The following is a 72089-nucleotide window of genomic DNA, read 5'->3' on the forward strand; positions in this document are numbered from 1 at the left end:
TGTTCTGCTTGCCTCTCAGGACCTTCGGAAGAAGAGCCAGTGCTTTTAACCCCTCCTGAGGCATTTTCTACTTTTATTTCATTTCATTTTATTTCTTTTTGTGGTTTTTCGAGACAGGGCTTCTCTGTGAAACAGCTCTGACTGCCCTGGAGCTCACGCCTGCCTCTGCCTCCCAAGTTCTGAGACAACAGGCATGCATGCGCCACCACCGCCCGGCTCCATTTCATTTTGCGTAATGCTCTCTTTGGTTTAAATGCTGAGGCGCTGTCACACCGAAAAGAGTGTAATTTATGAGAACAACACACCATCATCCGGGCGGGCGCTGTGGTGCTCGCTGGATGATACCATCACAAGGGCGATATTGGCCCCGCCCCTCCAGTACTGGCACCCGCCATGGCAGAGGTGGGCGCGGCTCTCCGTCTCCACCGGGCCGGTGTGACAGCTAAGTTTTGGTGTTTTGTTTTGTTTTCGTTTCTTTCTGTCTCCCACTACCACAACCCCCACACCCTCCGCCCCGAGACAGGGTTTCTCTGTGTAGCGTTGGATGTCCAGTCCTGGGCTCCCTTTGTAGACCAGGCTGGCCTTAAACTCACAGCGATCTGCCTGCCTCTGCCTCCTGAGGGCTGGGATGAAAGGCGTGCACCACCACGCCATGCGTGGCTTTGTTTTTGGTTTTGTTTTCCTTTGCCTTTAATCCCAGCACTTGGGAGACAAAGGCGAGAGAATCACTTGCACTTGCAAGTCCAGGACAGGCAAGGCTACATGAGAAACCTTGTCTGGAAACCATGTCTAGAAATGGGAACACGCTGAGGAGACACTTGTGGGAGCTACTGTGACTAAAACTGAGCTTCCCTACGCACAGGGAAGCAAGAGAAATGCTGATTTTATCAAACCCAGTTACATACTCAGAATCTGTACTTCTGCGCAAATAGGCAAAACTAGTGCGTTGTAAAGTCTCTTTAGGCAAAAAACCCGCTTCTTACGAAGTTGCCCAAATGCATCTGCGAAGTGTGCAACTGGTTCCCTGAGTTAGAAAACGTCGAGAAACGGTCGTTTCTGCTAGCGCTATGCTTCTACACATCTTTGCTGAACGGTGAAAGGGCACAGTAATGCACTTTTCTCCCAGCAAATACACTGTTTCTAAGGAAATGGGACTCGCTGAGGAGACACTTGTGGGAGCTACTGTGACTAAAACTGAGCTTCCCTAAGCAAAGGGAAGCAAGAGAAATGCTGATATCATCAAACCCAGTTACATACTCAGAATCTGTACTACTGCGCAAATAGGCAAACCTAGTACGTTCTAAAGCACGTCTCTTTAGGCAAAAAACTCATGTCTGACAAAGTTGCCTAAATGCATCTCAGAAGTGTGCAACTTGTTCCCTGAGTTAGAAAACGTCGAGAAACGGTCGTTTCTGCTAGCGCTGTGCTTCTACACATGTCTTTGCTGAACGGTGAAAGGGCACAGTAATGCACTTTTCTCCCAGCAAATACACTGTTTCTAAGGAAATGGGAACACACGGAGGAGACACTTCTGGGAGCTACTGTGACTACAACTGAGCTTCCCTACGCACAGGGAAGCAAGAGAAATGCTGATTTCATCAAACCCAGTTACATACTCAGAATCTGTACTACTGCGCAAATAGGCAAACCTAGTGCGTTCTAAAGCACGTCTCTTTAGGCAAAAAACTCATGTCTGACAAAGTTGCCTAAATGCATCTCTGAAGTGTGCAACTTGTTCCCTGAGTTAGAAAACGTCGAGAAACGGTCGTTTCTGCTAGCGCTGTGCTTCTACACATGTCTTTGCTGAACGGTGAAAGGGCACAGTAATGCACTTTTCTCCCAGCAAATACACTGTTTCTAAGGAAACGGGAACACGCTGAGGAGACATTAGGGAGCTACTGTGACTAAAACTGAGCTTACCTACGGACAGGGAAGCAAGAGAAATGCTGATTTCATCAAACCCAGTTACATACTCAGAATCTGTACTTCTGCGCAAATAGGCAAAACTAGCGCGTTCTAAAGCACGTCTCTTTAGGCAAAAAACTCATGTCTGGCAAAGTTGCCTAAATGCATCTCTGAAGTGTGCAACTTGTTCCCTGAGTTAGAAAACGTGGAGAAACGGTCGTTTCTGCTAGCGCTGTGCTTCTACACATGTCTTTGCTGAACGGTGAAAGGGCACAGTAATGCACTTTTCTCCCAGCAAATACACTGTTTCTAAGGAAATGGGAACACGCTGAGGAGATACTTGTGGGAGCTACTGTGACTAAAACTGAGCTTCCCTACGCACACGGTAGCAAGAGAAATGCTGATTTCATCAAACCCAGTTACATACTCAGAATCTGTACTACTGCGCAAATAGGCAAACCTAGTGCATTCTAAAGCACGTCTCTTTAGGCAAAAAACTCATGTCTGACAAAGTTGCCTAAATGCATCTGCGAAGTGTGCAACTTGTTCCCTGAGTTAGAAAACGTCGAGAAACGGTCGTTTCTGCTAGCGCTGTGCTTCTACACATGTCTTTGCTGAACGGTGCAAGGGCACAGTAATGCACTTTTCTCCCAGCAAATGCACTGTTTCTAAGGAAATGGGACCACGCGGAGGAGACACTTCTGGGAGCTACTGTGACTACAACTGAGCTTCCCTACGCACAGGGAAGCAAGAGAAATGCTGATTTCATCAAACCCAGTTACATACTCAGAATCTGTACTTCTGCGCAAATAGGCAAACCAAGTGCGTTCGAAAGCACGTCTCTTTAGGCAAAAAACTCATGTCTGACAAAGTTGCCTAAATGCATCTCTGAAGTGTGCAACTTGTTCCCTGAGTTAGAAAACGTCAAGAAACGGTCGTTTCTGCTAGCGCTGTGCTTCTACACATGTCTTTGCTGAACGGTGAAAGGGCACAGTAATGCACTTTTCTCCCAGCAAATACACTGTTTCTAAGGAAATGGGACCACGCTGAGGAGACATGTGTAGGAGCTACTGTGACTAAAACTGAGCTTCCCTACGCACACGGTAGCAAGAGAAATGCTGATTTCATCAAACCCAGTTACATACTCAGAATCTGTACTACTGCGCAAATAGGCAAAACTAGCGCGTTCTAAAGCACGTCTCTTTAGGCAAATAACCTGCTTCTTACGAAGTTGCCCAAATGCATCTGCGAAGTGTGCAACTTGTTCCCTGAGTTAGAACACGTCAAGAAACGGTCGTTTCTGGTAGCGCTGTGCTTCTACACATGTCTTTGCTGAACGGTGAAAGGGCACAGTAATGCACTTTTCTCCCAGCAAATACACTGTTTCTAAGGAAATGGGAACACGCTGAGGAGACATGTGTAGGAGCTACTGTGACTAAAACTGAGCTTCCCTACGCACACGGTAGCAGGAGAAATGCTGATTTCATCAAACCCAGTTACATACTCAGAATCTGTACTACTGCGCAAATAGGCAAAACTAGCGCGTTCTAAAGCACGTCTCTTTAGGCAAAAAATCTGCTTCTTACGAAGTTGCCCAAATGCATCTGCAAAGTGTGCAACTGGTTCCCTGAGTTAGAAAACGTCGAGAAACGGTCGTTTCTGCTAGCGCTGTGCTTCTACACATGTCTTTGCTGAACGGTGAAAGGGCACAGTAATGCACTTTTCTCCCAGCAAATACACTGTTTCTAAGGAAATAGGACCACGCTTTGGAGACACTTCTGGGAGCTACTATGACAAAAACTGAGCTTCCCTGCGCACAGTGAAGCAAGAGAAATGCTGATTTCATCAAACCCAGTTACATACTCAGAATCTGTACTTCTGCGCAAATAGGCAAAACTAGAGCGTTATAAAGCACGTCTTTTTAGGCAAAAAATCCGCTTCTTACGAAGTTGCCCAAATGCATCTGCAAAGTGTGCAACTGGTTCCCTGAGTTAGAAAACGTCGAGAAACGGTCGTTTCTGCTAGCGCTGTGCTTCTACACATGTCTTTGCTGAACGGTGAAAGGGCACAGTAATGCACTTTTCTCCCAGCAAATGCACTGTTTCTAAGGAAATGGGAACACGCGGAGGAGACACTTCTGGGAGCTACTGTGACTACAACTGAGCTTCCCTACGCACAGGGAAGTAAGAGAAATGCTGATTTCATCAAACCCAGTTACATACTCAGAATCTGTACTATTGCGCAAATAGGCAAACCAAGTGCGTTCTAAAGCACGTCTCTTTAGGCAAAAAACTCATGTCTGACAAAGTTGCCTAAATGCATCTCTGAAGTGTGCAACTTGTTCCCTGAGTTAGAAAACGTGGAGAAACGGTCGTTTCTGCTAGCGCTGTGCTTCTACACATGTCTTTGCTGAACGGTGAAAGGGCACAGTAATGCACTTTTCTCCCAGCAAATACACTGTTTCTAAGGAAATAGGACCACGCTGAGGAGACACTTCTGGGAGCTACTATGACAAAAACTGAGCTTCCCTACCCACAGGGAAGGAAGAGAAATGCTGATTTCATCAAACCCAGTTACATACTTAGAATCTGTACTACTGCGCAAATAGGCAAACCTAGTGCGTTCTAAAGCACGTCTCTTTAGGCAAAAAACTCATGTCTGACAAAGTTGCCTAAATGCATCTCTGAAGTGTGCAACTTGTTCCCTGAGTTAGAAAACGTGGAGAAACGGTCGTTTCTGCTAGCGCTGTGCTTCTACACATGTCTTTGCTGAACGGTGAAAGGGCACAGTAATGCACTTTTCTCCCAGCAAATACACTGTTTCTAAGGAAATGGGACCACGCTGAGGAGACATGTGTAGGAGCTACTGTGACTAAAACTGAGCTTCCCTACGCACACGGTAGCAAGAGAAATGCTGATTTCATCAAACCCAGTTACATACTCAGAATCTGTACTACTGCGCAAATAGGCAAAACTAGCGCGTTCTAAAGCACGTCTCTTTAGGCAAAAAATCCGCTTCTTACGAAGTTGCCCAAATGCATCTGCAAAGTGTGCAACTGGTTCCCTGAGTTAGAAAACGTCGAGAAACGGTCGTTTCTGCTAGCGCTGTGCTTCTACACATGTCTTTGCTGAACGGTGAAAGGGCACAGTAATGCACTTTTCTCCCAGCAAATGCACTGTTTCTAAGGAAATAGGACCACGCTTTGGAGACACTTCTGGGAGCTACTATGACAAAAACTGAGCTTCCCTAGGCACAGGGAAGCAAGAGAAATGCTGATTTCATCAAACCCAGTTACATACTCAGAATCTGTACTTCTGCGCAAATAGGCAAAACTAGAGCGTTATAAAGCACGTCTCTTAAGGCAAAAAAACCCTCTTCTTAAGAAGTTGCTCAAATGCATCTGCGAAGTGTGCAACTTGTTCCCTGAGTTAGAAAACGTCGAGAAACGGTCGTTTCTGCTAGCGCTGTGCTTCTACACATGTCTTTGCTGAACGGTGAAAGGGCACAGTAATGCACTTTTCTCCCAGCAAATGCACTGTTTCTAAGGAAATGGGAACACGCGGAGGAGACACTTCTGGGAGCTACTGTGACTACAACTGAGCTTCCCTACGCACAGGGAAGCAAGAGAAATGCTGATTTCATCAAACCCAGTTACATACTCAGAATCTGTACTATTGCGCAAATAGGCAAACCAAGTGCGTTCTAAAGCACGTCTCTTTAGGCAAAAAAATCATGTCTGACAAAGTTGCCTAAATGCATCTCTGAAGTGTGCAACTTGTTCCCTGAGTTAGAAAACGTGGAGAAACGGTCGTTTCTGCTAGCGCTGTGCTTCTACACATGTCTTTGCTGAACGGTGAAAGGGCACAGTAATGCACTTTTCTCCCAGCAAATACACTGTTTCTAAGGAAATGGGACCACGCTGAGGAGACACTTGTGGGAGCTACTGTGACTACAACTGAGCTTCCCTACACACAGGGAAGCAAGAGAAATGCTGATTTCATCAAACCTAGTTACATACTCAGAATCTGTACTACTGCGCAAATAGGCAAAACTAGTGCGTTCTAAAGCACGTCTCTTTAGGCAAATAACCTGCTTCTTACGAAGTTGCCCAAATGCATCTGCGAAGTGTGCAACTTGTTCCCTGAGTTAGAACACGTCGAGAAACGGTCGTTTCTGGTAGCGCTGTGCTTCTACACATGTCTTTGCTGAACGGTGAAAGGGCACACTAATGCACTTTTCTCCCAGCAAATACACTGTTTCTAAGGAAAAGGGAACACGCTGAGGAGAGATGTGTAGGAGCTACTGTGACTAAAACTGAGCTTCCCTACGCACACGGTAGCAAGAGAAATGCTGATTTCATCAAACCCAGTTACATACTCAGAATCGGTACTACTGCGCAAATAGGAAAAACTAGCGCGTTCTAAAGCACATCTTTTTAGGCAAAAAATCCGCTTCTTACGAAGTTGCCCAAATGCATCTGCAAAGTGTGCAACTGGTTCCCTGAGTTAGAAAACGTCGAGAAACGGTCGTTTCTGCTAGCGCTGTGCTTCTACACATGTCTTTGCTGAACGGTGAAAGGGCACAGTAATGCACTTTTCTCCCAGCAAATGCACTGTTTCTAAGGAAATGGGAACACGGGGAGGAGACACTTCTGGGAGCTACTGTGACTACAACTGAGCTTCCCTACGCACAGGGAAGCAAGAGAAATGCTGATTTCATCAAACCCAGTTACATACTCAGAATCTGTACTATTGCGCAAATAGGCAAACCAAGTGCGTTCTAAAGCACGTCTCTTTAGGCAAAAAACTCATGTCTGACTAAGTTGCCTAAATGCATCTCTGAAGTGTGCAACTTGTTCCCTGAGTTAGGAAACGTGGAGAAACGGTCGTTTCTGCTAGCGCTGTGCTTCTACACATGTCTTTGCTGAACGGTGAAAGGGCACAGTAATGCACTTTTCTCCCAGCAAATACACTGTTTCTAAGGAAATAGGACCACGCTGAGGAGACACTTCTGGGAGCTACTATGACAAAAACTGAGCTTCCCTACCCACAGGGAAGCAAGAGAAATGCTGATTTCATCAAACCCAGTTACATACTCAGAATCTGTACTACTGCGCAAATAGGCAAACCTAGTGCGTTCTAAAGCACGTCTCTTTAGGCAAAAAACTCATGTCTGACAAAGTTGCCTAAATGCATCTCTGAGGTGTGCAACTTGTTCCCTGAGTTAGAAAACGTGGAGAAACGGTCGTTTCTGCTAGCGCTGTGCTTCTACACATGTCTTTGCTGAACGGTGAAAGGGCACAGTAATGCACTTTTCTCCCAGCAAATACACTGTTTCTAAGGAAATGGGAACACGCTGAGGAGACACTTGTGGGAGCTACTGTGACTACAACTGAGCTTCCCTACGCACAGGGAAACAAGAGAAATGCTGATTTCATCAAACCCAGTTACATACTCAGAATCTGTACTACTGCGCAAATAGGCAAACCTAGTGCGTTCTAAAGCACGTCTCTTTAGGCAAATAACCTGCTTCTTACGAAGTTGCCCAAATGCATCTGCGAAGTGTGCAACTTGTTCCCTGAGTTAGAACACGTCGAGAAACGGTCGTTTCTGGTAGCGCTGTGCTTCTACACATGTCTTTGCTGAACGGTGAAAGGGCACAGTAATGCACTTTTCTCCCAGCAAATGCACTGTTTCTAAGGAAATGGGAACACGCTGAGGAGACATGTGTAGGAGCTACTGTGACTAAAACTGAGCTTCCCTACGCACACGGTAGCAAGAGAAATGCTGATTTCATCAAACCCAGTTACATACTCAGAATCTGTACTACTGCGCAAATAGGCAAAACTAGCGCGTTCTAAAGCACGTCTCTTTAGGCAAAAAATCCGCTTCTTACGAAGTTGCCCAAATGCATCTGCAAAGTGTGCAACTGGTTCCCTGAGTTAGAAAACGTGGAGAAACGGTCGTTTCTGCTAGCGCTGTGCTTCTACACATGTCTTTGCTGAACCGTGAAAGGGCACAGTAATGCACTTTTCTCCCAGCAAATGCACTGTTTCTAAGGAAATGGGACCACGCGGAGGAGACACTTCTGGGAGCTACTGTGACTACAACTGAGCTTCCCTACGCACAGGGAAGTAAGAGAAATGCTGATTTCATCAAACCCAGTTACATACTCAGAATCTGTACTATTGCGCAAATAGGCAAACCAAGTGCGTTCTAAAGCACGTCTCTTTAGGCAAAAAAATCATGTCTGACAAAGTTGCCTAAATGCATCTCTGAAGTGTGCAACTTGTTCCCTGAGTTAGAAAACGTGGAGAAACGGTCGTTTCTGCTAGCGCTGTGCTTCTACACATGTCTTTGCTGAACGGTGAAAGGGCACAGTAATGCACTTTTCTCCCAGCAAATACACTGTTTCTAAGGAAATAGGACCACGCTGAGGAGACACTTCTGGGAGCTACTATGACAAAAACTGAGCTTCCCTACCCACAGGGAAGCAAGAGAAATGCTGATTTCATCAAACCCAGTTACATACTTAGAATCTGTACTACTGCGCAAATAGGCAAACCTAGTGCGTTCTAAAGCACGTCTCTTTAGGCAAAAAACTCATGTCTGACAAAGTTGTCTAAATGCACCTCTGAAGTGTGCAACTTGTTCCCTGAGTTAGATCACGTCGAGAATCGGTCGTTTCTGGTAGCGCTGTGCTTCTACACATGTCTTTGCTGAACGGTGAAAGGGCACAGTAATGCACTTTTCTCCCAGCAAATACACTGTTTCTAAGGAAATGGGAACACGCGGTGGAGATACTTGTGGGAGCTACTGTGACTAAAACTGAGCTCCCGTACGCACAGGGAAGCAAGAGAAATGCTGATTTCATCAAACCGAGTTACATACTCAGAATGTGTACTACTGCCCAAATAGGCAAAACTAGTGCGTTCTAAAGCACGTCTCTTTAGGCAAAAAATCCGCTTCTTACGAAGTTGCCCAAATGCATCTGCAAAGTGTGTAACTGGTTCCCTGAGTTAGAAAACGTCGAGAAACGGTCGTTTCTGCTAGCGCTGTGCTTCTACACATGTCTTTGCTGAACGGTGAAAGGGCACAGTAATGCACTTTTCTCCCAGCAAATGCACTGTTTCTAAGGAAATGGGAACACGCTGAGGAGACATGTGTAGGAGCTACTGTGACTAAAACTGAGCTTCCCTACGCACACGGTAGCAAGAGAAATGCTGATTTCATCAAACCCAGTTACATACTCAGAATCTGTACTACTGCGCAAATAGGCAAAACTAGCGCGTTCTAAAGCATGTCTCTTTAGGCAAAGAACCCGCTTCTTACGAAGTTGCCCAAATGCATCTGCGAAGTGTGCAACTTGTTCCCTGAGTTAGAAAACGTCGAGAAACAGTCGTTTCTGCTAGCGCTGTGCTTCTACACATGTCTTTGCTGAACGGTGAAAGGGCACAGTAATGCACTTTTCTCCCAGCAAATACACTGTTTCTAAGGAAATGGGAACATGCAGAGGAGACACTTCTGGGAGCTACTGTGACTACAACTGAGCTTCCCTATGCACAGGGAAACAAGAGAAATGCTGATTTCATCAAACCCAGTTACATACTCAGAATCTGTACAACTGCGCAAATAGGCAAACCTAGTGCGTTCTAAAGCACGTCTCTTTAGGCAAAAAACTCATGTCTGACAAAGTTGCCTAAATGCATCTCTGAAGTGTGCAACTTGTTCCCTGAGTTAGAAAACGTTGAGAATCGGTAGTTTCTACAAGCGCTGTGCTTCTACACATGTCTTTGCTGAACGGTGAAAGGGCACAGTAATGCACTTTTCTCCCAGCAAATACACTGTTTCTAAGGAAATGGGAACACGCTGAGGAGACATGTGTAGGAGCTACTGTGACTAAAACTGAGCTTCCCTACGCACACGATAGCAAGAGAAATGCTGATTTAATCAAACCGAGTTACATACTCAGAATCTGTACTACTGCGCAAATAGGCAAAACTAGCGCCTTCTAAAGCACGTCTCTTTAGGCAAAAACCTCATGTCTGACAAAGTTGCCTAAATGCATCTGCGAAGTGTGCAACTTGTTCCCTGAGTTAGAAAACGTCGAGAAACGGTCGTTTCTGCTAGCGCTGTGCTTCTACACATGTCTTTGCTGAACGGTGAAAGGGCACAGTAATGCACTTTTCTCCCAGCAAATACACTGTTTCTAAGGATATGGGAACACGCTGAGGAGACACTTGTGGGAGCTACTGTGACTACAACTGAGCTTCCCTATGCACAGGGAAGCAAGAGAAATGCTGATTTCATCAAAACCAGTTACATACTCAGAATCTGTACTACTGCGCAAATAGGCAAAACTAGCGCGTTCTAAAGCACGTCTCTTTAGGTAAAGAACCCGCTTCTTACGAAGTTGCCCAAATGCATCTGCGAAGTGTGCAACTTGTTCCCTGAGTTAGAAAACGTCGAGAAACGGTCGTTTCTGCTAGCGCTGTGCTTCTACACATGTCTTTGCTGAACGGTGAAAGGGCACAGTAATGCACTTTTCTCCCAGCAAATACACTGTTTCTAAGGAAATGGGACCACGCTGAGGAGACACTTGTGGGAGCTACTGTGACTACAACTGAGCTTCCCTACGCACAGGGAAGCAAGAGAAATGCTGATTTCATCAAACCCAGTTACATACTCAGAATCTGTACTACTGCGCAGATAGGCAAACCTAGTGCGTTCTAAAGCACGTCTCTTTAGGCAAAAAACTCATGTCTGACAAAGTTGCCTAAATGCATCTCTGAAGTGTGCAACTTGTTCCCTGAGTTAGAAAACGTTGAGAATCGGTAGTTTCTACTAGCGCTGTGCTTCTACACATGTCTTTGCTGAACGGTGAAAGGGCACAGTAATGCACTTTTCTCCCAGCAAATACACTGTTTCTAAGGAAATGGGAACACGCTGAGGAGACACTTGTGGGAGCTACTGTGACTACAACTGAGCTTCCCTACGCACAGGGAAGCAAGAGAAATGCTGATTTCATCAAACCCAGTTACATACTCAGAATCTGTACTACTGCGCAGATAGGCAAACCTAGTGCGTTCTAAAGCACGTCTCTTTAGGCAAAAAACTCATGTCTGACAAAGTTGCCTAAATGCATCTCTGAAGTGTGCAACTTGTTCCCTGAGTTAGAAAACGTTGAGAATCGGTAGTTTCTACTAGCGCTGTGCTTCTACACATGTCTTTGGTGAACGGTGAAAGGGCACAGTAATGCACTTTTCTCCCAGCAAATACACTGTTTCTAAGGAAATGGGAACACGCTGAGGAGACATGTGTAGGAGCTACTGTGACTAAAACTGAGCTTCCCTACGCACACGGTAGCAAGAGAAATGCTGATTTCATCAAAACCAGTTACATACTCAGAATCTGTACTACTGCGCAAATAGGCAAAACTAGCGCCTTCTAAAGCACTACACTTTAGGCAAAAACCTCATGTCTGACAAAGTTGCCTAAATGCATCTGCGAAGTGTGCAACTTGTTCCCTGAGTTAGAAAACGTCGAGAAACGGTCGTTTCTGCTAGCGCTGTGCTTCTACACATGTCTTTACTGAACGGTGAAAGGGCACAGTAATGCACTTTTCTCCCAGCAAATACACTGTTTCTAAGGAAATGGGAACACGCTGAGGAGACACTTGTGTGAGCTACTGTGACTACAACTGAGCTTCCCTACGCTCAGGGAAGCAAGAGAAATGCTGATTTCATCAAACCCAGTTACATACTCAGAATCTGTACTACTGCGCAAATAGGCAAAACTAGCGCGTTCTAAAGCACGTCTCTTTAGGCAAATAACCTGCTTCTTACGAAGTTTCCCAAATGCATCTCCGAAGTGTCCAACTTGTTCCCTGAGTTAGAAAACGTCGAGAAACGGTCGTTTCTGCTAGCGCTGTGCTTCTACACATGTCTTTGCTGAACGGTGAAAGGGCACAGAAATGCACTTTTCTCCCAGCAAATACACTGTTTCTAAGGAAATGGGAACACGCTGAGGAGACACTTGTGGGAGCTACTGTGACTACAACTGAGCTTCCCTACGAACAGGGAAGCAAGAGAAATGCTGATTTCATCAAACCCAGTTACATACTCAGAATCTGTACTACTGCGCAAATAGGCAAAACTAGCGCGTTCTAAAGCACGTCTCTTTAGGCAAAATATCTGCTTCTTACGAAGTTGCCCAAATGCATCTGTGAAGTGTGCAACTTGTTCCCTGAGTTAGAACACGTCGGGAAACGGTCGTTTCTGCTAGCGCTGTGCTTCTACACATGTCTTTGCTGAACGGTGAAAGGGCACAGTAATGCACTTTTCTCCCAGCAAATACACTGTTTCTAAGGAAATGGGACTCGCTGAGGAGACACTTGTGGGAGCTACTGTGACTAAAACTGAGCCTCCCTACGCACACGGTAGCAAGAGAAATGCTGATTTCATCAAACCCAGTTACATACTCAGAATCTGTACTACTGCGCAGATAGGCAAACCTAGCGTGTTCTAAAGCACGTCTCTTTAGGCAAAAAACCCTCTTCTTAAGAAGTTGCTCAAATGCATCTGCGAAGTGTGCAACTTGTTCCCTGAGTTAGAAAACGTCGAGAAACGGTCGTTTCTGCTAGCGCTGTGCTTCTACACATGTCTTTGCTGAACGGTGAACGGGCACAGTAATGCACTTTTCTCCCAGCAAATACACTGTTTCTAAGGAAATGGGAACACGCTGAGGAGACACTTCTGGGAGCTACTGTGACTACAACTGAGCTTCCCTACACAAAGGGAAGCAAGAGAAATGCTGATTACATCAAACCCAGTTACATACTCAGAATCTGTACTACTGCGCAAATAGGCAAACCTAGTGGGTTCTAAAGCACGTCTCTTTAGGCAAAAAATCTGCTTCTTACGAAGTTGCCCTAATGCATCTGCAAAGTGTGCAACTGGTTCCCTGAGTTAGAAAACGTCGAGAAACAGTCATTTCTGCTAGCGCTGTGCTTCTACACATGTCTTTGCTGAACGGTGAAAGGGCACAGAAATGCAATTTTCTCCCAGCAAATACACTGTTTCTAAGGAAATGGGAACACGCTGAGGAGACACTTGTGGGAGCTACTGTGACTAAAACTGAGCTTCCCTAGGCACCGGGAAGCAAGAGAAATGCTGATTTCATCAAACCCAGTTACATACTCAGAATCTGTACTTCCGCGCAAATAGGAAAAACAAGCGCGTTATAAAGCACGTCTCTTTAGGCAAAAAACCCTCTTCTTAAGAAGTTGCTCAAACGCATCTGCGAAGTGTGCAACTGGTTCCCTGAGTTAGAAAACGTCGAGAAACGGTCGTTTCTGCTAGCGCTGTGCTTCTACACATGTCTTTGCTGAACGGTGAAAGGGCACAGTAATGCACTTTTCTCCCAGCAAATACACTGTTTCTAAGGAAATGGGAACACGCTGAGGAGACACTTGTGGGAGCTACTGTGACTACAACTGAGCTTCCCTATGCACAGGAAAGCAAGAGAAATGCTGATTTCATCAAAACCAGTTACATACTCAGAATCTGTACTACTGCGCAAATAGGCAAAACTAGCGCGTTCTAAAGCTCGTCTCTTTAGGTAAAGAACCCGCTTCTTACGAAGTTGCCCAAATGCATCTGAGAAGTGTGCAACTTGTTCCCTGAGTTAGAAAACGTCGAGAAACGGTCGTTTCTGCTAGCGCTGTGCTTCTACACATGTCTTTGCTGAACGGTGAAAGGGCACAGTAATGCACTTTTCTCCCACCAAATACACTGTTTCTAAGGAAATGGGAACACGCTGAGGAGACACTTGTGGGAGCTACTGTGACTACAACTGAGCTTCCCTACGCACAGGGAAGCATGAGAAATGCTGATTTCATCAAACCCAGTTACATACTCAGAATCTGTACTACTGCGCAAATAGGCAAACCTAGTGCGTTCTAAAGCACGTCTCTTTAGGCAAAAAACCCATGTCTGACAAAGTTGCCTAAATGCATCACTGAAGTGTGCAACTTGTTCCCTGAGTTAGAAAACGTCGAGAAACGGTCGTTTCTGCTAGCGCTGTGCTTCTACACATGTCTTTGCTGAACGGTAAAAGGGCACAGTAATGCACTTTTCTCCCAGCAAATACACTGTTTCTAAGGAAATGGGAACACGCTGAGGAGACATTTGTAGGAGCTACTGTGACTAAAACTGAGCTTCCCTACGCACACGGTAGCAAGAGAAATGCTGATTTCATCAAAACCAGTTACATACTCAGAATCTGTACTACTGCGCAAATAGGCAAAACTAGCGCCTTCTAAAGCACGTCGCTTTAGGCAAAAACATCATGTCTGACAAAGTTGCCTAAATGCATCTGCGAAGTGTGCAACTTGTTCCCTGACTTAGAAAACGTCGAGAAACGGTCGTTTCTGCTAGCGCTGTGCTTCTACACATGTTTTTACTGAACGGTGAAAGGGCACAGTAATGCACTTTTCTCCCAGCAAGTACACTGTTTCTAAGGAAATGGGAACACGCTGAGGAGACACTTGTGTGAGCTACTGTGACTACAACTGAGCTTCCCTACGCACAGGGAAGCAAGAGAAATGCTGATTTCATCAAACCCAGTTACATACTCAGAATCTGTACTACTGCGCAAATAGGCAAAACTAGCGCGTTCTAAAGCACGTCTCTTTAGGCAAATAACCCGCTTCTTACGAAGTTTCCCAAATGCATCTCCGAAGTGTCCAACTTGTTCCCTGAGTTAGAAAACGTCGAGAAACGGTCGTTTCTGCTAGCGCTGTGCTTCTACACATGTCTTTGCTGAACGGTGAAAGGGCACAGTAATGCACTTTTCTCCCAGCAAATACACTGTTTCTAAGGAAATGGGAACACGCTGAGGAGACACTTGTGGGAGCTACTGTGACTACAACTGAGCTTCCCTACGAACAGGGAAGCAAGAGAAATGCTGATTTCATCAAACCCAGTTACATACTCAGAATCTGTACTACTGCGCAAATAGGCAAAACTAGCGCGTTCTAAAGCATGACTCTTTCGGCAAATAACCCGCTTCTTACGAAGTTGCCCAAATGCATTTGCGAAGTGTGCAACTTGTTCCCTGAGTTAGAAAACTTGGAGAAACGGTCGTTTCTGCTAGCGCGGTGCTTCTACACATGTCTTTGCTGAACGGTGAAAGGGCACAGTAATGCACTTTTCTCCCAGCAAATACACTGTTTCTAAGGAAATGGGACTCGCTGAGGAGACACTTGTGGGAGCTACTGTGACTAAAACTGAGCCTCCCTATGCACAGGGAAGCAAGAGAAATGATGATTTCATCAAACCCAGTTACATACTCAGAATCTGTACTACTGCGCAAATAGGCAAACCTAGTGCGTTCTAAAGCACGTCTCTTTAGGCAAAAAACCCATGTCTGAAAAAGTTGCCTAAATGCATCTCTGAAGTGTGCAACTTGTTCCCTGAGTTAGAAAACGTCGAGAAACGGTCGTTTCTGCTAACGCTGTGCTTCTACACATGTCTTTGCTGAACGGTGAAAGGGCACAGTAATGCACTTTTCTCCCAGCAAATACACTGTTTCTAAGGAAAAGGACCACGCTGAGGAGACATGTGTAGGAGCTACTGTGACTAAAACTGAGCTTCCCTACGCACACGGTAGCAAGAGAAATGCTGCTTTCATCAAACCCAGTTACATACTCAGAATCTGTACTACTGCGCAAATAGGCAAAACTAGCGCGTTCTAAAGCACGTCTCTTTAGGCAAAAAATCCGCTTCTTACAAAGTTGCCCAAATGCATCTGCGAAGTGTGCAACTGGTTCCCTGAGTTAGAAAACGTTGAGAAACGGTCGTTTCTGCTAGCACTGTGCTTCTACACATGTCTTTGCTGAACGGTGAAAGGGCACAGTAATGCACTTTTCTCCCAGCGAATACACTGTTTCTAAGGAAATGGGAAAACGCTGAGGAGACATGTGTAGGAGCTACTGTGACTAAAACTGAGCTTCCCTACGCACACGGTAGCAAGAGAAATGCTGATTTCATCAAACCCAGTTACATACTCAGAATCTGTACTACTGCGCAAATAGGCAAAACTAGCGCGTTCTAAAGCACGTCTCTTTAGGCAAAAAATCCGCTTCATACGAAGTTGCCCAAATGCATCTGCGAAGTGTGCAACTGCTTCCCTGCGTTAGAAAACGTCGAGAAATGGTCGTTTCTGCTAGCGTTGTGCTTCTACACATGTCTTTGCTGAACGGTGAAGCTTACAGTAATGCACTTTTCTCCCAGCAAATACACTGTTTCTAAGGAAATGGGAACACGCTGAGTAGACACTTGTGGGAGCTACTGTGACTACAACTGAGCTTCCCTACGCATAGGGAAGCAAGAGAAATGATGATTTCATCAAACCCAGTTACATACTCAGAATCTGTACTACTGCGCAAATAGGCAAACCTAGCGCGTTATAAAGCACGTCGCTTTAGGCAAATAACCCGCTTCTTACGAAGTTGCCCAAATGCATTTGCGAAGTGTGCAACTTGTTCCCTGAGTTATAAAACGTCGAGAAACGGTCGTTTCTGCTAGCGCTGTGCTTCTACACATGTCTTTGCTGAACGGTGAAAGGGTGAAAGTAATGCACTTTTCTCCCAGCAAATACACTGTTTCTAAGGAAATGGGTACACGCTGAGGAGACACTTCTGGGAGCTACTGTGACTACAACTGAGCTTCCCCACGCACAGGGAAGCAAGAGAAATGCTGATTTCATCAAACCCAGTTACATACTCAGAATCTGTACTACTGCGCAAATAGGCAATACTAGCGCGTTCTAAAGCACGTCTCTTTAGGCAAAAAACTCATGTCTGACAAAGTTGCCCAAATGCATCTGCGAAGTGTGCAACTAATTCCCTGAGTTAGAAAACGTCGAGAAACGGTCGTTTCTGCTAGCGCTGTGCTTCTACACATGTCTTTGCTGAACGGTGAAAGGGCACAGTAATGCACTTTTCTCCCAGCAAATACACTGTTTCTAAGCAAATGGGAACACGCTGAGGAGACATGTGTAGGAGCTACTGTGACTAAAGCTGAGCTTCCCTACGCACACAGTAGCAAGAGAAATGCTGATTTCATCAAACCCAGTTACATACTCAGAATCTGTACTACTGCGCAAATAGGCAAAACTAGCGCGTTATAAAGAACGTCTCTTTAGGCAAAAAACCCTCTTCTTAAGAAGTTGCCCAAATGCATCTGCGAAGTGTGCAACTGGTTCCCTGAGTTATAAAACGTCGAGAAACGGTCCTTTCTGCTAGCGCTGTGCTTCTACACATGTCTTTGCTGAACGGTGAAAGGGCACCGTAATGCACTTTTCTCCCAGCAAATACACTGTTTCTAAGGAAATGGGAACACGCTGAGGAGACACTTGTGGGAGCTACTGTGACTACAACTGAGCTTCCCAACTCACAGGGAAGCAAGAGAAATGCTGATTTCATCAAACCCAGTTACATACTCAGAATCTGTACTACTGCGCAAATAGGCAAACCTAGTGCGTTCTAAAGCACGTCTCTTTAGGCAAAAAACTCATGTCTGACAAAGTTGCCTAAATGCATCTGCAAAGTGTGCAACTGGTTCCCTGAGTTAGAAAACGTCGAGAAACGGTCGTTTCTGCTAGCGCTGTGCTTCTACACATGTCTTTGCTGAACGGTGAAGGTCACAGTAATGCACTTTTCTCCCAGCAAATACACTGTTTCTAAGGAAATGGGACTCGCTGAGGAGACACTTGTGGGAGCTACTGTGACTAAAACTGAGCTTCCCTACGCACAGGGAAGCAAGAGAAATGATGATTTCATCAAACCCAGTTACATACTCAGAATCTGTACTACTGCGCAAATAGGCAAACCCAGTGCGTTCTAAAGCACGTCTCTTTTGGCAAAAAACCCATGTCTGACAAAGTTGCCTAAATGCATCACTGAAGTGTGCAACTTGCTCCCTGAGTTAGAAAACGTCGAGAAACGGTCGTTTCTGCTAGCGCTGTGCTTCTACACATGTCTTTGCTGAACGGTGAAAGGGCACAGTAATGCACTTTTCTCCCAGCAAATACACTGTTTCTAAGGAAATGGGAACACGCTGAGGAGACACTTGTGGGAGCTACTGTGACTACAACTGAGCTTCCCTACGAACAGGGAAGCAAGAGAAATGATGATTTCATCAAACCCAGTTACATACTCAGAATCTGTACTACTGCGCAAATAGGCAAAACTAGCGCGTTCTAAAGCATGACTCTTTCGGCAAATAACCCGCTTCTTACGATGTTGCCCAAATGCATTTGCGAAGTGTGCAACTTGTTCCCTAAGTTAGAAAACATCGAGAAACGGTCGTTTCTGCTAGCGCTGTGCTTCTACACATGTCTTTGCTGAACGGTGAAAGGGCACAGTAATGCACTTTTCTCCCAGCAAATACACTGTTTCTAAGGAAATGGGACTCGCTGAGGAGACACTTGTGGGAGCTACTGTGACTAAAACTGAGCCTCCATACGCACAGGGAAGCAAGAGAAATGATGATTTCATCAAACCCAGTTACATACTCAGAATCTGTACTACTGCGCAAATAGGCAAACCTAGCGCCTTCTAAAGCACGTCGCTTTAGGCAAAAACATCATGTCTGACAAAGTTGCCTAAATGCATCTGCGAAGTGTGCAACTTGTTCCCTGACTTAGAAAACGTCGAGAAACGGTCGTTTCTGCTAGCGCTGTGCTTCTACACATGTTTTTACTGAACGGTGAAAGGGCACAGTAATGCACTTTTCTCCCAGCAAATACACTGTTTCTAAGGAAATGGGAACACGCTGAGGAGACACTTGTGTGAGCTACTGTGACTACAACTGAGCTTCCCAACGCACAGGGAAGCAAGAGAAATGCTGATTTCATCAAACCCAGTTACATACTCAGAATCTGTACTACTGCGCAAATAGGCAAAACTAGCGCGTTCTAAAGCACGTCTCTTTAGGCAAATAACCCGCTTCTTACGAAGTTTCCCAAATGCATCTCCGAAGTGTCCAACTTGTTCCCTGAGTTAGAAAACGTGGAGAAACGGTCGTTTCTGCTAGCGCTGTGCTTCTACACATGTCTTTGCTGAACGGTGAAAGGGCACAGTAATGCACTTTTCTCCCAGCAAATACACTGTTTCTAAGGAAATGGGAACACGCTGAGGAGATACTTGTGGGAGCTACTGTGACTAAAACTGAGCTTCCCTACGCACAGGGAAACAAGAGAAATGCTGATTTCATCAAACCCAGTTACATACTCAGAATCTGTACTACTGCGCAAATAGGCAAAACTAGCGCGTTCTAAAGCACGTCTCTTTAGGCAAAAAACTCATGTCTGACAAAATAGCCTAAATGCATCTCTGAAGTGTGCAACTTGTTCCCTGAGTTAGAAAACGTCGAAAAACGGTCGTTTCTGCTAGCGCTGTGCTTCTACACATGTCTTTGCTGAACGGTGAAAGGGCACAGTAATGCACTTTTCTCCCACCAAATACACTGTTTCTAAGGAAATGGGAACACGCTGAGGAGACATGTGTAGGAGCTACAGTGACTAAAACTGAGCTTCCCTACGCACACGGTAGCAAGAGAAATGCTGATTTCATCAAACCCAGTTACATACTCAGAATCTGTACTACTGCGCAAACAGGCAAAACTAGCGCGTTCTAAAGCACGTCTCTTTAGGCAAAATATCTGCTTCTTACGAAGTTGCCCAAATGCATCTGCGAAGTGTGCAACTGGTTCCCTGAGTTAGAAAACGTCGAGAAACGGTCGTTTCTGCTAGCGCTGTGCTTCTACACATGTCTTTGCTGAACGGTGAAAGGGCACAGTAATGCACTTTTCTCCCAGCAAATACACTGGTTCTATGGAAATGGGAACACGCTGAGGAGATACTTGTGGGAGCTACTGTGACTAAAACTGAGCTTCCCTACGCACAGGGAAGCAAGAGAAATGCTGATTTCATCAAACCCAGTTACATACTCAGAATCTGTACTACTGCGCAAATAGGCAAATCTAGCGCGTTCTAAAGCACGTCTCTTTAGGCAAAAAACTCATGTCTGACAAAGTTGCCTAAATGCATCTCTGAAGTGTGCAACTTGTTCCCTGAGTTTGAAAACGTGGAGAAACGGTCGTTTCTGCTAGCGCTGTGCTTCTACACATGTCTTTGCTGAACGGTGAAAGGGCACAGTAATGCACTTTTCTCCCAGCAAATACACTGTTTCTAAGGAAATGGGAACACGCTGAGGAGACATGTGTAGGAGCTACAGTGACTAAAACTGAGCTTCCCTACGCACACGGTAGCAAGAGAAATGCTGATTTCATCAAACCCAGTTACATACTCAGAATCTGTACTACTGCGCAAATAGGCAAAACTAGCGCGTTCTAAAGCATGTCTCTTTAGGCAAAAAACTCATGTCTGACAAAGTTGCCTAAATGCATTTCTGAAGTGTGCAACTGGTTCGCTGAGTTAGAAAACGTCGAGAAATGGTCGTTTCTGCTAGCGCTGTGCTTCTACACATGTCTTTGCTGAACGGTGAAAGGGCACAGTAATGCACTTTTCTCCCAGCAAATACACTGTTTCTAAGGATATGGGACTCGCTGAGGAGACACTTGTGGGAGCTACTGTGACTAAAACTGAGCTTCCCTACGCACAGGGAAGCAAGAGAAATGATGATTTCATCAAACCCAGTTACATACTCAGAATCGGTACTACTGACCAAATAGGCAAACCTAGTGCGTTCTAAAGCACGTCTCTTTAGGCAAAAAACCCATGTCTGACAAAGTTGCCTAAATGCATCTCTGAAGTGTGCAACTTGTTCCCTGAGTTAGAAAACGTCGAGAAACGGTCGTTTCTGCTAGCGCTGTGCTTCTACACATGTCTTTGCTGAACGGTGAAAGGGCACAGTAATGCACTTTTCTCCCAGCAAATACACTGTTTCTAAGGAAATGGGAACACGCTGAGGAGACACTTGTGGGAGCTACTGTGACTACAACTGAGCTTCCCTACGCACAGGGAAGCAAGAGAAATGCTGATTTCACCAAACCCAGTTACATACTCAGAATCTGTACTACTGCGCAAATAGGCAAAACTAGCGCGTTCTAAAGCACGTCTCTTTAGGCAAATAACCCGCTTCTTACGAAGTTGCCCAAATGCATCTGCAAAGTGTGCAACTGGTTCCCTGAGTTAGAAAACGTCGAGAAACGGTCGTTTCTGCTAGCGCTGTGCTTCTACACATGTCTTTGCTGAACGGTGAAAGGGCACAGTAATGCACTTTTCTCCCAGCAAATACACTGTTTCTAAGGAAATGGGAAAACGCTGAGGAGACACTTGTGGGAGCTACTGTGACTAAAACTGAGCTTCCCTAGGCACAGGGAAGCAAGAGAAATGCTGATTTCATCAAACCCAGTTACATACTCAGAATCTGTACTACTGCGCAAATAGGCAAATCTAGCGCGTTCTAAAGCACGTCTCTTTAGGCAAAATATCTGCTTCTTACGAAGTTGCCCAAATGCATCTGCGAAGTGTGCAACTTGTTCCCTGAGTTAGAAAACGTCGAGAAACGGTCGTTTCTGCTAGCGCTGTGCTTCTACACATGTCTTTGCTGAACGGTAAAAGGGCACAGTAATGCACGTTTCTCCCAGCAAATACACTGTTTCTAAGGAAATGGGAACACGCTGAGGAGACCCTTGTGGGAGCTACTGTGACTACAACTGAGCTTCCCTACGCACAGGGAGGCAAGAGAAATGCTGATTTCATCAAACCCAGTTACATACTCAGAATCTGTACCCCTGCGCATATAGGCAAAGGTAGTGTGTTCTAAAGCACGTCTCTTTAGGCAAAAAACTCATGTCTGACAAAGTTGCCTAAATGCATCTCTGAAGTGTGCAACTTGTTCCCTGAGTTAGAAAACGTCGAGAAACGGTCGTTTCTGCTAGCGCTGTGCTTCTACACATGTCTTTGCTGAACGGTGAAAGGGCACAGTAATGCACTTTTCTCCCAGCAAATACACTGTTTCTAAGGAAATGGGAACACGCTGAGGAGACACTTGTGGGAGCTACTGTGACTACAACTGAGCTTCCCTACGCCCAGGGAAGCAAGAGAAATGCTGATTTCATCAAACCCAGTTACATACGCAGAATCAGTACTACTGTGCAAAAAGGCAAAACTAGCGCGTTCTAAAGCACGTCTCTTTAGGCAAATAACCCGCTTCTTACGAAGTTGCCCAAATGCATCTGCAAAGTGTGCAACTGGTTCCCTGAGTTAGAAAACGTCGAGAAACGGTCGTTTCTGCTAGCGCTGTGCTTCTACACATGTCTTTGCTGAACGATGAAAGGGCACAGTAATGCACTTTTCTCCCAGCAAATACACTGTTTCTAAGGAAATGGGAAAACGCTGAGGAGACACTTGTGGAAGCTACTGTGACTAAAACTGAGCTTCCCTAGGCACAGGGAAGCAAGAGAAATGCTGATTTCATCAAACCCAGTTACATACTCAGAATCTGTACTACTGCGCAAATAGGCAAAACTAGCGCGTTCTAAAGCACGTCTCTTTAGGCAAAAAATCCGCTTCTTACAAAGTTGCCCAAATGCATCTGCGAAGTGTGCAACTTGTTCCCTGAGCTAGAAAACGTCGAGAAACGGTCGTTTCTGCTAGCGCTGTGCTTCTACACATGTCTTTGCTGAACGGTGAAAGGGCACAGTAATGCACTTTTCTACCAGCAAATACACTGTTTCTAAGGAAATGGGAAAACGCTGAGGAGACACTTGTGGGAGCTACTGTGACTAAAACTGAGCTTCCCTAGGCACAGGGAAGCAAGAGAAATGCTGATTTCATCAAACCCAGTTACATACTCAGAATCTGTACTACTGCGCAAATAGGCAAAACTAGCGCGTTCTAAAGCACGTCTCTTTAGGCAAAAAATCCGCTTCTTACGAAGTTGCCCAAATGCATCTGCGAAGTGTGCAACTGGTTCCCTGAGTTAGAAAACGTCGAGAAACGGTCGTTTCTGCTAGCGCTGTGCTTCTACACATGTCTTTACTGAACGGTGAAAGGGCACAGTAATGCACTTTTCTCCCAGCAAATACACTGTTTCTAAGGAAATGGGAACACGCTGAGGAGATACTTGTGGGAGCTACTGTGACTACAGCTGAGCTTCCCTACGCACAGGGAAGCAAGAGAAATGCTGATTTCATCAAACACAGTTACATACTCAGAATCTGTACTACTGCGCAAATAGGCAAAACTAGCGCGTTCTAAAGCACGTCTCTTTAGGCAAATAACCCGCCTCTTACGAAGTTGCCCAAATGCATTTGCGAAGTGTGCAACTTGTTCTCTGAGTTAGAAAACGTCGAGAAACGGTCGTTTCTGCTAGCGCTGTGCTTCTACACATGTCTTTGCTGAACGGTGAAAGGGCACAGTAATGCACTTTTCTCCCAGCAAATACACTGTTTCTAAGGAAATGGGAACACGCTGAGGAGATACTTGTGGGAGCTACTGTGACTAAAACTGAGCTTCCCTACGCACACGGTAGCAAGAGAAATGCTGATTTCATCAAACCCAGTTACATACTCAGAATCTGTACTACTGCGCGAATAGGCAAAACTAGCGCCTTCTAAAGCACGTCTCTTTAGGCAAATAACCCGCTTCTTACGAAGTTGCCCAAATGCATCTGCAAAGTGTGCAACTGGTTCCCTGAGTTAGAAAACGTCGAGAAACGGTCGTTTCTGCTAGCGCTGTGCTTCTACACATGTCTTTGCTGAACGGTGAAAGGGCACAGTAATGCACTTTTCTCCCAGCAAATACACTGTTTCTAAGGAAATGGGAACACGCTGAGGAGACCCTTGTGGGAGCTACTGTGACTACAACTGAGCTTCCCTACGCACAGGGAAGCAAGAGAAATGCTGATTTCATCAAACCCAGTTACATACTCAGAATCTGTACTACTGCGCAAATAGGCAAAACTAGCGCGTTCTAAAGCACGTCTCTTTAGGCAAATAACCCGCTTCTTACGAAGTTGCCCAAATGCATCTGCAAAGTGTGCAACTGGTTCCCTGAGTTAGAAAATGTCGAGAAACGGTCGTTTCTGCTAGCGCTGTGCTTCTACACATGTCTTTGCTGAAAGGTCAAAGGGCACAGTAATGCACTTTATTCCCATCAAATACACTGTTTCTAAGGAAATGGGAAAACGCTGAGGAGACATGTGTAGGAGCTACAGTGTCTAAAACTGAGCTTCCCTACGCACACGGTAGCAAGAGAAATGCTGATTTCATCAAACCCAGTTACATACTCAGAATCTGTACTACTGCGCAAATAGGCAAAACTAGCGCGTTCTAAAGCACGTCTCTTTAGGCAAATAACCCGCTTCTTACGAAGTTGCCCAAATGCATCTGCAAAGTGTGCAACTGGTTCCCTGAGTTAGAAAATGTCGAGAAACGGTCGTTTCTGCTAGCGCTGTGCTTCTACACATGTCTTTGCTGAACGGTGAAAGGGCACAGTAATGCACTTTTCTCCCAGCAAATACACTGTTTCTAAGGAAATGGGAACACGCTGAGGAGACACTTGTGGGAGCTACTGTGAGTACAACTGAGCTTCCCTACGCACAGGGAAGCAAGAGAAATGCTGATTTCATCAAACCCAGTTACATACTCAGAATCTGTACTACTGCGCAAATAGGCAAAACTAGCGCGTTCTAAAGCACGTCTCTTTAGGCAAAAAACCCTCTTCTTAAGAAGTTGCTCAAATGCATCTGCGAAGTGTGCAACTTGTTTTCTGAGTTAGAAGACGTCGAGAAACGGTCGTTTCTGCTAGCGCTGTGCTTCTACACATGTCTTTGCTGAACGGTGAAAGGGCACAGTAATGCACTTTTCTCCCAGCAAATACACTGTTTCTAAGGAAATGGGAACACGCTGAGGAGACATGTGTAGGAGCTACTGTGACTAAAACTGAGCTTCCCTACACACACGGTAGCAAGAGAAATGCTGATTTCATCAAACCCAGTTACATACTCAGAATCTGTACTACTGCGCAAATAGGCAAAACTAGCGCGTTCTAAAGCACGTCTCTTTAGGCAAATAACCCGCTTCTTACGAAGTTGTCCAAATGCATCTCTGAAGTGTGCAACTTGTTCCCTGAGTTAGAAAACGTCGAGAAACGGTCGTTTCTGCTAGCGCTGTGCTTCTACACATGTCTTTGCTGAACGGTAAAAGGGCACAATAATGCACGTTTCTCCCAGCAAATACACTGTTTCTAAGGAAATGGGAACACGCTGAGGAGACCCTTGTGGGAGCTACTGTGACTACAACTGAGCTTCCCTACGCACAGGGAGGCAAGAGAAATGCTGATTTCATCAAACCCAGTTACATACTCAGAATCTGTACCCCTGCGCATATAGGCAAAGGTAGTGTGTTCTAAAGCACGTCTCTTTAGGCAAAAAACTCATGTCTGACAAAGTTGCCTAAATGCATCTCTGAAGTGTGCAACTTGTTCCCTGAGTTAGAAAACGTCGAGAAACGGTCGTTTCTGCTAGCGCTGTGCTTCTACACATGTCTTTGCTGAACGGTGAAAGGGCACAGTAATGCACTTTTCTCCCAGCAAATACACTGTTTCTAAGGAAATGGGAACACGCTTAGGAGACACTTGTGGGAGCTACTGTGACTACAACTGAGCTTCCCTACGCCCAGGGAAGCAAGAGAAATGCTGATTTCATCAAACCCAGTTACATACGCAGAATCAGTACTACTGTGCAAAAAGGGAAAACTAGCGCATTCTAAAGCACGTCTCTTTAGGCAAATAACCCGCTTCTTACGAAGTTGCCCAAATGCATCTGCGAAGTGTGCAACTGGTTCCCTGAGTTAGAAAACGTTGAGAAACGGTCGTTTCTGCTAGCGCTGTGCTTCTACACATGTCTTTGCTGAACGGTCAAAGGGCACAGTAATGCACTTTTCTCCCATCAAATACACTGTTTCTAAGGAAATGGGAACACGCTGAGGAGACATGTGTAGGAGCTACAGTGTCTAAAACTGAGCTTCCCTACGCACACGGTAGCAAGAGAAATGCTGATTTCATCAAACCCAGTTACATACTCAGAATCTGTACTACTGCGCAAATAGGCAAAACTAGCGCGTTCTAAAGCACGTCTCTTTAGGCAAAAAATCCGCTTCTTACAAAGTTGCCCAAATGCATCTGCGAAGTGTGCAACTGCTTCCCTGAGTTAGAAAACGTCGAGAAACGGTCGTTTCTGCTAGCGCTGTGCTTCTACACATGTCTTTGCTGAACGGTGAAAGGAAACAGTAATGCACTTTTCTCCCAGCAAATACACTGTTTCTAAGGAAATGGGAACACGCTGAGGAGACACTTGTGGGAGCTACTGTGACTACAACTGAGCTTCCCTACGCCCAGGGAGGCAAGAGAAATGCTGATTTCATCAAACCCAGTTACATACTCAGAATCTGTACCCCTGCGCATATAGGCAAAGGTAGTGCGTTCTAAAGCACGTCTCTTTAGGCAAAAAACTCATGTCTGACAAAGTTGCCTAAATGCATCTCTGAAGTGTGCAACTTGTTCCCTGAGTTAGAAAACGTCGAGAAACGGTCGTTTCTGCTAGCGCTGTGCTTCTACACATGTCTTTGCTGAACGCTGAAAGGGCACAGTAATGCACTTTTCTCCCAGCAAATACACTGTTTCTAAGGAAATGGGACCACGCTGAGGAGACATTTGTGGGAGCTACTGTGAGTACAACTGAGCTTCCCTACGCCCAGGGAAGCAAGAGAAATGCTGATTTCATCAAACCCAGTTACATACTCAGAATCTGTACTACTGCGCATATAGGCAAAACTAGCACGTTCTAAAGCACATCTCTTTAGGCAAATAACCCGCTTCTTACGAAGTTGCCCAAATGCATCTGCGAAGTGTGCAACTTGTTCCCTGAGTTAGAAAACGTGGAGAAACGGTCGTTTTTGCTAGCGCTGTGCTTCTACACATGTCTTTGCTGAACGGTGAAAGGGCACAGAATTGTACTTTTCTCCCAGCAAATACACTGTTTCTAAGGAAATGGGAACACGCTGAGGAGACACTTGTGGGAGCTACTGTGAGTACAACTGAGCTTCCCTACGCACAGGGAAGCAAGAGAAATACTGATTTCATCAAACCCAGTTACATACTCAGAATCTGTACTACTGCGCAAATAGGCAAAACTAGCACGTTCTAAAAAGCACGTCTCTTTAGGCAAATAACCCGCTTCTTACGAAGTTGCCCAAATGCATCTGCGAAGTGTGCAACTTGTTCCCTGAGTTAGAAAACGTCGAGAAACGGTCGTTTCTGCTAGCGCTGTGCTTCTACACATGTCTTTGCTGAACGGTGAAAGGGCACAGTAATGCACTTTTCTCCCAGCAAATACACTGTTTCTATGGAAATGGGAACACGCTGAGGAGACACTTGTGGGAGCTACTGTGACTACAACTGAGCTTCCCTAGGCACAGGGAAGCAAGAGAAATGCTGATTTCATCAAACCCAATTACATACTCAGAATCTGTACTACTGCACAAATAGGCAAAACTAGCGCGTTCTGAAGCACGTCTCTTTAGGCAAATAACCCGCTTCTTACGAAGTTGCCCAAATGCATCTGCGAAGTGTGCAACTTGTTCCCTGAGTTAGAAAACGTCGAGAAACGGTCGTTTCTGCTAGCGCTGTGCTTCTACACATGTCTTTGCTGAACGGTGAAAGGGCACAGTAATGCACTTTTCTCCCAGCAAATACACTGTTTCTAAGGAAATGGGACCACGCTGAGGAGAAATGTGTAGGAGCTACTGTGACTAAAACTGAGCTTCCCTACGCACACGGTAGCAAGAGAAATGCTGATTTCATCAAACCCAGTTACATACTCAGAATCTGTACTACTGCGCAGATAGGCAAAACTAGCGCGTTCTAAAGCACGTCTCTTTAGGCAAATAACCCGCTTCTTACGAAGTTGCCCAAATGCATCTGCGAACTGTGCAACTTGTTCCCTGAGTTAGAAAACGTGGAGAAACGGTCGTTTCTGCTAGCGCTGTGCTTCTACACATGTCTTTGCTGAAAGGTGAAAGGGCACAGTAATGCACTTTTCTCCCAGCAAATACACTGTTTCTAAGGAAATGGGAACACGCTGAGGAGACATGTGTAGGAGCTACTGTGACTACAACTGAGCTTCCCTACGCACAGGGAAGCAAGAGAAATGCTGATTTCATCAAACCCAGTTACATACTCAGAATCTGTACTACTGCGCAAATAGGAAAACCTAGTGCGTTCTAAAGCACGTTTTTAGGCAAAAAACTCATGTCAGACAAAGTTGCCTAAATGCATCTTTGAAGTGTGCAACTTGTTCCCTGAGTTAGAAAACGTCGAGAAACGGTAATTTCTGCTAGCGCTGTGCTTCTACACATGTCTTTGCTGAACGCTGAAAGGGCACAGTAATGCACTTTTCTCCCAGCAAATACACTGTTTCTAAGGAAATGGGACCACGCTGAGGAGACATTTGTGGGAGCTACTGTGACTAAAACTGAGCTTCCCTACGCCCAGGGAAGCAAGAGAAATGCTGATTTCATCAAACCCAGTTACATACTCAGAATCTGTACTACTGCGCATATAGGCAAAACTAGCACGTTCTAAAGCACATCTCTTTAGGCAAATAACCCGCTTCTTACGAAGTTGCCCAAATGCATCTGCGAAGTGTGCAACTTGTTCCCTGAGTTAGAAAACGTGGAGAAACGGTCGTTTTTGCTAGCGCTGTGCTTCTACACATGTCTTTGCTGAACGGTGAAAGGGCACAGAATTGTACTTTTCTCCCAGCAAATACACTGTTTCTAAGGAAATGGGAACACGCTGAGGAGACACTTGTGGGAGCTACTGTGAGTACAACTGAGCTTCCCTACGCACAGGGAAGCAAGAGAAATACTGATTTCATCAAACCCAGTTACATACTCAGAATCTGTACTACTGCGCAAATAGGCAAAACTAGCACGTTCTAAAAAGCACGTCTCTTTAGGCAAATAACCCGCTTCTTACGAAGTTGCCCAAATGCATCTGCGAAGTGTGCAACTTGTTCCCTGAGTTAGAAAACGTTGAGAAACGGTCATTTCTGCTAGCGCTGTGCTTCTACACATGTCTTTGCTGAACGGTGAAAGGGCACAGTAATGCACTTTTCTCCCAGCAAATACACTGTTTCTATGGAAATGGGAACACGCTGAGGAGACACTTGTGGGAGCTACTGTGACTACAACTGAGCTTCCCTAGGCACAGGGAAGCAAGAGAAATGCTGATTTCATCAAACCCAATTACATACTCAGAATCTGTACTACTGCACAAATAGGCAAAACTAGCGCGTTCTGAAGCACGTCTCTTTAGGCAAATAACCCGCTTCTTACGAAGTTGCCCAAATGCATCTGCGAAGTGTGCAACTTGTTCCCTGAGTTAGAAAACGTCGAGAAACGGTCGTTTCTGCTAGCGCTGTGCTTCTACACATGTCTTTGCTGAACGGTGAAAGGGCACAGTAATGCACTTTTCTCCCAGCAAATACACTGTTTCTAAGGAAATGGGACCACGCTGAGGAGAAATGTGTAGGAGCTACTGTGACTAAAACTGAGCTTCCCTACGCACACGGTAGCAAGAGAAATGCTGATTTCATCAAACCCAGTTACATACTCAGAATCTGTACTACTGCGCAGATAGGCAAAACTAGCGCGTTCTAAAGCACGTCTCTTTAGGCAAATAACCCGCTTCTTACGAAGTTGCCCAAATGCATCTGCGAACTGTGCAACTTGTTCCCTGAGTTAGAAAACGTGGAGAAACGGTCGTTTCTGCTAGCGCTGTGCTTCTACACATGTCTTTGCTGAAAGGTGAAAGGGCACAGTAATGCACTTTTCTCCCAGCAAATACACTGTTTCTAAGGAAATGGGAACACGCTGAGGAGACATGTGTAGGAGCTACTGTGACTACAACTGAGCTTCCCTACGCACAGGGAAGCAAGAGAAATGCTGATTTCATCAAACCCAGTTACATACTCAGAATCTGTACTACTGCGCAAATAGGAAAACCTAGTGCGTTCTAAAGCACGTTTTTAGGCAAAAAACTCATGTCAGACAAAGTTGCCTAAATGCATCTTTGAAGTGTGCAACTTGTTCCCTGAGTTAGAAAACGTCGAGAAACGGTAATTTCTGCTAGCGCTGTGCTTCTACACATGTCTTTGCTGAACGCTGAAAGGGCACAGTAATGCACTTTTCTCCCAGCAAATACACTGTTTCTAAGGAAATGGGACCACGCTGAGGAGACATTTGTGGGAGCTACTGTGACTAAAACTGAGCTTCCCTAGGCACAGGGAAGCAAGAGAAATGCTGATTTCATCAAACCCAGTTACATACTCAGAATCTGTACTTCTGCGCAAATAGGCAAAACTAGCGCGTTCTAAAGCACGTCTCTTTAGGCAAAAAACCTGCTTCTTACGAAGTTGCTCAAATGCATCTGCGAAGTGTGCAACTTGTTCCCTGAGTTAGAAAACGTGGAGAAACGGTCGTTTCTGCTAGCGCTGTGCTTCTACACATGTCTTTGCTGAACGGTGAAAGGGAACAGTAATGCCCTTTTCTCCCAGCAAATACACTGTTTCTAAGGAAATGGGAACACGCTGAGGAGACACTTGTGGGAGCTACTGTGACTACAACTGAGCTTCCCTACGCACAGGGAAGCAAGAGAAATGCTGATTTCATCAAACCCAGTTACATACTCAGAATCTGTACTACTGCGAAAATAGGCAAAACTAGCGCGTTCTAAAGCACGTCTCTTTAGGCAAAAAACCCTCTTCTTAAGAAGTTGCTCAAATGCATCTGCGAACTGTGCAACTTGTTCCCTGAGTTAGAAAACGTCGGGAAACGGTCGTTTCTGCTAGCGCTGTGCTTCTACACATGTCTTTGCTGAACGGTGAAAGGGCACAGTAATGCACTTTTCTCCCAGCAAATACACTGTTTCTAAGGAAATGGGAACACGCTGAGGAGACACTTATGGGAGCTACTGTGACTACAACTGAGCTTCCCTACGCACAGGGAAGCAAGAGAAATGCTGATTTCATCAAACCCAGTTACATACTCAGAATCTGTACTACTGCGCAAATAGGCAAAACTAGCGCGTTCTAAAGCACGTCTCTTTAGGCAAAAAATCTGCTTCTTACGAAGTTGCCCAAATGCATCTGCGAAGTGTGCAACTTGTTCCCTGAGTTAGAAAACGTCGAGAAACGGTCGTTTCTGCTAGCGCTGTGCTTCTACACATGTCTTTGCTGAACGGTGAAAGGGCACAGTAATGCACTTTCCTCCCAACAAATACACTGTTTCTAAGGAAATGGGAACACGCTGAGGAGACATGTGTAGGAGCTACTGTGACTACAACTGAGCTTCCCTACACCCAGGGAAGCAAGAGAAATGCTGATTTCATCAAACCCAGTTACATACTCAGAATCTGTACTACTGCGCAAATAGGAAAACCTAGTGCGTTCTAAAGCACGTTTTTAGGCAAAAAACTCATGTCAGACAAAGTTGCCTAAATGCATCTTTGAAGTGTGCAACTTGTTCCCTGAGTTAGAAAACGTCGAGAAACGGTAATTTCTGCTAGCGCTGTGCTTCTACACATGTCTTTGCTGAACGCTGAAAGGGCACAGTAATGCACTTTTCTCCCAGCAAATACACTGTTTCTAAGGAAATGGGAACACGCTGAGGAGACATTTGTGGGAGCTACTGTGACTAAAACTGAGCTTCCCTGTGGACAGGGAAGCAAGAGAAATGCTGATTTCATCAAACCCAGTTACATACTCAGAATCTGTACTTCTGCGCAAATAGGCAAAACTAGCGCGTTCTAAAGCACGTCTCTTTAGGCAAAAAACCCGCTTCTTACGAAGTTGCTCAAATGCATCTGCGAAGTGTGCAACTTGGTCCCTGAGTTAGAAAACGTGGAGAAACGGTCGTTTCTGCTAGCGCTGTGCTTCTACACATGTCTTTGCTGAACGGTGAAAGGGCACAGTAATGCACTTTTCTCCCAGCAAATACACTGTTTCTAAGGAAATGGGAACACGCTGAGGAGACACTTGTGGGAGCTACTGTGACTACAACTGAGCTTCCCTACGCACAGGGAAGCAAGAGAAATGCTGATTTCATCAAACCCAGTTACATACTCAGAATCTGTACTACTGCGAAAATAGGCAAAACTAGCGCGTTCTAAAGCACGTCTCTTTAGGCAAAAAACCCTCTTCTTAAGAAGTTGCTCAAATGCATCTGCGAACTGTGCAACTTGTTCCCTGAGTTAGAAAACGTCGGGAAACGGTCGTTTCTGCTAGCGCTATGCTTCTACACATGTCTTTGCTGAACGGTGAAAGGGCACAGTAATGCACTTTTCTCCCAGCAAATACACTGTTTCTAAGGAAATGGGAACACGCTGAGGAGACACTTGTGGGAGCTACTGTGACTACAACTGAGCTTCCCTACGCACAGGGAAGCAAGAGAAATGCTGATTTCATCAAACCCAGTTACATACTCAGAATCTGTACTACTGCGCAAATAGGCAAAACTAGCGCGTTCTAAAGCACGTCTCTTTAGGCAAAAAATCTGCTTCTTACGAAGTTGCCCAAATGCATCTGCGAAGTGTGCAACTTGTTCCCTGAGTTAGAAAACGTCGAGAAACGGTCGTTTCTGCTAGCGCTGTGCTTCTACACATGTCTTTGCTGAACGGTGAAAGGGCACAGTAATGCACTTTTCTCCGAGCAAATACACTGTTTCTAAGGAAATGGGAACACGCTGAGGAGACATGTGTAGGAGCTACTGTGACTACAACTGAGCTTCCCTACGCACAGGGAAGCAAGAGAAATGCTGATTTCATCAAACCCAGTTACATACTCAGAATCTGTACTACTGCGCAAATAGGAAAACCTAGTGCGTTCTAAAGCATGTCTCATTAGGCAAAAAACTCATGTTTGACAAAGTTGCCTAAATGCATCTTTGAAGTGTGCAACTTGTTCCCTGAGTTAGAAAACATCGAGAAACGGTCCTTTGTGCTAGCGCTGTGCTTCTACACATGTCTTTGCTGAACGCTGAAAGTGCACAGTAATGCACTTTTCTCCCAGCAAATACACTGTTTCTAAGGAAATGGGACCACGCTGAGGAGACATTTGTGGGAGCTACTGTGACTAAAACTGAGCTTCCCTGTGGACAGGGAAGCAAGAGAAATGCTGATTTCATCAAACCCAGTTACATACTCAGAATCTGTACTACTGCGCAAATAGGCAAAACTAGCGCGTTCTAAAGCACGTCTCTTTAGGCAAAAAACCCTCTTCTTAAGAAGTTGCTCAAATGCATCTGCGAAGTGTGCAACTTGTTCCCTGAGTTAGAAAACGTCGAGAAACGGTCGTTTCTGCTAGCGCTGTGCTTCTACACATGTCTTTGCTGAACGGTGAAAGGGCACAGTAATGCACTTTTCTCCCAGCAAATGCACTGTTTCTAAGGAAATGGGAACACGCGGAGGAGACACTTCTGGGAGCTACTGTGACTACAACTGAGCTTCCCTACGCACAGGGAAGCAAGAGAAATGCTGATTTCATCAAACCCAGTTACATACTCAGAATCTGTACTACTGCGCAAATAGGCAAAACTAGCACGTTCTAAAGCACGTCTCTTCAGGCAAAAAATCTGCTTCTTAAGAAGTTTCCCAAATGCACCTCCGAAGTGTGCAACTTGTTCCCTGAGTTAGAAAACGGTGAGAAACGGTCGTTTCTGCTAGCGCTGTGCTTCTACACATGTCTTTGCTGAATGGTGAAAGGGCACAGTAATGCACTTTTCTCCCAGCACATACACTGTTTCTAAGGAAATGGGACCACGCTGAGGAGACACTTGTGGGAGCTACTGTGACTACAACTAAGCTTCCCTTCGCACAGAAAAGCAAGAGAAATGCTGATTTCATCAAACCCAGTTACATACTCAGAATCTGTACTACTGCGCAAATAGGCAAACCTAGTGCATAGGCAAAAAATCCGCTTCTTACGAAGTTGCCCAAATGCATCTGCGAACTGTGCAACTTGTTCCCTGAGTTAGAAAACGTGGAGAAACGGTCGTTTCTGCTAGCGCTGTGCTTCTACACATGTCTTTGCTGAAAGGTGAAAGGGCACAGTAATGCACTTTTCTCCCAGCAAATACACTGTTTCTAAGGAAATGGGAACACGCTGAGGAGACATGTGTAGGAGCTACTGTGACTACAACTGAGCTTCCCTACGCACAGGGAAGCAAGAGAAATGCTGATTTCATCAAACCCAGTTACATACTCAGAATCTGTACTACTGCGCAAATAGGAAAACCTAGTGCGTTCTAAAGCACGTTTTTAGGCAAAAAACTCATGTCAGACAAAGTTGCCTAAATGCATCTTTGAAGTGTGCAACTTGTTCCCTGAGTTAGAAAACGTCGAGAAACGGTAATTTCTGCTAGCGCTGTGCTTCTACACATGTCTTTGCTGAACGCTGAAAGGGCACAGTAATGCACTTTTCTCCCAGCAAATACACTGTTTCTAAGGAAATAGGACCACGCTGAGGAGACATTTGTGGGAGCTACTGTGACTAAAACTGAGCTTCCCTGTGGACAGGGAAGCAAGAGAAATGCTGATTTCATCAAACCCAGTTACATACTCAGAATCTGTACTTCTGCGCAAATAGGCAAAACTAGCGCGTTCTAAAGCACGTCTCTTTAGGCAAAAAACCCTCTTCTTAAGAAGTTGCTCAAATGCATCTGCGAAGTGTGCAACTTGTTCCCTGAGTTAGAAAACGTCGAGAAACGGTCGTTTCTGCTAGCGCTGTGCTTCTACACATGTCTTTGCTGAACGGTGAAAGGGCACAGTAATGCACTTTTCTCCCAGCAAATACACTGTTTCTAAGGAAAAGGGAACACGCGGAGGAGACACTTCTGGGAGCTACTGTGACTACAACTGAGCTTCCCTACGCACAGAGAAGCAAGAGAAATGATGATTTCATCAAACCCAGTTACATACTCAGAATCTGTACTACTGCGCAAATAGGCAAAACTAGCACGTTCTAAAGCACGTCTCTTTAGGCAAAAAATCCGCTTCTTAAGAAGTTTCCCAAATGCACCTCCGAAGTGTGCAACTTGTTCCCTGAGTTAGAAAACGGTGAGAAACGGTCGTTTCTGCTAGCGCTGTGCTTCTACACATGTCTTTGCTGAATGGTGAAAGGGCACAGTAATGCACTTTTCTCCCAGCACATACACTGTTTCTACGGAAATGGGACCACGCTGAGGAGACATGTGTAGGAGCTACTGTGACTAAAACTGAGCTTCCCTACGCACACGGTAGCAAGAGAAATGCTGATTTCATCAAACCCAGTTACATACTCAGAATCTGTACTACTGCGCAAATAGGCAAAACTAGCGCGTTCTAAAGCACGTCTCTTTAGGCAAATAACCCGCTTCTTACGAAGTTGCCCAAATGCATCTGCGAAGTGTGCAACTTGTTCCCTGAGTTATATAACGTCGAGAAACGGTCGTTTCTGCTAGCGCTGTGCTTCTATACATGTCTTTGCTGAACGGTGAAAGGGCACAGTAATGCACTTTTCTCCGAGGAAATACACTGTTTCTAAGGAAATGGGACCACGCTGAGGAGACACTTGTGGGAGCTACTGTGACTACAACTAAGCTTCCCTTCGCACAGGGAAGCAAGAGAAATGCTGATTTCATCAAACCCAGTTACATACTCAGAATCTGTACTACTGCGCAAATAGGCAAACCTAGTGCATAGGCAAAAAATCCGCTTCTTACGAAGTTGCCCAAATGCATCTGCAAAGTGTGCAACTGGTTCCCTGAGTTAGAAAACGTCGAGAAACGGTCGTTTCTGCTAGCGCTGTGCTTCTACACATGTCTTTGCTTAACGGTGAAAGGGCACAGTAATGCACTTTTCTCCCAGCAAATACACTGTTTCTAAGGAAATGGGAACACGCTGAGGAGACACTTGTGGGAGCTACTGTGACTACAACTGAGCTTCCCTACGCACACGGTAGCAAGAGAAATGCTGATTTCATCAAACCGAGTTACATACTCAGAATCTGTCCTACTGGGCAAATAGGCAAAACTACCGCGTTCTAAAGCACGTCTCTTTAGGCAAAAAAATCCGCTTCTTACGAAGTTGCCCAAATGCATCTGCAAAGTGTGCAACTGGTTCCCTGAGTTAGAAAACGTCGAGAAACGGTCGTTTCTGCTAGCGCTGTGCTTCTACACATGTCTTTGCTGAACGGTGAAAGGGCACAGTAATGCACTTTTCTCCCAGCAAATACACTGTTTCTAAGGAAATGGGAACACGCTGAGGAGACACTTGTGGGAGCTACTGTGACTAAAACTGAGCTTTTCTACGCACAGGGAAGCAAGAGAAATGCTGATTTCATCAAACCCAGTTACATACTCAGAATCTGTACTACTGCGCAAATAGGCAAAACTAGCGCGTTCTAAAGCACGTCTCTTTAGGCAAATAACCCGCTTCTTACGAAGTTGCCCAAATGCATCTGCGAAGTGTGCAACTTGTTCCCTGAGTTAGAAAACGTCGAGAAACGGTCGTTTCTGCTAGCGCTGTGCTTCTACACATGTCTTTGCTTAACGGTGAAAGGGCACAGTAATGCACTTTTCTCCCAGCAAATGCATTGTTTCTAAGGAAATGGGAACACGCGGAGGAGACACTTCTGGGAGCTACTGTGACTACAACTGAGCTTCCCTACGCACAGGGAAGCAAGAGAAATGCTGATTTCATCAAACCCAGTTACATACTCAGAATCTGTACTACTGCGCAAATAGGCAAACCTAGTGCGTTCTAAAGCACGTCTCTTTAGGCAAAAAACTCATGTCTGACAAAGTTGCCTAAATGCATCTCTGAAGTGTGCAACTTGTTCCCTGAGTTAGAAAACGTCGAGAAACGGTCGTTTCTGCTAGCGCTGTGCTTCTACACATGTCTTTGCTGAACGGTGAAAGGGCACAGTAATGCAATTTTCTCCCAGCAAATACACTGTTTCTAAGGAAATGGGAACACGCTGAGGAGGCACTTGTGGGAGCTACTGTGACTGAAACTGAGCTTCCCTAGGCACAGGGAAGCAAGAGAAATGCTGATTTCATCAAACCCAGTTACATACTCAGAATCTGTACTTCTGCGCAAATAGGCAAAACTAGCGCGTTCTAAAGCACGTCTCTTTAGGCAAAAAACCCTCTTCTTAAGAGTTGCTCAAATGCATCTGCGACGTGTGCAACTTGTTCCCTGAGTTAGAAAACGTCGAGAAACGGTCGTTTCTGCTAGCGCTGTGCTTCTACACATGTCTTTGCTGAACGGTGAAAGGGCACAGTAATGCACTTTTCTCCCAGGAAATACACTGTTTCTAAGGAAATGGGACCACGCTGAGGAGACACTTGTGGGAGCTACTGTGACTACAACTAAGCTTCCCTTCGCACAGGGAAGCAAGAGAAATGCTGATTTCATCAAACCCAGTTACATACTCAGAATCTGTACTACTGCGCAAATAGGCAAACCTAGTGCGTAGGCAAAAAATCCGCTTCTTACGATGTTGCCCAAATGCATCTGCAAAGTGTGCAACTGGTTCCCTGAGTTAGAAAACGTCGAGAAACGGTCGTTTCTGCTAGCGCTGTGCTTCTACACATGTCTTTGCTGAACGGTGAAAGGGCACAGTAATGCACTTTTCTCCCAGCAAATACACTGTTTCTAAGGAAAAGGGACCACGCTGAGGAGACATGTGTAGGAGCTACTGTGACTAAAACTGAGCTTCCCTACGCACACGGTAGCAAGAGAAATGCTGATTTCATCAAACCCAGTTACATACTCAGAATCTGTACTTCTGCGCAAATATTCAAAACTAGCGCGTTATAAAGCACGTCTCTTTAGGCAAAAAACCCTCTTCTTAAGAAGTTGCTCAAATGCATCTGCGACGTGTGCAACTTGTTCCCTGAGTTAGAAAACGTCGAGAAACGGTCATTTCTGCTAGCGCTGTGCTTCTACACATGTCTTTGCTGAACGGTGAAAGGGCACAGTAATGCACTTTTCTCCGAGGAAATACACTGTTTCTAAGGAAATGGGACCACGCTGAGGAGACACTTGTGGGAGCTACTGTGACTACAACTAAGCTTCCCTTCGCACAGGGAAGCAAGAGAAATGCTGATTTCATCAAACCCAGTTACATACTCAGAATCTGTACTAATGCGCAAATAGGCAAACCTAGTGCATAGGCAAAAAATCCGCTTCTTACGAAGTTGCCCAAATGCATCTGCAAAGTGTGCAACTGGTTCCCTGAGTTAGAAAACATCGAGAAACTGTCATTTCTGCTAGCGCTGTGCTTCTACACATGTCTTTGCTGAACGGTGAAAGGGCACAGTAATGCACTTTTCTCCCAGCAAATACACTGTTTCTAAGGAAATGGGAACACGCTGAGGAGACACTTCTGGGAGCTATTGTGACTACAACTGAGCTTCCCTACGCACACGGTAGCAAGAGAAATGCTGATTTCATCAAACCGAGTTACATACTCATAATCTGTACTACTGGGCAAATAGGCAAAACTAGCGCGTTCTAAAGCACGTCTCTTTAGGCAAAAAAATCCGCTTCTTACGAAGTTGCCCAAATGCATCTGCAAAGTGTGCAACAGGTTCCCTGAGTTAGAAGACGTCGAGAAACGGTCGTTTCTGCTAGCGCTGTGCTTCTACACATGTCTTTGCTAAACGGTGAAAGGGCACTGTAATGCACTTTTCTCCCAGCAAATACACTGTTTCTAAGGAAATGGGAACACGCTGAGGAGACACTTCTGGGAGCTACTGTGACTACAACTGAGCTTCCCTAGGCACAGGGAAGCAAGAGAAATGCTGATTTCATCAAACCCAGTTACATACTCAGAATCTGTACTACTGCGCAAATAGGCAAAACTAGCACGTTCTAAAGCACATCTCTTTAGGCAAAGAACCCGCTTCTTACGAAGTTGCCCAAATGCATATGCGAAGTGTGCAACTTGTTCCCTGAGTTAGAAAACGTCGAGAAACGGTCGTTTCTGCTAGCGCTGTGCTTCTACACATGTCTTTGCTGAACGGTGAAAGGGCACAGTAATGCACTTTTCTCCCAGCAAATACACTGTTTCTAAGGAAATGGGAACACGCAGAGGAGACACTTCTGGGAGCTACTGTGACTACAACTGAGCTTCCCTACGCACAGGGAAGCAAGAGAAATGCTGATTTCATCAAACCCAGTTACATACTCAGAATCTGTACTACTGCCCAGATAGGCAAACCTAGTGCATTCTAAAGCACGTCTCTTTAGGCAAAAAACTCATGTCTGACAAAGTTGCCTAAATGCATCTCTGAAGTGTGCAACTTGTTCCCTGAGTTAGAAAACAACGAGAAACTGTCGTTTCTGCTAGCGCTGTGCTTCTAAACATGTCTTTGCTGAACGGTGAAAGGGCACAGTAATGCACTTTTCTCCCAGCAAATACACTGTTTCTAAGGAAATGGGAACACGCTGAGGAGACATGTGTAGGAGCTACTGTGACTAAAACTGAGCTTCCCTACGCACACGGTAGCAAGAGAAATGCTGATTTCATCAAACCCAGTTACATACTCAGAATCTGTACTACTGCGCAGATAGGCAAACCTAGTGCGTTCTAAAGCACGTCTCTTTAGGCAAAAAACTCATGTCTGACAAAGTTGCCTAAATGCATCTCTGAAGTGTGCAACTTGTTCCCTGAGTTAGAAAACATCGAGAAACTGTCATTTCTACTAGCGCTGTGCTTCTACACATATCTTTGCTGAACGGTGAAAGGGCACAGTAATGTACTTTTCTCCCAGCAAATACACTGTTTCTAAGGAAATGGGAACACGCAGAGGAGACACTTCTGGGAGCTACTGTGACTACAACTGAGCTTCCCTACGCACAGGGAAGCAAGAGAAATGCTGATTTCATCAAACCCAGTTACATACTCAGAATCTGTACTACTGCGCAAATAGGCAAACCTAGTGCATTCTAAAGCACGTCTCTTTAGGCAAAAAACTCATGTCTGACAAAGTTGCCTAAATGCATCTCTGAAGTGTGCAACTTGTTCCCTGAGTTAGAAAACGTCGAGAAACGGTCGTTTCTGCTACCACTGTGCTTCTACACATTTCTTTGCTGAACGGTGAAAGGGCACAGTAATGCACTTTTCTCCCAGCAAATACACTGTTTCTAAGGAAATGGGAACACGCGGAGGAGACACTTGTGGGAGCTACTGTGACTAAAACTGAGCTTCCCTACGCACAGGGAAGCAAGAGAAATGCTGATTTCATCAAACCCAGTTACATACTCAGAATCTGTACTACTGCGCAAATAGGCAAACCTAGTGCGTTCTAAAGCACGTCTCTTTAGGCAAAAAACTCATGTCTGACAAAGTTGCCTAAATGCATCTCTGAAGTGTGCAACTTGTTCCCTGAGTTAGAAAACGTCGAGAAACGTTCGTTTCTGCTAGTGCTGTGCTTCTACACATGTCTTTGCTGAACGGTGAAAGGGCACAGTAATGCACTTTTCTCCCAGCAAATACACTGTTTCTAAGGAAATGGGATTTGCTGAGGAGACACTTGTGGGAGCTACTGTGACTACAACTGAGCTTCCCTACGGACAGGGAAGCAAGAGAAATGCTGATTTCATCAAACCCAGTTACATACTCAGAATTTGTACTACTGCGCAAATAGGCAAAACTAGCGCGTTCTAAAGCACGTCTCTTTAGGCAAAAAACCCGCTTCTTACGAAGTTGCTCAAATGCATCTGCGAAGTGTGCAACTTGTTCCCTGAGTTAGAAAACGTCGAGAAACGGTCGTTTCTGCTAGCGCTGTGCTTCTACACATGTCTTTGCTGAACGGGGAAAGGGCACAGTAATGCACTTTTCTCCCAGCAAATACACTGTTTCTAAGGAAATGGGAACACAATGAGGAGACACTTTTGGGAGCTACTGTGACTAAAACTGAGCTTCCCTAGGCACAGGGAAGCAAGAGAAATGCTGATTTCATCAAACCCAGTTACATACTCAGAATCTGTACTACAGCACAAATAGGAAAACCTAATTTGTTCTAAAGCATGTCTCCTTAGGGAAAAAACTCATGTCTGACAAGGTTGCCTAAATGCATCTCTGAAGTGTGCAACTTGTTCCCTGAGTTAGAAAACGTCGAGAAACGGTCGTTTCTGCTAGCGCTGTGCTTCTATACATGTCTTTGCTGAACGGTGAAAGGGCACAGTAATGCACTTTTCTCCCAGCAAATACACTGTTTCTAAGGAAATGGGAACACGCTGAGGAGACACTTGTGGGAGCTACTGTGACTACAACTGAGCTTCCCTACGCACAGGGAAGCAAGAGAAATGCTGATTTCATCAAACCCAGTTACATACTCAGAATCTGTACTTCTGCGCAAATAGGCAAAACTAGCGCGTTCTAAAGCACGTTCTTTAGGCAAATAATCCGCTTCTTACGAAGTTGCTCAAATGCATCTGCGAAGTGTGCAACTTGTTCCCTGAGTTAGAAAACGTCGAGAAACGGTCGTTTCTGCTAGCGCTGTGCTTCTACACATGTCTTTGCTGAACGGTGAAAGGGCACAGTAATGCACTTTTCTCCCAGCAAATACACTGTTTCTAAGGAAATGGGAACACGCTGAGAAGACACTTGTGGGAGCTATTGTGACTAAAACTGAGCTTCCCTAGGCACAGGGAAGCAATAGAAATGCTGATTTCATCAAACCCAGTTACATACTCAGAATCTGTACTACTGCGCAAATAGGCAAAACTAGCGCGTTCTAAAGCACGTCTCTTTAGGCAAAAAAACCGCTTCTTACGAAGTTGCCCAAATGCATCAGCAAAGTGTGCAACTTGTTCCCTGAGTTAGAAAACGTCGAGAAACGGTCGTTTCTGCTAGCGCTGTGCTTCTACACATGTCTTTGCTGAACGGTGAAAGGGCACAGTAATGCACTTTTCTCCTAGCAAATACACTGTTTCTACAAAAATGGGACTCGCTGAGGAGACACTTGTGGGAGCTACTGTGACTACAACTGAGCTTCCCTACGGACAGGGAAGCAAGAGAAATGCTGATTTCAGAAAACCCGGTTACTTACTCAGAATCTGTACTACTGCGCAAATAGGCAAACCTAGCGCGATCTAAAGCACGTCTCTTTAGGCAAATAACCCGCTTCTTACGAAGTTGCTCAAATGCATCTGCGAAGTGTGCAACTGGTTCCCTGAGTTAGAAAACGTCGAGAAACGGTCGTTTCTGCTAGCGCTGTGCTTCTACACATGTCTTTGCTGAACGGTGAAAGGGCACAGTAATGCACTTTTCTCCCAGCAAATACACTGTTTCTAAGGAAATGGGAACACGCTGAGGAGACATGAGTAGGAGCTACTGTGACTAAAACTGAGCTTCCCTACGCACACGGTAGCAAGAGAAATGCTGATTTCATCAAACCCAGTTACATACTCAGAATCTGTACTTCTGCGCAAATAGGCAAAACTAGCGCGTTCTAAAGCACGTCTCTTTAGGCAAAAAAACCGCTTCTTACGAAGTTGCTCAAATGCATCTGCGAAGTGTGCAACTTGTTCCCTGAGTTAGAAAACGTCGAGAAACGGTCATTTCTGCTAGCGCTGTGCTTCTACACATGTCTTTGCTGAACGGTGAAAGGGCACAGTAATGCACTTTTCTCCCAGCAAATACACTGTTTCTAAGGAAATGGGAACACGCTGAGGAGACATGAGTAGGAGCTACTGTGACTAAAACTGAGCTTCCCTACGCACACGGTAGCAAGAGAAATGCTGATTTCATCAAACCCAGTTACATAATCAGAATCTGTACTACTGCGCAAATAGGCAAAACTAGCGCGTTCTAAAGCACGTCTCTTTAGGCAAATAACCCGCTTCTTACGAAGTTGCCCAAATGCATCTGCGAAGTGTGCAACTTGTTCCCTGAGTTAGAAAACGTCGAGAAACGGTCGTTTCTGCTAGCGCTGTGCTTCTACACATGTCTTTGCTGAACGGGGAAAGGGCACAGTAATGCACTTTTCTCCCAGCAAATACACTGTTTCTAAGGAAATGGGAACACGATGAGGAGACACTTTTGGGAGCTACTGTGACTAAAACTGAGCTTCCCTAGGCACAGGGAAGCAAGAGAAATGCTGATTTCATCAAACCCAGTTACATACTCAGAATCTGTACTACAGCACAAATAGGAAAACCTAATTTGTTCTAAAGCACGTCTCTTTAGGCAAAAAACTCATGTCTGACAAGGTTGCCTAAATGCATCTCTGAAGTGTGCAACTTGTTCCCTGAGTTAGAAAACGTCGAGAAACGGTCGTTTCTGCTAGCGCTGTGCTTCTATACATGTCTTTGCTGAACGGTGAAAGGGCACAGTAATGCACTTTTCTCCCAGCAAATACACTGTTTCTAAGGAAATGGGAACACGCTGAGGAGACACTTGTGGGAGCTACTGTGACTAAAACTGAGCTTCGCTAGGCACAGGGAAGCAAGAGAACTGCTGATTTCATCAAACCCAGTTACATACTCAGAATCTGTACTTCTGCGCAAATAGGCAAAACTAGCGCGTTCTAAAGCACGTTCTTTAGGCAAATAATCCGCTTCTTACGAAGTTGCTCAAATGCATCTGCGAAGTGTGCAACTTGTTCCCTGAGTTAGAAAACGTCGAGAAACGGTCGTTTCTGCTAGCGCTGTGCTTCTACACATGTCTTTGCTGAACGGTGAAAGGGCACAGTAATGCACTTTTCTCCCAGCAAATACACTGTTTCTAAGGAAATGGGAACACGCTGAGAAGACACTTGTGGGAGCTATTGTGACTAAAACTGAGCTTCCCTAGGCACAGGGAAGCAAGAGAAATGCTGGTTTCATCAAACCCAGTTACATACTCAGAATCTGTACTTCTGCGCAAATAGGCAAAACTAGCGGGTTCTAAAGCACGTCTCTTTAGGCAAAAAAACCGCTTCTTACGAAGTTGCCCAAATGCATCAGCAAAGTGTGCAACTTGTTCCCTGAGTTAGAAAACGTCGAGAAACGGTCGTTTCTGCTAGCGCTGTGCTTCTACACATGTCTTTGCTGAACGGTGAAAGGGCACAGTAATGCACTTTTCTCCCAGCAAATACACTGTTTCTAAGGAAATGGGACCACGCTGAGGAGATACTTGTGGGAGCTACTGTGACTAAAACTGAGCTTCCCTACGCACAGGTAAGCTGGAGAAATGATGATTTCATCAAACCCAGTTACATACTCAGAATCTGTACTACTGCGCAAATAGGCAAACCTAGTGCGTTCTAAAGCACGTCTCTTTAGGCAAAAAACTCATGTCTGACAAAGTTGCCTAAATGCATCTCAGAAGTGTGCAACTTGTTCCCTGAGTTAGAAAATGTCGAGAAACGGTCGTTTCTGCTAGCGCTGTGCTTCTACACATATCTTTGCTGAACGGTGAAAGGGCACAGTAATGCACTTTTCTCCTAGCAAATACACTGTTTCTAAGGAAATGGGACTCGCTGAGGAGACACTTGTTGGAGCTACTGTGACTACAACTGAGCTTCCCTACGGACAGGGAAGCAAGAGAAATGCTGATTTCAGAAAACCCGGTTACTTACTCAGAATCTGTACTACTGCGCAAATAGGCAAACCTAGCGCGATCTAAAGCACGTCTCTTTAGGCAAATAACCCGCTTCTTACGAAGTTGCTCAAATGCATCTGCGAAGTGTGCAACTGGTTCCCTGAGTTAGAAAACGTCGAGAAACGGTCGTTTCTGCTAGCGCTGTGCTTCTACACATGTCTTTGCTGAACGGTGAAAGGGCACAGTAATGCACTTTTCTCCCAGCAAATACACTGTTTCTAAGGAAATGGGAACACGCTGAGGAGACATGAGTAGGAGCTACTGTGACTAAAACTGAGCTTCCCTACGCACACAGTAGCAAGAGCAATGCTGATTTCATCAAACCCAGTTACATACTCAGAATCTGTACTTCTGCGCAAATAGGCAAAACTAGCGCGTTCTAAAGCACGTCTCTTTAGGCAAAAAAACTGTTTCTTACGAAGTTGCTCAAATGCATCTGCGAAGTGTGCAACTTATTCCCTGAGTTAGAAAACGTCGAGAAACGGTCATTTCTGCTAGCGCTGTGCTTCTACACATGTCTTTGCTGAACGGTGAAAGGGCACAGTAATGCACTTTTCTCCCAGCAAATACACTGTTTCTAAGGAAATGGGAACACGCTGAGAAGACACTTGTGGGAGCTATTGTGACTAAAACTGAGCTTCCCTAGGCACAGGGAAGCAAGAGAAATGCTGATTTCATCAAACCCAGTTACATACTCAGAATCTGTACTTCTGCGCAAATAGGCAAAACTAGCGCGTTCTAAAGCACTTCTCTTTAGGCAAAAAAACCTCTTCTTACGAAGTTGCCCAAATGCATCAGCAAAGTGTGCACCTTGTTCCCTGAGTTAGAAAACGTCGAGAAACGGTCGTTTCTGCTAGCACTGTGCTTCTACACATGTCTTTGCTGAACGGTGAAAGGGCACAGTAATGCACTTTTCTCCCAGCAAATACACTGTTTCTCAGGAAATGGGACCACGCTGAGGAGACACTTGTGGGAGCTACTGTGACTAAAACTGAGCTTCCCTAGGCACAGTGAAGCAAGAGAAATGCTGATTTCATCAAACCCAGTTACATACTCAGAATCTGTACTTCTGAGCAAATAGGCAAAACTAGCGCGTTCTAAAGCACGTCTCTTTAGGCAAATAACCCGCTTCTTACAAAGTTGCTCAAATGCATCTGCGAAGTGTGCAACTGGATCCCTGAGTTAGAAAACGTCGAGAAACGGTCGTTTCTGCTAGCGCTGTGCTTCTACACATGTCTTTGCTGAACGGTGAAAGGGCACAGTAATGCACTTTTCTCCCAGCAAATACACTGTTTCTAAGGAAATGGGACCACGATGAGGAGACACTTGTGGGAGCTACTGTGACTAAAACTGAGCTTCCCTAGGCACAGGGAAGCAAGAGAAATGCTGATTTCATCAAACCCAGTTACATACTCAGAATCTGTACTACTGCGCAAATAGGCAAACCTAGTGCGTTCTAAAGCACGTCTCTTTAGGCAAAAAATCTGCTTCTTACGAAGTTGCCCAAATGCATCAGCAAAGTGTGCAACTTGTTCCCTGAGTTAGAAAACGTCGAGAAACGGTCGTTTCTGCTAGCGCTGTGCTTCTACACATGTCTTTGCTGAATGGTGAAAGGGCACAGTAATGCACTTTTCTCCCAGCAAATACACTGTTTCTAAGGAAATGGGACCACGCTGAGGAGACATGTGTCGGACCTACTGTGACTAAAACTGAGCTTCCCTACGCACACGGTAGCAAGAGAAATGCTGATTTCATCAAACCCAGTTACATACTCAGAATCTGTACTACTGCGCAAATAGGCAAAACTAGCGCCTTCTAAAGCACGTCTCTATAGGCCAAAAACCCGCTTCTTACGAAGTTGCTCAAATGTATCTGCGAAGTGTGCAACTTGTTCCCTGAGTTAGAAAACGTCGAGAAACGGTCGTTTCTGCTAGCGCTGTGCTTCTACACATGTCTTTGCTGAACGGTGAAAGGGCACAGTAATGCACTTTTCTCCCAGCAAATACACTGTTTCTAAGGAAATGGGAACACGCTGAGGAGATACTTGTGGGAGCTACTGAGACTAAAACTGAGCTTCCCTACGCACAGGGAAGCAAGAGAAATGCTGATTTCATCAAACCCAGTTACATACTCAGAATCTGTACTACTGCGCAAATAGGCAAACCTAGTGCGTTCTAAAGCACGTCTCTTTAGGCAAAAAACTCATGTCTGACAAAGTTGCCTAAATGCATCTCTGAAGTGTGCAACTTGTTCCCTGAGTTAGAAAACGTCGAGAATCGGTAGTTTCTGCTAGCGCTGTGCTTCTACACATGTCTTTGCTGAACGGTGAAAGGGCACAGTAATGCACTTTTCTCCCAGCAAATACACTGTTTCTAAGGAAATGGGACCACACTGAGGAGACATGTGTAGGAGCTACTGTGACTAAAACTGAGCTTCCCTACGCACACGGTAGCAAGAGAAATGCTGATTTCATCAAACCCAGTTACATACTCAGAATGTGTACTTCTGCACAAAAAGGCAAAACTAGCGCGTTCTAAAGCACGTCTCTTTAGGCAAAAAATCTGCTTCTTACGAAGTTGCTCAAATGCATCTGCGTAGTGTGCTTGTTCCTTGAGTTAGAAAACGTCAAGAAACGGTCGTTTCTGCTAGCGCTGTGCTTCTACACATGTCTTTGCTAAACGGTGAAAGGGCACAGTAATGCACTTTTCTCCCAGCAAATACACTGTTTCTAAGGAAATGGGACCACGCTGAGGAGACACTTGTGGGAGCTACTGTGACTAAAACTGAGCTTCCCTAGGCACAGGGAAGCAAGAGAAATGCTGATTTCATCAAACCCAGTTACATACTCAGAATCTGTACTTCTGCGCAAATAGGCAAAACTAGTGCGTTATAAAGCACGTCTCTTTAGGCAAAAAACCCTCTTCCTTAGAAGTTGCTCAAATGCATCTGCGAAGTGTGCAACTTGATCCCTGAGTTAGAAAACGTCGAGAAACGGTCGTTTCTGCTAGCGCTGTGCTTCTACACATGTCTTTGCTGAACGGTGAAAGGGCACAGTAATGCACTTTTCTCCCAGCAAATACACTGTTTCTAAGGAAATGGGACCACGCTGAGGAGACATGTGTAGGAGCTACTGTGACTAAAACTGAGATTCCCTACGCACACAGTAGCAAGAGAAATGCTGATTTCATCAAACACAGATACATACTCAGAATCTGTACTACTGCGCAAATAGGCAAAACTAGTGCGTTCTACAGCACGTCTCTTTAGGCAAAAAACCCGCTTCTTACGAAGTTGCCCAAATGCATCTGCGAAGTGTGCAACTTGTTCCCTGAGTTAGAAAACGTCGAGAAACGGTCGTTTCTGCTAGCGCTGTACTTCTACACATGTCTTTGCTGAACGGTGAAAGGGCACAGTAATGCACATTTTTCCCAGCAAATACACTGTTTCTAAGGAAATGGGACCACGCTGAGGAGACATGTGTAGGAGCTACTGTGACTAAAACTGAGCTTCCCTACGCACACAGTAGCAAGAGAAATGCTGATTTCATCAAACCCAGTTACATACTCAGACTCTGTACTACTGCTCAAATAGGCAAAACTAGCGCGTTCTAAAGCACGTCTCTTCAGGCAAAAAACCCGCTTCTTACGAAGTTGGCCAAATGCATCTGCGAAGTGTGCAACTGGTTCCCTGAGTTAGAAAAAGTCGAGAAACTGTCGTTTCTGCTAGCGCTGTGCTTCTACACGTCTTTGCTGAACGGTGAAAGGGCACAGTAATGCACTTTTCTCCCAGCAAATACACTGTTTCTAAGGAAATGGGACCACGCTGAGGAGACACTTGTGGGAGCTACTGTGACTACAACTGAGCTTCCCTAGGCACAGGGAAGCAAGAGAAATGCTGATTTCATCAAACCCAGTTACATACTCACAATCTGTACTTCTGCGCAAATAGGCAAAACTAGCGCGTTCTAAAGCACGTCTCTTTAGGCAAATAACCCGCTTCTTACGAAGTTGCCCAAATGCATCTGCGAAGTGTGCAACTTGTTCCCTGAGTTAGAAAACGGGGAGAAACGGTCGTTCTGCTAGCGATGTGCTTCTACACATGTCTTTGCTGAACGGTGAAAGGGCACAGTAATGCACTTTTCTCCCAGCAAATACACTGTTTCTAAGGAAATGGGACCACGCTGAGGAGACACTTGTGGGAGCTACTGTGACTACAACTGAGCTTCCCTAGGCACAGGGAAGCAAGAGAAATGCTGATTTCATCAAACCCAGTAACATACTCAGAGTCTGTACTTCTACGCAAATAGGCAAAACTAGCGCGTTCTAAAGCACGTCTCTTTAGGCAAAAAACCCGCTTCTTACGAAGTTGCTCAAATGCATCTGCGAAGTGTGCAACTTGTTCCCTGAGTTAGAAAACGTCGAGAAACGGTCGTTTCTGCTAGCGCTGTGCTTCTACACATGTCTTTGCTGAACGGTGAAAGGGCACAGTAATGCACTTTTCTCCCAGCAAATACACTGTTTCTAAGGAAATGGGACCACGCTGAGGATACATGTGTAGGAGCTACTGTGACTAAAACTGAGCTTCCCTACGCACACGGTAGCAAGAGAAATGCTGATTTCATCAAACCCAGTTACATACTCAGAATCTGTACTTCTGCGCAAATAGGCAAAACTAGCGCGTTCTAAAGCACGTCTCTTTAGGCAAACAACCCGCTTCGTACGAAGTTGCCCAAATGCATCTGCGAAGTGTGCAACTGGTTCCCTGAGTTAGAAAACGTCGAGAAACGGTCGTTTCTGCTATTGCTGTGCTTCGACACGTCTTTGCTGAACGGTGAAAGGGCACAGTAATGCACTTTTCTCCCAGCAAATACACTGTTTCTAAGGAAATATGACTCGCTGAGGAGACACTTGTGGGAGCTACTGTGACTAAAACTGAGCTTCCCAACGCACAGGGAAGCAAGAGAAATGCTGATTTCATCAAACCCAGTTACATACTCAGAATCTGTACTTCTGCGCAAAAAGGCAAAACTAGCGCGTTCTAAAGCACGTCTCTTTAGGCAAAAAATCCGCTTCTTACGAACTTGCTCAAATGCATCTGCGAAGTGTGCTTGTTCCTTGATTTAGAAAACGTCAAGAAACGGTCGTTTCTGCTAGGGCTGTGCTTCTACACATGTCTTTGCTGAAAGGTGAATGGGCACAGTAATGCACTTTTCTCCCAGCAAATACACTGTTTCTAAGGAAATGGGACCACGCTGAGGAGACACTTGTGGGAGCTACTGTGACTAAAACTGAGCTTCCCTACGCACAGGGAAGCAAGAGAAATGCTGATTTCATCAAACCCAGTTACATACTCAGAATCTGTACTACTGCGCAAATAGGCAAAACTAGCGCGTTCTAAAGCACATCTCTTTAGGCAAATAACCCGCTTCTTACGAAGTTGCTCAAATGCATCTGCGAAGTGTGCAACTTGTTCCCTGAGTTAGAAAACGGGGAGAAACTGTCGTTTCTGCTAGCGCTGTGCTTCTACACATGTCTTTGCTGAACGGTGAAAGGGCACAGTAATGCACTTTTCTCCCAGCAAATACACTGTTTCTAAGGAAATGGGACCACGCTGAGGAGACATGTGTAGGAGCTACTGTGACTAAAACTGAGATTCCCTACGCACACAGCAGCAAGAGAAATGCTGATTTCATCAAACACAGTTACATACTCAGAATCTGTACTACTGCGCAAATAGGCAAAACTAGCGCGTTCTAAAGCACGTCTCTTTAGGCAAATAACCCGCTTCTTACGAAGTTGCCCAAATGCATCTGCGAAGTGTGCAACTGGTTCCCTGAGTTAGAAAACGTCGAGAAACGGTCGTTTCTGCTAGCGCTGTGCTTCTACACATGTCTTTGCTGAACGGTGAAAGGGCACAGTAATGCACTTTTTTCCCAGCAAATACACTTGTTCTAAGGAAATGGGACCCCACTGAGGAGACATTTGTAGGAGCTACTGTGACTAAAACTGAGCTTCCCTACGCACACAGTAGCAAGAGAAATTCTGATCTCATCAAACCCAGTTACATACTCAGGATCTGTACTACTGCTCAAATAGGCAAAACTAGCGCATTCTAAAGCACGTCTCTTCAGGCAAAAAACCCGGTTCTTACGAAGTTGCCCAAATGCATCTGCGAAGTGTGCAACTGGTTCCCTGAGTTAGAAAAAGTCGAGAAACTGTCGTTTCTGCTAGCGCTGTGCTTCTACACGTCTTTGCTGAACGGTGAAAGGGCACAGTAATGCACTTTTTTCCCAGCAAATACACTGTTTCTATGGAAATGGGACTCGCTGAGGAGACACTTGTGGGAGCTACTGTGACTAAAACTGAGCTTCCCTAGGCACAGGGAAGCAAGAAAAATGCTGATTTCATCAAACCCAGTTACATACTCAGAATCTGTACTTCTGCGCAAATAGGCAAAACTAGCGCGTTCTAAAGCACGTCTATTTAGGCAAAAAACCCTCTTCCTTAGAAGTTACTCAAATGCATCTGCGAAGTGTGCAACTGGTTCCCTGAGTTAGAAAAAGTCGAGAAACTGTCGTTTCTGCTACCGCTGTGCTTCTACACATGTCTTTGCTGAACGGTGAAAGGGCACAGTAATGCACTTTTCTCCCAGCAAATACACTGTTTCTAAGGAAATGGGACCACGCTGAGGAGACACTTGTGGGAGCTACTGTGACTACAACTGAGCTTCCGTATGCACAGGGAAACAAGAGAAATGCTGATTTCATCAAACCCAGTTACATACTCAGAATCTGTACTTCTGCGCAAATAGGCAAAACTAGCGCGTTCTAAAGCACGTCTCTTTAGGCAAATAATCCGCTTCTTACAAAGTTGCTGAAATGCATCTGCGAAGTGTGCAACTTGTTCCCTGAGTTAGAAAACGTCGAGAAACGGTCATTTCTGCTAGCGCTGTGCTTCTACACATGTCTTTGCTGAACGGTGAAAGGGCACAGTAATGCACTTTTCTCCCAGCAAATACACTGTTTCTAAGGAAATGGGACCACGCTGAGGAGACACTTGTGGGAGCTACTGTGACTAAAATTGAGCTTCCCTACGCACAGGGAAGCAAGAGAAATGCTGATTTCATCAAACCCAGTTACATACTCAGAATCTGTACTTCTGCGCAAAAAGGCAAAACTAGCGCGTTCTAAAGCACGTCTCTTTAGGCAAATAATCCGCTTCTTACGAAGTTGCTCAAATGCATCTGCGAAGTGTGCTTGTTCCTTGAGTTAGAAAATGTCAAGAAACGGTCGTTTCTGCTAGCGCTGTGCTTCTACACATGTCTTTGCTAAATGGTGAAAGGGCACAGTAATGCACTTTTCTCCCAGCAAATACACTGTTTCTAAGGAAATGGGACCACGCTGAGGAGACACTTGTGGGAGCTACTGTGACTAAAACTGAGCTTCCCTAGGCACAGGGAAGCAAGAGAAATGCTGATTTCATCAAACCCAGTTACATACTCAGAATCTGTACTACTGTGCAAATAGGCTAAACTAGCGCGTTCTAAAAAGCACGTCTCTTTAGGCAAGTAACCCGCTTCTTACGAAGCGCCCAAATGCATCTGCGAAGTGTGCAACTTGTTCCCTGAGTTAGAAAACGGGGAGAAATGGTCGTTTCTGCTAGCGCTGTGCTTCTACACATGTCTTTGCTGAACGGTGAAAGGACACAGTAATGCACTTTTCTCCCAGCAAATACACTGTTTCTACGGAAATGGGAACACGCTGAGGAGACACTTGTGGGAGCTAGTGTGACTACAACTGAGCTTCCCTAGGCACAGGGAAGCAAGAGAAATGCTGATTTCATCAAACCCAGTTACATACTCAGAATCTGTACTTCTGCGCAAATAGGCAAAACTAGCGCGTTCTAAAGCACGTCTCTTTAGGCAAATAACCCGCTTCTTACGAAGTTGCTCAAATGCATCTGCGAAGTGTGCAACTTGTTCCCTGAGTTAGAAAACGTCGAGAAACTGTCGTTTCTGCTATCGCTGTGCTTCTACACATGTCTTTGCTGAACGGTGAAAGGGCACAGTAATGCACTTTTCTCCCAGCAAATACACTGTTTCTAAGGAAATGGGACCACGCTGAGGAGACATGTGTAGGAGCTACTGTGACTAAAACTTAGCTTCCCTACGCACACGGTAGCAAGAGAAATGCTGATTTCATCAAACCCAGTTACATACTCAGAATCTGTACTTCTGCGCAAATAGGCAAAACTAGCGCGTTCTAAAGCACGTCTCTTTAGGCAAAAAACCTGCTTCTTACGAAGTTGTCCAAATGCATCTGCGAAGTGTGCAACTGGTTCCCTGAGTTAGAAAACGTCGAGAAACGGTCGTTTCTGCTAGCGCTGTGCTTCGACACGTCTTTGCTGAACGGTGAAAAGGCACAGTAATGCACTTTTCTCCCAGCAAATACACTGTTTCTAAGGAAATGGGACTCGCTGAGGAGACACTTGTGGGAGCTACTGTGACTAAAACTGAGCTTCCCAACGCACAGGGAAGCAAGAGAAATGCTGATTTCATCAAACCCAGTTACATACTCAGAATCTGTACTTCTGCGCAAAAAGGCAAAACTAGCGCGTTCTAAAGCACGTCTCTTTAGGCAAAAAATCCGCTTCTTACGAAGTTGCTCAAATGCATCTGCGAAGTGTGCTTGTTCCTTGAGTTAGAAAACGTAAAGAAACGGTCGTTTCTGCTAGGGCTGTGCTTCTACACATGTCTTTGCTGAAAGGTGAAAGGGCACAGTAATGCACTTTTCTCCTAGCAAATACATTGTTTCTAAGGAAATGGGACCACGCTGAGGAGACACTTGTGGGAGCTACTGTGACTAAAACTGAGCTTCCCTAGGCACAGGGAAGCAAGAGAAATGCTGATTTCATCAAACGCAGTTACATACTCAGAATCTGTACTTCTGCGCAAATAGCTAAAACTAGCGCGTTCTAAAGCATGTCTCTTTAGGCAAATAACCCGCTTCTTACGAAGTTGCCCAAATGCATCTGCGAAGTGTGCAACTTGATCCCTGAGTTAGAAAACGTGGAGAAACGGTCGTTTCTGCTAGCGCTGTGCTTCTACACGTCTTTGCTGAACGGTGAAAGGGCACAGTAATGCACTTTTCTCCCAGCAAATACACTGTTTCTAAGGAAATGGGACCACGCTGAGGAGACACTTGTGGGAGCTACTGTGACTAAAACTGAGATTCCTGACACACAGGGAAGCAAGAGAAATGCTGATTTCATCAAACCCAGTTACATACTCAGAATCTGTACTACTGCGCAAATAGGCAAAACTACCGCGTTCTAAAGCACGTCTCTTTAGGCAAAAAATCCGCTTCTTACGAAGTTGCTCAAATGCATCTGCGAAGTGTGCTTTTTTTTTGAGTTAGAAAACGTCAAGAAACGGTCGTTTCTGCTAGCGCTGTGCTTCTACACATGTCTTTGCTAAACGGTGAAAGGGCACAGTAATGCACTTTTCTCCCAGCAAATACACTGTTTCTAAGGAAATGGGAACACGCTGAGGAGACACTTGTGGGAGCTACTGTGACTAAAACTGAGCTTCCCTAGGCACAGGGAAGCAAGAGAAATGCTGATTTCATCAAAGCCAGTTACATACTCAGAATCTGTACTTCTGCGCAAATAGGCAAAACTAGCGCGTTCTAAAGCACGTCTCTTTAGGCAAATAACCCGCTTCTTACGAAGTTGCTCAAATGCATCTGCGAAGTGTGCAACTTGTTCCCTGAGTTAGAAAACGGGGAGAAACTGTCGTTTCTGCTAGCGCTGTGCTTCTACACATGTCTTTGCTGAACGGTGAAAGGGCACAGTAATGCACTTTTCTCCCAGCAAATACACTGTTTCTAAGGAAATGGGACCACGCTGAGGAGACATGTGTAGGAGCTACTGTGACTAAAACTGAGATTCCTTACGCACACAGTAGCAAGAGAAATGCTGATTTCATCAAACACAGTTACATACTCAGAATCTGTACTACTGCGCAAATAGGCAAAACTAGCGCGTTCTAAAGCACGTCTCTTTAGGCAAAAAACCCGCTTCTTACGAATTTGCCCAAATGCATCTGCGAAGTGTGCAACTGGTTCCCTGAGTTAGAAAACGTCGAGAAACTGTCGTTTCTGCTAGCCCTGTGCTTCTACACATGTCTTTGCTGAACGGTGAAAGGGCACAGTAATGCACTTTTTTCCCAGCAAATACACTGTTTCTAAGGAAATGGGACCACGCTGAGGAGACATGTGTTGGAGCTACTGTGACTAAAACTGAGCTACCCTACGCACCCAGTAGCAAGAGAAATGCTGATTTCATCAAACCCAGTTACATACTCAGAATCTGTACTACTGCTCAAATAGGCAAAACTAGTGCGATCTAAAGCATGTCTCTTCAGGCAAAAAACCCGCTTCTTACGAAGTTGGCCAAATGCATCTGCGAAGTGTGCAACTGGTTCCCTGAGTTAGAAAACGTCGAGAATCTGTCGTTTCTGCTAGCGCTGTGCTTCTACACGTCTTTGCTGAACGGTGAAAGGGCACAGTAATGCACTTTTTTCCCAGCAAATACACTGTTTCTAAGGAAATGGGACTCGCTGAGGAGACACTTGTGGGAGCTACTGTGACTAAAACTCAGCTTCCTTAGGCACAGGGAAGCAAGAGAAATGCTGATTTCATCAAACCCAGTTACATACTCAGAATCTGTACTTCTGCGCAAATAGGCAAAACTAGCACGTTCTAAAGCACGTCTATTTAGGCAAAAAAACCTCTTCCTTAGAAGTTGCTCAAATGCATCTGCGAAGTGTGCAACTTGATCCCTGAGTTAGAAAACGTCGAGAAACTGTCGTTTCTGCTAGCACTGTGCTTCTACACATGTCTTTGCTGAACGGTGAAAGGGCACAGTAATGCACTTTTCTCCCAGCAAATACACTGTTTCTAAGGAAATGGGACCACGCTGAGGAGACACTTGTTGGGGCTACTGTGACAACAACTGAGCTTCCCTGCGCACAGGGAAGCCAGAGAAATGCTGATTTCATCAAACCCAGTTACATACTCAGAATCTGTACTTCTGCGCAAATAGGCAAAACTAGCGCGTTCTGAAGCACGTCTCTTTATGCAAATAACCCGCTTCTTACGAAGTTGCCCAAATGCATTTGCGAAGTGTGCAACTTGTTCCGTGAGTTAGAAAATGTGGAGAAACGGTCGTTTCTGCTAGCGCTGTGCTTCTACACGTCTTTGCTGAACGGTGAAAGGGCACAGTAATGCACTTTTCTCCCAGCAAATACACTGTTTCTAAGGAAATGGGACCACGCTGAGGAGACATTTGTGGGAGCTACTGTGACTACAACTGAGCTTCCCTACGCACAGGGAAGCAAGAGAAATGCTGATTTCATCAAACCCAGTTACATACTCAGAATCTGTACTACTGCGCAAATAGGCAAAACTAGCGCGTTCTAAAGCACGTCTCTTTAGGCAAATAACCCGCTTCTTACGAAGTTGCTCAAATGCATCTGCGAAGTGTGCAACTTGTTCCCTGAGTTAGAAAACGGGGAGAAACGGTCGTTTCTGCTAGCGCTGTGCTTCTACACATGTCTTTGCTGAACGGTGAAAGGGCACAGTAATGCACTTTTCTCCCAGCAAATACACTGTTTCTAAGGAAATGGGAACACGCTGAGGAGACATGTGTAGGAGCTACTGTGACTAAAACTGAGCTTCCCTACGCACACAGTAGCATGAGAAATGCTGATTTCATCAAACACAGTTACATACTCAGAATCTGTACTACTGCGCAAATAGGCAAAACTAGCGCGTTCTAAAGCACGTCTCTTTAGGCAAAAAACCCGCTTCTTACGAAGTTGCCCAAATGCATCTGTGAAGTGTGCAACTGGTTCCGTGAGTTAGAAAACATCGAGAAACGGTCGTTTCTGCTAGCGCTGTGCTTCTACACGTCTTTGCTGAACGGTGAAAGGGCACAGTAATGCACTTTTTTTCCAGCAAATACACTGTTTCTAAGGAAATGGGACTCGCTGAGGAGACACTTGTGGGAGCTACTGTGACTACAACTGAGCTTCCCTAGGCACAGGGAAGCAAGAGAAATGCTGATTTCATCAAACCCAGTTACATACTCAGAATCTGTACTTCTGCGCAAATAGGCAAAACTAGCGCGTTCTAAAGCACGTCTATTTAGGCAAAAAAACCTCTTCCTTAGAAGTTGCTCAAATGCATCTGCGAAGTGTGCAACTTGATCCCTGAGTTAGAAAACGTCGAGAAACTGTCGTTTCTGCTAGCACTGTGCTTCTACACATGTCTTTGCTGAACGGTGAAAGGGCACAGTAATGCACTTTTCTCCCAGCAAATACACTGTTTCTAAGGAAATGGGACCACGCTGAGGAGACACTTGTTGGGGCTACTGTGACTACAACTGAGCTTCCCTGCGCACAGGGAAGCCAGAGAAATGCTGATTTCATCAAACCCAGTTACATACTCAGAATCTGTACTTCTGCGCAAATAGGCAAAACTAGCGCGTTCTGAAGCACGTCTCTTTATGCAAATAACCCGCTTCTTACGAAGTTGCCCAAATGCATTTGCGAAGTGTGCAACTTGTTCCGTGAGTTAGAAAATGTGGAGAAACGGTCGTTTCTGCTAGCGCTGTGCTTCTACACATGTCTTTGCTGAACGGTGAAAGGGCACAGTAATGCACTTTTCTCCCAGCAAATACACTGTTTCTAAGGAAATGGGACCACGCTGAGGAGACATTTGTGGGAGCTACTGTGACTACAACTGAGCTTCCCTACGCACAGGGAAGCAAGAGAAATGCTGATTTCATCAAACCCAGTTACATACTCAGAATCTGTACTACTGCGCAAATAGGCAAAACTAGCGCGTTCTAAAGCACGTCTCTTTAGGCAAATAACCCGCTTCTTACGAAGTTGCTCAAATGCATCTGCGAAGTGTGCAACTTGTTCCCTGAGTTAGAAAACGGGGAGAAACTGTCGTTTCTGCTAGCGCTGTGCTTCTACACATGTCTTTGCTGAACGGTGAAAGGGCACAGTAATGCACTTTTCTCCCAGCAAATACACTGTTTCTAAGGAAATGGGACCACGCTGAGGAGACATGTGTAGGAGCTACTGTGACTAAAACTGAGCTTCCCTACGCACACAGTAGCATGAGAAATGCTGATTTCATCAAACACAGTTACATACTCAGAATCTGTACTACTGCGCAAATAGGCAAAACTAGCGCGTTCTAAAGCACGTCTCTTTAGGCAAAAAACCCGCTTCTTACGAAGTTGCCCAAATGCATCTGTGAAGTGTGCAACTGGTTCCGTGAGTTAGAAAACATCGAGAAACGGTCGTTTCTGCTAGCGCTGTGCTTCTACACGTCTTTGCTGAACGGTGAAAGGGCACAGTAATGCACTTTTTTTCCAGCAAATACACTGTTTCTAAGGAAATGGGATTCGCTGAGGAGACACTTGTGGGAGCTACTGTGACTACAACTGAGCTTCCCTAGGCACAGGGAAGCAAGAGAAATGCTGATTTCATCAAACCCAGTTACATACTCAGAATCTGTACTTCTGCGCAAATAGGCAAAACTAGCGCGTTCTAAAGCACGTCTATTTAGGCAAAAACACCTCTTCCTTAGAAGTTGCTCAAATGCATCTGCGAAGTGTGCAACTTGATCCCTGAGTTAGAAAACGTCGAGAAACTGTCGTTTCTGCTAGCACTGTGCTTCTACACATGTCTTTGCTGAACGGTGAAAGGGCACAGTAATGCACTTTTCTCCCAGCAACTACACTGTTTCTAAGGAAATGGGACCACGCTGAGGAGACACTTGTTGGGGCTACTGTGACTACAACTGAGCTTCCCTGCGCACAGGGAAGCCAGAGAAATGCTGATTTCATCAAACCCAGTTACATACTCAGAATCTGTACTTCTGCGCAAATAGGCAAAACTAGCGCGTTCTGAAGCACGTCTCTTTATGCAAATAACCCGCTTCTTACGAAGTTGCTCAAATGCATCTGCGAAGTGTGCAACTTGTTCCCTGAGTTAGAAAACGGGGAGAAACTGTCGTTTCTGCTAGCGCTGTGCTTCTACACATGTCTTTGCTGAACGGTGAAAGGGCACAGTAATGCACTTCTCTCCCAGCAAATGCACTGTTTCTAAGGAAATGGGACCACGCTGAGGAGACATGTGTAGGAGCTACTGTGACTACAACTGAGCTTCCCTACGCACAGGGAAGCAAGAGAAATGCTGATTTCATCAAACCCAGTTACATACTCAGAATCTGTACTACTGCGCAAATAGGCAAAACTAGCGCGTTCTAAAGCACGTCTCTTTAGGCAAAAAACCCGCTTCTTACGAAGTTGCCCAAATGCATCTGCGAAGTGTGCAACTGGTTCCCTGAGTTAGAAAACGTCGAGAAACGGTCGTTTCTGCTAGCGCTGTGCTTCTACACGTCTTTGCTGAACGGTGAAAGGGCACAGTAATGCACTTTTTTTCCAGCAAATACACTGTTTCTAAGGAAATGGGACTCGCTGAGGAGACACTTGTGGGAGCTACTGTGACTACAACTGAGCTTCCCTAGGCACAGGGAAGCAAGAGAAATGCTGATTTCATCAAACCCAGTTACATACTCAGAATCTGTACTTCTGCGCAAATAGGCAAAACTAGCGCGTTCTAAAGCACGTCTCTTTAGGCAAAAAATGTGCTTCTTACGAAGTTGCTCAAATGCATCTGCGAAGTGTGCTTGTTCCTTGAGTTAGAAAACGTCAAGAAACGGTCGTTTCTGCTAGCCCTGTGCTTCTACACATGTCTTTGCTGAACGGCGAAAGGGCACAGTAATGCACTTTTCTCCCAGCAAATACACTGTTTCTAAGGAAATGGGACCACGCTGACGAGACACTTGTGGGAGCTATGTGACTAAAATTGAGCTTCCCTACGCACAGGGAAGCAAGAGAAATGCTGATTTCATCTAACCCAGTTACATACTCAGAATCTGTACTTCTGCACAAATAGGCAAAACTAGCGCCTTCTAAAGCACGTCTCTTTAGGCAAAAAACCCGCTTCTTACGAAGTTGCCCAAATGCATTTGCGAAGTGTGCAACTTGTTCCGTGAGTTAGAAAACGTGGAGAAACGGTCGTTTCTGCTAGCGCTGTGCTTCTACACGTGTCTTTGCTGAACGGTGAAAGGGCACAGTAATGCACTTTTCTCCCAGGAAATACACTGTTTCTAAGGAAATGGGAATACCCTGAGGAGACACTTGTGGGAGCGACTGTGACTACAACTGACCTTCCCTATGCACAGGGAAGCAAGAGAAATGCTGATTTCATCAAACCCAGTTACATACTCAGAATCTGTACTACTGCGCAAAAAGGCAAAACTAGCCTGTTCTAAAGCACAACTCTTTAGGCAAAAAATCCGCTTCTTGCGAAGTTGCTCAAATGCATCTGCGAAGTGTGCTTGTTCCTTGAGTTAGAAAACGTCAAGAAACGGTCGTTTCTGCTAGCGCTGTGCTTCTACACATGTCTTTGCTGAACGGTGAAAGGGCACAGTACTGCACTTTTCTCCCAGCAAATACACTGTTTCTAAGGAAATGGGACCACGCTGAGGAGACATTTGTGGGAGCTACTGTGACTAAAACTGAGCTTCCCTACGCACAGGGAAGCAAGAGAAATGCTGATTTCATCAAACCCAGTTACATACTCACAGTCTGTACTACTGCGCAAATAGGCAAAACTAGCGCGTTCTAAAGCACGTCTCTTTAGGCAAAAAACCCGCTTCTTACGAAGTTGCCCAAATGCATCTGCGAAGTGTGCAACTGGTTCCCTCAGTTAGAAAACGTCGAGAAACTGTCGTTTCTGCTAGCGCTGTGCTTCTACACGTCTTTGCTGAACGGTGAAAGGGCACAGTAATGCACTTTTTTCCCAGCAAATACACTGTTTCTAAGGAAATGGGACTCGCTGAGGAGACACTTGTGGGAGCTACTGTGACTAAAACTGAGCTTCCCTAGGCACAGGGAAGCAAGAGAAATGCTGATTTCATCAAACCCAGTTACATACTCAGAATCTGTACTTCTGCGCAAATAGGCAAAACTAGCGCGTTATAAAGCACGTCTATTTAGGCAAAAAACCCTCTTCCTTAGAAGTTACTCAAATGCATCTGCGAAGTGTGCAACTTGATCCCTGAGTTAGAAAACTTCGAGAAACTGTCGTTTCTGCTAGCGCTGTGCTTCTACACATGTCTTTGCTGAACGGTGAAAGGGCACAGTAATGCACTTTTCTCCCAGCAAATACACTGTTTCTAAGGAAATGGGAACACGCTGAGGAGACACTTTTGGGAGCTACTGTGACTACAACTGAACTTCCCTAGGCACAGGGAAGCAAGAGAAATGCTGATTTCATCAAACCCAGTTACATACTCAGAATCTGTACTTCTGCGCAAATAGGCAAAACTAGCGCGTTCTAAAGCACGTCTCTTTAGGCAAAAAACCCGCTTCTTACGACGTTGCCCAAATGCATCTGCGAAGTGTGCAACTGGTTCCCTGAGTTAGAAAACGTCGAGAAACGGTCGTTTCTGCTAGCGCTGTGCTTCGACACGTCTTTGCTGAACGGTGAAAGGGCACAGTAATGCACTTTTCTCCCAGCAAATACACTGTTTCTAAGGAAATGGGACTCGCTGAGGAGACACTTGTGGGAGCTACTGTGACTAAAACTGAGCTTCCCTAGGCACAGGGAAGCAAGAGAAATGCTGATTTCATCAAACCCAGTTACATACTCAGAATCTGTACTTCTGCGAAAAAAGGCAAAACTAGCGCGTTCTAAAGCACGTGTCTTTAGGCAAAAAATCCGCTTCTTGCGAAGTTGCTCAAATGCATCCGCGAAGTGTGCTTGTTCCTTGAGTTAGAAAACGTCATGAAACGGTCGTTTCTGCTGGCACTGTGCTTCTACACATGTCTTTGCTAAACGGTGAAAGGGCACAGTAATGCACTTTTCTCCCAGCAAATACACTGTTTCTAAGGAAATGGGAACACGCTGAGGAGACACTTGTGGGAGCTACTGTGACTAAAACTGAGCTTCCCTAGGCACAGGGAAGCAAGAGAAATGCTGATTTCATCAAACGCAGTTACATACTCACAATCTGTACTTCTGCGCAAATAGGCAAAACTAGCGCGATCTTAAGCACGTCTCTTTATGCAAAAAACCCTCTTCCTTAGAAGTTGCTCAAATGCATCTGCGAAGTGTGCAACTTGATCCCTGAGTTAGAAAACGTCGAGAAACGGTCGTTTCTGCTAGCCCTGTGCTTCTACACATGTCTTTGCTGAACGGTGAAAGGGCACAATAATGCACTTTTCTCCCAGCAAATACACTGTTTCTAAGGAAATGGGAACACGCTGAGGAGACATTTGTGGGAGCTACTGTGACTAAAACTGAGCTTCCCTACGCACAGGAAAGCAAGAGAAATGCTGATTTCATCAAACCCAGTTACATACTCAGAATCTGTACTACTGCGCAAATAGGCAAAACTAGCGCGTTCTAAAGCACGTCTCTTTAGGCAAATAACCCGCTTCTTACGAAGTTGCTCAAATGCATCTGCGAAGTGTGCAACTTGTTCCCTGAGTTAGAAAACGGGGAGAAACTGTCGTTTCTGCTAGCGCTGTGCTTCTACACATGTCTTTGCTGAACGGTGAAAGGGCACAGTAATGCAGTTTTCTCCCAGCAAATACACTGTTTCTAAGGAAATGGGACCACGCTGAGGAGACATGTGTAGGAGCTACTGTGACTAAAACTGAGATTCCCTACGCACACAGTAGCAAGAGAAATGCTGATTTCATCAAACCCAGTTACATACTCAGAATCTGTACTACTGGGCAAATAGGCAAAACTAGCGCGTTCTAAAGCACGTCTCTTTAGGCAAACAACCCGCTTCGTACGAAGTTGCCCAAATGCATCTGCGAAGTGTGCAACTGGTTCCCTGAGTTAGAAAACGTTGAGAAACTGTCGTTTCTGCTAGCGCTGTGCTTCTACACGTCTTTGCTGTACGGTGAAAGGGCACAGTAATGCACTTTTCTCCCAGCAAATACACTGTTTCTAAGGAAATGGGACCACGCTGAGGAGACATTTGTGGGAGCTACTGTGACTACAACTGAGCTTCCCTACGGACAGGGAAGCAAGAGAAATGATGATTTCATCAAACCCAGTTACATACTCAGAATCTGTACTACTGCGCAAATAGGCAAAACTAGCGCGTTCTAAAGCACGTCTCTTTAGGCAAAAAACCCGCTTCTTACGAAGTTGCTCAAATGCATCTGCGAAGTGTGCAACTTGTTCCCTGAGTTAGAAAACGTCGAGAAACGGTCGTTTCTGCTAGCGCTGTGCTTCTACACATGTCTTTGCTGAACGGTGAAAGGGCACAGTAATGCACTTTTCTCCCAGCAAATACACTGTTTCTAAGGAAATGGGAACACGCTGAGGAGACACTTCTGGGAGCTACTGTGACTAAAACTGAGCTTCCCTAGGCACAGGGAAGCAAGAGAAATGCTGATTTCATCAAACCCAGTTACATACTCATAATCTGTACTACAGCGCAAATAGGAAAACCTACTTCGTTCTAAAGCATGTCTCATTAGGCAAAAAACTCATGTCTGACAAGGTTGCCTAAATGCATCTCTGAAGTGTGCAACTTGTTCCCTGAGTTAGAAAACGTCGAGAAACGGTCGTTTCTGCTAGCGCTGTGCTTCTACACATGTCTTTGCTGAACGGTGAAAGGGCACAGTAATGCACTTTTCTCCCAGCAAATACACTGTTTCTAAGGAAATGGGAACACGCTGAGGAGACACATGTGGGAGCTACTGTGACTAAAACTGAGCTTCCCTACGGACAGGGAAGCAAGAGAAATGCTGATTTCATCAAACCCAGTTACATACTCAGAATCTGTACTTCTGCGCAAATAGGCAAAACTAGCGTGTTCTAAAGCACGTCTCTTTAGGCAAAAAACCCGCTTCCTACGAAGTTGCCCAAATGCATCTGCGAAGTGTGCAATTAGTTCCCTGAGTTAGAAAACGGCGAGAAACGGTCGTTTCTGCTAGCGCTGTGCTTCTACACGTCTTTGCTGAACGGTGAAAGGGCACAGTAATGCACTTTTCTTCCAGCAAATACACTGTTTCTAAGGAAATGGGAACACGCTGAGGAGATACTTGTGGGAGCTACTGTGACTAAAACTGAGCTTCCCAACGCACAGGGAAGCTAGAGAAATGATGATTTCATCAAACCCAGTTACATACTCAGAATCTGTTCTACTGCGCAAATAGGCAAACCTAGTGCGTTCTAAAGCACGTCTCTTTATGCAAAAAACTCATGTCTGACAAAGTTGCCTAAATGCATCTCAGAAGTGTGCAACTTGTTCCCTGAGTTAGAAAACGTCGAGAAACGGTCGTTTCTGCTAGCGCTGTGCTTCTACACATGTCTTTGCTGAACGGTGAAAGGGCACAGTAATGCACTTTTCTCCCAGCAAATACACTGTTTCTAAGGAAATGGGACCACGCTGAGGAGACACATGTGGGAGCTACTGTGACTAAAACTGAGCTTCCCTAGGCACAGGGAAGCAAGAGAAATGCTGATTTCATCAAACCCAGTTACATGCTCAGAATCTGTACTTCTGCGCAAATAGGCAAAACTAGCGCGTTCTAAAGCACGTCTTTTTAGGCAAAAAACCCGCTTCTTACGAAGTTGCCCAAATGCATCAGCAAAGTGTGCAACTTGTTCCCTGAGTTAGAAAACGTCGAGAAACGGTCGTTTCTTCTAGCGCTGTGCTTCTACACATGTCTTTGCTGATCGGTGAAAGGGCACAGTAATGCACTTTTCTCCCAGCAAATACACTGTTTCTAAGGAAATGGGACCACGCTGAGGAGATACTTGTGGGAGCTACTGTGACTAAAACTGAGCTTCCCTACGCACAGGGAAGCTAGAGAAATGATGATTTCATCAAACCCAGTTACATACTCAGAATCTGTACTACAGCGCAAATAGGAAAACCTAGTGCGTTCTAAAGCACGTCTCTTTATGCAAAAAACTCATGTCTGACAAGGTTGCCTAAATGCATCTCTGAAGTGTGCAACTTGTTCCCTGAGTTAGAAAACGTCGAGAAACGGTCGTTTCTGCTAGCGCTGTGCTTCTACACATGTCTTTGCTGAACGGTGAAAGGGCACAGTAATGCACTTTTCTCCCAGCAAATAAACTGTTTCTCAGGAAATGCGACCACGCTGAGGAGACACTTGTGGGAGTTACTGTGACTAAAACTGAGCTTCCCTAGGCACAGGGAAGAGGAGAAATGCTGATTTCATCTACCCAGTTACATACTCAGAATCTGTACTTCTGCGCAAATAGGCAAAACTAGCGCGTTCTAAAGCACGTCTCTTTAGACAAAAAACCCGCTTCTTACGAAGTTGCTCAAATGCATCTGCGAAGTGTGCAACTTGTTCCCTGAGTTAGAAAACGTCGAGAAATGGTCGTTTCTGCTAGCGCTGTGCTTCTACACATGTCTTTGCTGAACGGTGAAAGGGCACAGTAATGCACTTTTCTCCCAGCAAATACACTGTTTCTAAGGAAATGGGACCACGCTGAGGAGACACTTGTGGGAGCTACTGTGACTAAAACTGAGCTTCCCTACGCACACGGTAGCAAAAGAAATGCTGATTTCATCAAACCCAGTTACATACTGAGAATCTGTACTACTGCGCAAATAGGCAAAACTAGCGCGTTCTAAAGCAGGTCTCTTTAGGCAAATAACCCGCTTCTTACGAAGTTGCCCAAATCATCTGCGAAGTGGGCAACTTGTTCCCTGAGTTAGAAAACGTCGAGAAACGGTCATTTCTGCTAGCGCTGTGCTTCTACACATGTCTTTGCTGAACGGTGAAAGGGCACAGTAATGCACTTTTCTCCCAGCAAATAAACTGTTTCTCAGGAAATGGGACCACGCTGAGGAGACACTTGTGGGAGCTACTGTGACTAAAACTGAGCTTCCCTAGGCACAGGGAAGCAAGAGAAATGCTGATTTCATCAAACCCAGTTACATACTCAGAATCTGTACTTCTGCGCAAATAGGCAAAACTAGCGCGTTCTAAAGCAAGTCTCTTTAGGCAAAAAACCCGCTTCTTACGAAGTTGCTCAAATGCATCTGCGAAGTGTGCAACTTGTTCCCTGAGTTAGAAAACGTCGAGAAACGGTCGTTTCTGCTAGCGCTGTGCTTCTACACATGTCTTTGCTGAACGGTGAAAGGGCACAGTAATGCACTTTTCTCCCAGCAAATACACTGTTTCTAAGGAAATGGGAACACGCTGAGGAGACATGTGTAGGAGCTACTGTGACTAAAACTGAGCTTCCCTACGCACAGGGAAGCAAGAGAAATGATGATTTCATCAAACCCAGTTACATACTCAGAATCTGTATTACTGCGCAAATAGGCAAACCTAGTGCGTTCTAAAGCACGTCTCTTTATGCAAAAAACTCATGTCTGACAAAGTTGCCTAAATGCATCTGCGAAGTGTGCAACTTGTTCCCTGAGTTAGAAAACGTCGAGAAACGGTCGTTTCTGCTAGCGCTGTGCTTCTACACATGTCTTTGCTGAACGGTGAAAGGGCACAGTAATGCACTTTTCTCCCAGCAAATACACTTTTAGTAAGGAAGTGGGACCACTCTGAGAAGACACTTGTGGGAGCTTTTGTGACTAAAACTGAGCTTCCCTAGGCACAGGGAAGCAAGAGAAATGCTGATTTCATCAAACCCAGTTACATACTCACAATCTGTACTTCTGCGCAAATAGGCAAAACTAGCGCGTTCTAAAGCACGTCTCTTTAGGCAAAAAACCCGCTTCTTACGAAGTTGCTCAAATGCATCTGCGAAGTGTGCAATTTGTTCCCTGAGTTAGAAAACGTCGAGAAACGGTCGTTTCTGCTAGCGCTGTGCTTCTACACATGTCTTTGCTGAACGGTGAAAGGGCACAGTAATGCACTTTTCTCCCACCAAATACACTGTTTCTAAGGAAATGGGAACACGCTGAGGAGACATGTGTAGGAGCTACTGTGACTAAAACTGAGCTTCCCTACGCACACGGTAGCAAGAGAAATGCTGATTTCATCAAACCCAGTTACATACTCAGAATCTGTACTACTGCGCAAATAGGCAAAACTAGCGCGTTCTAAAGCACGTCTCTTTAGGCAAATAACCCGCTTCTTACGAAGTTGCCCAAATGCATCAGCAAAGTATGCAACTTGTTCCCTGAGTTAGAAAACGTGGAGAAACGGTCGTTTAAGCTAGCGCTGTGCTTCTACACATGTCTTTGCTGAACGGTGAAAGGGCACAGTAATGCACTTTTCTCCCAGCAAATACACTTTTAGTAAGGAAGTGGGACCACGCTGAGAAGACACTTGTGGGAGCTATTGTGACTAAAACTGAGCTTCACTAGGCACAGGGAAGCAGGAGAAATGCTGATTTCATCAAACCCACTTACATACTCAGAATCTGTACTTCTGCGCAAATAGGCAAAACTAGCGCGTTCTAAAGCATGTCTCTTTAGGCAAAAAAACTGCTTCTTACGAAGTTGCCCAAATGCATCAGCAAAGTGTGCAACTTGTTCCCTGAGTTAGAAAACGTCGAGAAACGGTCCTTTCTGCTAGCGCTGTGCTTCTACACATGTCTTTGCTGAACGGTGAAAGGGCACAGTAATGCACTTTTCTCCCAGCAAATACACTTTTAGTAAGGAAGTGGGACCACTCTGAGAAGACACTTGTGGGAGCTTTTGTGACTAAAACTGAGCTTCCCTAGGCACAGGGAAGCAAGAGAAATGCTGATTTCATCAAACCCAGTTACATACTCAGAATCTGTACTACTGCGCAAATAGGCAAAACTAGCGCGTTCTAAAGCACGTCTCTTTAGGCAAATAACCCGCTTCTTACGAAGTTGCCCAAATGCATCTGCGAACTGTGCAACTTGTTCCCTGAGTTAGAAAACGTCGAGAAACGGTCGTTTCTGCTAGCGCTGTGCTTCTACACATGTCTTTGCTGAACGGTGAAAGGGCACAGTAATGCACTTTTCTCCCAGCAAATAAACTGTTTCTCAGGAAATGGGAACACGCTGAGGAGACACTTGTGGGAGCTACTGTGACTAAAACTGAGCTTCCCTACGCACACGGTAGCAAGAGAAATGCTGATTTCATCAAACCCAGTTACATACTCAGAATCTGTACTTCTGCGCAAATAGGCAAAACTAGCGCGTTCTAAAGCACGTCTCTTTAGGCAAATAACCCGCTTCTTACGAAGTTGCCCAAATGCATCAGCAAAGTATGCAACTTGTTCCCTGAGTTAGAAAACGTGGAGAAACGGTCGTTTCTGCTAGCGCTGTGCTTCTACACATGTCTTTGCTGAACGGTGAAAGGGCACAGTAATGCACTTTTCTCCCAGCAAATACACTTTTAGTAAGGAAGTGGGACCACGCTGAGAAGACACTTGTGGGAGCTATTGTGACTAAAACTGAGCTTCCCTAGGCACAGGGAAACAAGAGAAATGCTGATTTCATCAAACCCAGTTACATACTCAGAATCTGTACTTCTGCGCAAATAGGCAAAACTAGCACGTTCTAAAGCACGTCTCTTTAGGCAAAAAAACCGCTTCTTACGAAGTTGCCCAAATGCATCAGCAAAGTGTGCAACTTGTTCCCTGAGTTAGAAAACGTCGAGAAACGGTCGTTTCTGCTAGCGCTGTGCTTCTACACATGTCTTTGCTGAACGGTGAAAGGGCACAGTAATGCACTTTTCTCCCAGCAAATACACTGTTTCTAAGGAAATGGGAACACGCTGAGGAGACATGTGTAGGAGCTACTGTGACTAAAACTGAGCTTCCCTACGAACAGGGAAGCAAAAGAAATGCTGATTTCATCAAACCCAGTTACATACTCAGAATCTGTACTACTGCGCAAATAGGCAAAACTAGCGCGTTCTAAAGCACGTCTCTTTAGGCAAATAACCCGCTTCTTACGAAGTTGCCCAAATGCATCAGCAAAGTATGCAACTTGTTCCCTGAGTTAGAAAACGTGGAGAAACGGTCGTTTCAGCTAGCGCTGTGCTTCTACACATGTCTTTGCTGAACGGTGAAAGGGCACAGTAATGCACTTTTCTCCCAGCAAATACACTTTTAGTAAGGAAGTGGGACCACGCTGAGAAGACACTTGTGGGAGCTACTGTGACTAAAACTGAGCTTCCCTACGCACACGGTAGCAAGAGAAATGCTGATTTCATCAAACCTAGTTACACACTCAGAATCTGTACTACTGCGCAAATAGGCAAACCTAGTGCGTTCTAAAGCACGTCTCTTTAGGCAAAAAACTCATGTCTGACAAAGTTGCCTAAATGCATCTGCGAAGTGTGCAACTTGTTCCCTGAGTTAGAAAACGTGGAGAAACGGTCGTTTCTGCTAGCGCTGTGCTTCTACACATGTCTTTGCTGAACGGTGAAAGGGCACAGTAATGCACTTTTCTCCCAGCAAATACACTTTTAGTAAGGAAGTGGGACCACGCTGAGAAGACACTTGTGGGAGCTTTTGTGACTAAAACTGAACTTCCCTAGGCACAGGGAAGCAAGAGAAATGCTGATTTCATCAAACCCAGTTACATACTCAGAATCTGTACTTCTGCGCAAATAGGCAAAACTAGCGCGTTCTAAAGCACGTCTCTTTAGGCAAAAAACCCGCTTCTTACGAAGTTGCTCAAATGCATCTGCGAAGTGTGCAATTTGTTCCCTGAGTTAGAAAACGTCGAGAAACGGTCGTTTCTGCTAGCGCTGTGCTTCTACACATGTCTTTGCTGAATGGTGAAAGGGCACAGTAATGCACTTTTCTCCCAGCAAATACACTGTTTCTAAGGAAATGGGAACACGCTGAGGGGACATGTGTAGGAGCTACTGTGACTAAAACTGAGCTTCCCTACGCACACGGTAGCAAGAGAAATGCTGATTTCATCAAACCCAGTTACATACTCAGAATCTGTACTACTGCGCAAATAGGCAAAACTAGCGCGTTCTAAAGCACGTCTCTTTAGGCAAAAAACTCATGTCTGACAAAGTTGCCTAAATGCATCTGCGAAGTGTGCAACTTGTTCCCTGAGTTAGAAAATGTGGAGAAACGGTCGTTTCTGCTAGCGCTGTGCTTCTACACATGTCTTTGCTGAACGGTGAAAGGGCACAGTAATGCACTTTTCTCCCAGCAAATACACTGTTTCTAAGGAAATGGGAACACGCTGAGGAGACACTTTTGGGAGCTACTGTGACTACAACTGAACTTCCCTAGGCACAGGGAAGCAAGAGAAATGCTGATTTCATCAAACCCAGTTACATACTCAGAATCTGTACTTCTGCGCAAATAGGCAAAACTAGCGCGTTCTAAAGCACGTCTCTTTAGGCAAAAAAACCGCTTCTTACGAAGTTGCCCAAATGCATCAGCAAAGTGTGCAACTTGTTCCCTGAGTTAGAAAACGTCGAGAAACGGTCGTTTCTGCTAGCGCTGTGCTTCTACACATGTCTTTGCTGAACGGTGAAAGGGCACAGTAATGCACTTTTCTCCCAGCAAATACACTGTTTCTAAGGAAATGGGAACACGCTGAGGAGACATGTGTAGGAGCTACTGTGACTAAAACTGAGCTTACCTACGCACACGGTAGCAAGAGAAATGCTGATTTCATCAAACCCAGTTACATACTCAGAATCTGTACTACTGCGCAAATAGGCAAAACTAGCGCGTTCTAAAGCACGTCTCTTTAGGCAAAAAAACCGCTTCTTACGAAGTTGCCTAAATGCATCAGCAAAGTGTGCAACTTGTTCCCTGAGTTAGAAAACGTCGAGAAACGGTCGTTTCTGCTAGCGCTGTGCTTCTACACATGTCTTTGCTGAACAGTGAAAGGGCACAGTAATGCACTTTTCTCCCAGCAAATACACTTTTAGTAAGGAAGTGGGACCACGCTGAGAAGACACTTGTGGGAGCTACTGTGACTAAAACTGAGCTTCCCTACGCACACGGTAGCAAGAGAAATGCTGATTTCATTAAACCTAGTTACACACTCAGAATCTGTACTACTGCGCAAATAGGCAAACCTAGTGCGTTCTAAAGCACGTCTCTTTAGGCAAAAAACTCATGTCTGACAAAGTTGCCTAAATGCATCTGCGAAGTGTGCAACTTGTTCCCTGAGTTAGAAAACGTGGAGAAACGGTCGTTTCTGCTAGCGCTGTGCTTCTACACATGTCTTTGCTGAACGGTGAAAGGGCACAGTAATGCACTTTTCTCCCAGCAAATACACTTTTAGTAAGGAAGTGGGACCACGCTGAGAAGACACTTGTGGGAGCTATTGTGACTAAAACTGAGCTTCCCTAGGCACAGGGAAGCAAGAGAAATGCTGATTTCATCAAACCCAGTTACATACTCAGAATCTGTACTTCTGCGCAAATAGGCAAAACTAGCGCGTTCTAAAGCACGTCTCTTTAGGCAAAAAACCCGCTTCTTACGAAGTTGCTCAAATGCATCTGCGAAGTGTGCAATTTGTTCCCTGAGTTAGAAAACGTCGAGAAACGGTCGTTTCTGCTAGCGCTGTGCTTCTACACATGTCTTTGCTGAATGGTGAAAGGGCACAGTAATGCACTTTTCTCCCAGCAAATACACTGTTTCTAAGGAAATGGGAACACGCTGAGGACACATGTGTAGGAGCTACTGTGACTAAAACTGAGCTTCCCTACGCACACGGTAGCAAGAGAAATGCTGATTTCATCAAACCCAGTTACATACTCAGAATCTGTACTACTGCGCAAATAGGCAAAACTAGCGCGTTCTAAAGCACGTCTCTTTAGGCAAATAACCCGCTTCTTACGAAGTTGCCCAAATGCATCAGCAAAGTGTGCAACTTGTTCCCTGAGTTAGAAAACGTGGAGAAACAGTCGTTTCTGCTAGCGCTGTGCTTCTACACATGTCTTTGCTGAACGGTGAAAGGGCACAGTAATGCACTTTTCTCCCAGCAAATACTCTTTTAGTAAGGAAGTGGGACCACCCTGAGAAGACACTTGTGGAAGCTTTTGTGACTAAAACTGAGCTTCCCTAGGCACAGGGAAGCAAGAGAAATGCTGATTTCATCAAACCCAGTTACATACTCAGAATCTGTACTTCTGCGCAAATAGGCAAAACTAGCGCGTTCTAAAGCACGTCTCTTTAGGCAAAAAAACCGCTTCTTACGAAGTTGCCTAAATGCATCAGCAAAGTGTGCAACTAGTTCCCTGAGTTAGAAAACGTCGAGAAACGGTCGTTTCTGCTAGCGCTGTGCTTCTACACATGTCTTTGCTGAACGGTGAAAGGGCACAGTAATGCACTTTTCTCCCAGCAAATACACTGTTTCTAAGGAAATGGGAACACGCT

This window comes from Acomys minous (assembly GCF_964271855.1).
Source record: "Acomys minous genome assembly, chromosome: 12".
NCBI classification, from domain to species: Eukaryota; Metazoa; Chordata; class Mammalia; order Rodentia; family Muridae; genus Acomys; species Acomys minous.